Consider the following 72,089-nt stretch of genomic DNA (forward strand, 5'->3'; position numbering starts at 1 on the left):
CACAACGTAGAGGAAGTAGTCGTACGTCTTCACGATCCAACCGATCAAGCACCGAAACTACGGCACCTCCGAGTTCGAGCACACGTTCAGCTCGATGACGATCCCCAGACTCCGATCCAGCAAAGTGTCAGGGAAGAGTTCCGTCAGCACGACGGCGTGGTGACGATCTTGATGCATTACAGCAGCAGGGCTTCGCCTAAACTCCGCTACAGTATTATCGAGGAATATGGTGGCTGGGGCACCGCACACGGCTAAGGAATAGATCACGTGGATCAACTTGTGTGTTCTAGGGTGCCTCTGCCTCAGTATATAAAGGACTAGAGGGGGGAGGCTGGCCGGCCAAGGTGTGGCGCGCCAGGAGAGTCCTACTCCCTCTGGGAGTAGGATTCCCCCCAATCCTAGTTGGAATAGGATTCGCGGAGGGGGAAAAGAGAGAGAGGGGGCCGGCCACCTCTCCTAGTCCTAATAGGACTAGGGGAAGGGGGAGGCACACAGCCCATGTAGGGCTGCCTCTTCTCTTTTCCACTAAGGCCCATCATGGCCCATTTAGCTCCCGGGGGGTTCCGGTAACCTTCCCGGTACTCCGGTAAAATCCCGATTTCACCTGGAACACTTCCGATATCCAAACATAGGCTTCCAATATATCAATCTTTACGTCTCGACCATTTCGAGACTCCTCGTCATGTCCGTGATCACATCCGGGACTCCGAACAACCTTCGGTACATCAAAATGCCTAAACTCATAATATAACTGTCATCGTAACCTTAAGCGTGCGGACCCTACGGGTTCGAGAACAATGTAGACATGACCGAGACATGTCTCCGGTCAATAACCAATAGCGGGACCTGGATGCCCATATTGGCTCCTACATATTCTACGAAGATCTTTATCGGTCAGACCGCATAACAACATACGTTGTTCCCTTTGTCATCGGTATGTTACTTGCCCGAGATTCGATCGTCGGTATCCCATACCTAGTTCAATCTCGTTGCCGGCAAGTCTCTTTACTCGTTCCGTAATACATCATCTCGCAACTAACTCATTAGTTGCAATGCTTGCAAGGCTTATGTGATGTGCATTACCGAGAGGGCCCAGAGATACCTCTCCGACAATCGGAGTGACAAAACCTAATCTCGAAATATGCCAACCCAACATGTACCTTTGGAGACACCTGTAGTACTCCTTTATAATCACCCAGTTACGTTGTGACGTTTGGTAGTACCCAAAGTGTTCCTCCGGTAAACGGGAGTTGCGTTGCATAATCTCATAGTATAGGAACATGTATAAGTCATGAAGAAAGGCAATAGCAAACTAAACGATCGGGTGCTAAAGCTAATGGAATGGGTCATGTCAATCAGATCATTCTCTAATGATGTGATCCGTTAATCCAAATACAACTCATTGTTCATGGTTAGGAAACATAACCATCTTTGATTAACGAGCTAGTCAAGTAGAGGCATACTAGTGACACTTTGTTTGTCTATGTATTCACACATGTATTATGTTTCCGGTTAATACAATTCTAGCATGAATAATAAACATTTATCATGATTATAAGGAAATAAATAATAACTTTATTATTGCCTCTAGGGCATATTTCCTTCAGTCTCCCACTTGCACTAGAGTCAATAATCTAGATTACACAGTAATGATTCTAACACCATGGAGCCTTGGTGTGGTGTTGATCATGTTTTGCTCGTGGAAGAGGCTTAGTCAATGGGTCTGCAACATTCAGATCCGTATGTATCTTGCAAATCTCTATGTCTCCCACCTGGACTATATCCCGGATGGAATTGAAGCGTCTCTTGATGTGTTTGGTTCTCTTGTGAAATATGGATTCCTTTGCCAAGGCAATTGCACCAGTATTGTCACAAAAGATTTTCATTGGACCCGATGCACTAGGTATGACACCTAGATCGGATATGAACTCCTTCATCCAGACTCCTTCATTCGTTGCTTCCGAAGCAGCTATGTACTCCGCTTCACATGTAGATCCCGCTATGACGCTTTGTTTAGAACTGCACCAACTGACAGCTCCACCGTTTAATGTAAACACGTATCTGGTTTGCGATTTAGAATCGTCCGGATCAGTGTCAAAGCTTGCATCAACGTAACCATTTACGACGAGCTCTTTGTCACCTCCATATACGAGAAACATATCCTTAGTCCTATTCAGGTATTTTAGGATGTTCTTGACCGCTGTCCAGTGATCCACTCCTGGATTACATTGGTACCTCCCTGCTAGACTTATAGCAAGGCACACATCGGGTCTGGTACACAGCATTGCATACATGATAGATCCTATGGCTGATGCATAGGGAACACTTCCATATTCTCTCTATCTTCTGCAGTGGTCGGGCATTGAGTCTTACTCAATTTCACACCTTGTAACACAGGCAAGAATCCTTTCTTTGCTTGATCCATTTTGAACTTCTTCAAACTTTTGTCAAGGTATGTTGTTTGTGAAAGTCCAATTAAGCGTTTTGATCTATCTCTATAGATCTTTATGCCTAATATGTAAGCAGCTTCACCGAGGTCTTTCATTGAAAAACTCTTATTCAAGTATCCCTTTATGCTATCCAGAAATTCTATATCATTTCCAATTAGTAATATGCCATCCACATATAATATCAGAAATGCTACAGAGCTCCCACTCACTTTCTTGTAAATACAGGCTTCTCCGAAAGTCTGTATAAAACCAAATGCTTTGATCACACTATCAAAGCGTTTATTCCAACTCCGAGAGGCTTGCACCAGTCCATAAATGGATCGCTAGAGCTTGCACACTTTGTTAGCTCCTTTTGGATCGACAAAACCTTCTAGTTGCATCATATACAACTCTTGTTCCAGAAATCCATTCAGGAATGCAGTTTTGGCATCCATTTGCCAAATTTCATAATCATAAAATGCGGCAATCGCTAACATGATTCGGACGGACTTAAGCATCGCTACGGGTGAGAAGGTCTCATCGTAGTCAATCCCTTGAACTTGCCGAAAACCTTTTGCGACAAGTCGAGCTTTGTAGACAGTAACATTACCGTCAGCGTCAGTCTTCTTCTTGAAGATCCATTTATTCTCAATTGCTTGCCGATCATCGGGCAAGTCAACCAAAGTCCATACTTTGTTCTCATACATGGATCCCATCTCAGATTTCATGGCTTCAAGCCATTTTGCGGAATCTGGGCTCACCATCGCTTCTTCATAGTTCATAGGTTCATCATGATCTAGTAGCATGATTTCCAGAATAGGATTACCGTACCACTCTGGCGTGGATCTCACTCTGGTTGATCTACGAGGTTCAGTAGTATCTTGTTCTGAAGTTTCATGATCACTATCATTAGCTTCCTCACTAACTGGTGTAGGTGTCACTGAAACAGTTCTCTGTGATGTACTACTTTCCAATAAGGGAGCAGGTATAGTTGCCTCGTCAAGTTCTACTTTCCTCCCACTCACTTCTTTCGAGAGAAACTTCTTCTCTAGAAAGTTTCCGAATTTAGCAACAAAAGTCTTGCCTTCGGATCTGTGATAGAAGGTGTATCCAATAGTTTCCTTTGGATATCCTATGAAGACACATTTCTCCGATTTGGGTTCGAGCTTATCAGGTTGAAGCTTTTTCACATAAGCATCACAGCCCCAAACTTTCAGAAACGACAACTTTGGTTTCTTGCCAAACCACAGTTCATAAGGCGTTGTCTCAACGGATTTTGATGGTGCCCTATCTAACGTGAATGCGGCCGTCTCTAGAGCGTATCCCCAAAACGATAGCGGTAAATCAGTAAGAGACATCATAGATCGCACCATATCTAGTAAAGTACGATTACGAGTTCGGACACACCATTACGCTGAGGTGTTCCGGGTGGCGTGAGTTGCGAAACTATTCCACAATTTTTCAAAAGTACACCAAACTCGTAACTCAAATATTCTCCTCCGCGATCAGATCGTAGAAACTTTATTTTCTTGTTACGATGATTTTCAACTTCACTCTGAAATTCCTTGAACTTTTCAAATGTTACAGACTTATGTTTCATTAAGTAGATATACCCATATCTGCTTAAATCATTTGTGAAGGTGAGAAAATAACGATATCCGCCACGAGCCTCAATATTCATCGGACCACATACATCTGTATGTATGATCTCCAACAAATTTGTTGCTCTCTCCATAGTTTTGGAGAACGGTGTTTTGGTCATCTTGCCCATGAGGCACGGTTCGCAAGTACCAAGTGATTCATAATCAAGTGGTTCCAAAAGTCCATCAGAATGGAGTTTCTTCATGCGCTTTACACCGATATGACCTAAACGGCAGTGCCACAAATAAGTTGCACTCTCATTATCAACTCTGCATCTTTTGGCTTTAACATTATGAATGTGTGTGTTACTACTATCGAGATTCAATAAGAATAGACCATTTTTCAAGGGTGCATGACCATAAAAGATATTACTCATATAAATAGAACAACCATTATTCTCTGATTTAAATGAATAACCGTCTCGCATCAAACAAGATCCAGATATAATGTTCATGCTTAACGCTGGCACCAAATAACAATTATTTAGGTCTAATACTAATCCCGAAGGTAGATGTAGAGGTAGCGTGCCGACTGCGATCACATCGACTTTGGAACCGTTTCCCACGCGCATCGTCACCTCGTCCTTAACCAATCTTTGCTTAATCCGTAGTCCCTGTTTCGAGTTGCAAATATTAGCAACAAAACCAGTATCAAATACCCAGGTGCTACTGCGAGCATTAGTAAGGTACACATCAATAACATGTATATCACATATACTTTTGTTCACCTTGCCATCCTTCTTATCCGCCAAATACTTGGGGCAGTTCCGCTTCCAGTGACCAGTCTGCTTGCAATAGAAGCACTCAGTTTCAGGCTTAGGTCCAGGTTTGGGTTTCTTCTCTTGAGTAGCAACTTGCTTGCCATTCTTTTTGAAGTTCCCCTTCTTCTTCCCTTTGCCCTTTTTCTTGAAACTAGTGGTCTTGTTGACCATCAACACTTGATGCTCCTTCTTGATTTCTACCTCCGCAGCTTTCAGCATCGCGAAGAGCTCGGGAATAGTCTTGTTCATCCCTTGCATATTATAGTTCATCACGAAGCTCTTGTAGCTTGGTGGCAGTGATTGAAGAATTCTGTCAATGACGCAATCATCTGGAAGATTAACTCCCAATTGAATCAAGTGATTATTATACCCAGACATTTTGAGTATATGCTCACTGACAGAACTGTTCTCCTCCATCTTGCAGCTATAGAACTTATTGGAGACTTCATATCTCTCAATCCGGGCATTTGCTTGAAATATTAACTTCAACTCCTGGAACATCTCATATGCTCCATGACGTTCAAAACGTCGTTGAAGTCCCGATTCTAAGCCGTAAAGCATGGCACACTGAACTATCGAGTACTCATCAGCTTTGCTCTGCCAGACGTTCATAACATCCAGCGTTGCTCCTGCAGCAGGCCTGGCACCCAGCGGTGCTTCCAGGACATAATTCTTCTGTGCAGCAATGAGGATAATCCTCAAGTTAAGGACCCAGTCCGTGTAATTGCTACCATCATCTTTCAACTTTGCTTTCTCAAGGAACGCATTAAAATTCAACGAAACAACAGCACGAGCCATCTATCTACAATCAAACATAAACAAGCAAGATACTAATCAGGTACTAAGTTTCATGATAAATTTAAGTTCAGTTAATCAAATTAATTAAAGAACTCCCACTTAGATAGACATCCCTCTAATCCTCTAAGTGATTACGTGATCCAAATCAACTAAACCATAACCGATCATCACGTGAGATGGAGTAGTTTTCAATGGTGAACATCGTTATGTTGATCATATCTACTATATGATTCACGCTCGACCTTTCGGTCTCCGTGTTCCGAGGCCATATCTATATATGCTTGGCTCGTCAAGTATAACCTGAGTATTCCGCGTGTGCAACTGTTTTGCACCCGTTGTATTTGAACGTAGAACCTATCACACCCGATCATCACGTGGTGTCTCAGCACGAAGAACTTTCGCAACAGTGCATACTCAGGGAGAACACTTCTTGATAATTTAGTGAGAGATCATCTTATAATGCTACCGTCAATCAAAGCAAGATAAGATGCATAAAAGGATAAACATCACATGCAATCAATATAAGTGATATGATATGGCCATCATCATCTTGTGCTTGTGATCTCCATCTCCGAAGCACCGTCGTGATCACCATCGTCACCGGCGTGACACCTTGATCTCCATTGTAGCATCGTTGTCGTCTCGCCAAACTTGTGCTTCTACGACTATCGCTACCGCTTAGTGATAAAAGCATTACATCGCGATTGCATTGCATACAATAAAACGACAACCATAAGGCTCCTGCCAGTTGCCGATAACTCGGTTACAAAACATGATCATCTCATACAATAAAATTCAGCATCATGTCTTGACCATATCACATCACAACATGCCCTGCAAAAACAAGTTAGACGTCCTCTACTTTGTTGTTGCAAGTTTTACGTGGCTGCTACGGGCTTAAGCAAGAACCAATCTCACCTACGCATCAAAACCACAATGATAGTTTGTCAAATAGACTCCGTTTTAACCTTCGCAAGGACCGGGCGTAGCCATACTTGGTTCAACTAAAGTTGGAGAGACAGTCGCTGATGAAGACATGTACCTAGGGTAGGGACACGGACCTGACCGAAGAGTCCTGCTCTAGGACACCCCTGGGAGGAGTCACCTTTCAATCGACTTGAAGGCATCCCACTCGACGGGTTCAAGACACTCGACCAAGAAGCTATCACTCGACCATGAAGCCAACCACTCGACCGCCAGGAGATCAATAGTCACTCCGCAGGCAAACGGTCAGCTGTTAAGTAGTCTTTATGGTCATTATGGCACTTTATTAGGGGCGTTACCAGTAACGCCCGACCTTAAATGTACCGTAAACCCTGCATTACTGAGGGCAGGAGGGAGCCGGCGAACTCTATATAAGCCACCCCCCTCCTCAGTATGGAGGGTTCGCACCCCTGTAATCCATACACGCATAATCCAGTCGACCGCCTCCGGGCTCCGAGACGTAGGGCTGTTACTTCCTCCGAGAAGGGCCTGAACTCGTAAACCTCGCGTGCAACAACTTCCCAATAGCTAGGATCTAGCCTCTCCATACTCACCCCCCTACATAACTGTCAGAGTTAGAACCACGACAGTTGGCGCCCACCGTGGGGCAAGAATCTTAGCGCTTAGTTGGAGAAGTTGTGATCTTTCCCGATCCCTTTGATCATGTTTTCTTGCGGAGTTTTGGTGGAGGACCGCGAGATCCGTCTCGGCGCGCTCACCTTCATCATCGACGACTCCGCCTGGCTTCAGGAGGCACCACCCGACATCGACGCGCTCCCCGTCCGCGGCGCGACGCATTTCCGCGCATGCGTTCGTGGCGTCCTCCTGCGGCAACCGTTGACCCAATATGGGTCGGTCCCCGTATCGTCTCCCCGCCCTGTCTCCCACCAGCGCAAGCGCTCCGGTCGGTCAAGACTTCAGCTGTGGGTGAGGCACGCCGTGGCCCGCCAATCGGCAGCCCCACAAGTCGCGGCAATCGAGCCCGTCGAATCCCTCTACGGCCTGTTCGACCTGTCGACTGGCTCCGTGGAGACCGCATCCGAGTGCGACAGCAGCGATCCAGCGGCTGAGGTTCTGGCGGTCGATGGAACACACAGTCCCCCCAGTTTCCCTCGCACTGATGGAGGCGCGGGTGGGGGCGATCTGTCGCATCCCCACGATGAGTATCTCCCCGAACCTCTCACGTCATTGCAGCGAGAGGAGCTTCGCCGCCGGAACATGGACGCGCTCCGCACTCCTATCATCGAAGAGACCCCCGAGGCCCGGGCCTTGGAGGATGCGCGTTTGGCCAACTTGGCCGAGCGCACTCGACTGGAGAATCTTCAGCGAGCACTCGACGAGCAAGCGCGTCAGCGGGCTCCCGAGTCTAGTCGACGCCAGCTCTTCCCGCCGACGCAGGTATACCGAACCTCGGTTCAGAATTTGGCCGTTGCGGCCCGTATAGCAGAATCAATTCAGCCCTCCCAGTCGGAGGCGGGCAGGGGCTTGTTGCAGATCAGAGCGCTGCTCCAGGCGGCGGGAAACCAGAATTCTACTGTCTCTCAGTCGCAGAACAGGATCCACAGTCGATCCGTCGCGACGGATACAGTCGAGTCGGCTCACAGCCCGAGATCGCCCCCGAGGCGTGAGGGACGTGGTGACCAGCATGATCAGTACAGGAGGAATGAGCGGTATGATCACCGATTCGACCGTGATGATCGACGTCGAGTGCCAACCCCTCCCCCGAGGAGTGGGTCATATGCGCCTCGATGACAAGATGACAGACGCCCTCATAGTGTTGGGCAGAGGATTCCAGTCGACCCCAGGGACCCAGGCTTTGATGCGAGATCCGTCCTCGTTCAAGGTTTGGTTGACAGGAACAGAGCTCATCGAGAAGGCCACAACAGAGATGCGCCTGCCAGCAGCAGAGTACGCGCTTCAGGGCCAGAGTGTTTCAGTCGAGCCATCAGAGCTGCAGTGATACCTCCCAATTTCAGGTTGGCGACTGGAATCGGCAAGTTCACCGGTGAATCTAAGCCTGACACCTGGCTCGAAGATTACCGGGTGGCTGTACAGATTGGCGGTGGCAATGACGAGGTGGCCATGAAGCATTTGCCTCTCATGTTAGAGGGCTCGGCCAGAGCATGGCTAAATCAGTTGGCACCCAGCAGCATTTACACTTGGGAGGACCTCTCCCAAGTGTTTATCACGACCTTTGAAGGAACATGCAAGCGACCTGCAGGCCTAACAGAGTTGCGGTCTTGCGTGCAGAAGCCGAATGAAACTCTGAGGGAGTACATCCAGAGGTGGATCACGCTGCATCACTCGGTTGAGAACGTGCCGGACCATCAAGCAGTTTGTGCCTTCAAAGAAGGTGTTAAATACAGAGAGTTGAATCTGAAGTTCGGTCGAACTGGAGAGATGTCTCTGAATCGGATGATGGAGATTGCCACCAAGTATGCTAACGGAGAAGACGAAGATCGACTCCGGAGTGGCAAGCAGAAAGCAGTCGCCCAGGAAACTAGAGGCAATTCCAGTCGGAAGCAGAAGCGGAAGGCCGAGCCAGCCGCTCCTGGGGAGGCCCTGGCCGTAGCCCAGGGAAACTTCAAGGGAAAACCCAAGGGCACCTGGAAGACCAAAAAAGTCAAGGATCAAGACGGAAATGATGTTTTGGATCTGCCATGTCACATCCACACTAAGAAGGATGAAGAGGGTAATTTTGTTTACCCAAAGCATACCACTCGACAGTGCCGACTCCTGATCCAGCAGTTCCAAGGAAAGCAGTCCAAGGATAAGGAAAAAGAGTCGGACAGGGTCGAGGACAAGGAAGACAGCGACGATGGATACCCCCAAGTCAATTCCACCCTGATGATTTTTGCCGATGTCGAGAGCAAAAGTCGACTGAAAGTCATTAACCGAGAGGTGAACATGGTTGCCCCGGCAACACCCAGTTACCTGAAGTGGTCTCAGACTGCCATCACATTCGACCAGTCTGATCACCCAACGCACATTGCCACCCCTGGGAGGCAAGCTTTGGTGGTCGACCCAATTGTTGAAGGCACTCGACTGACTAAAGTCCTGATGGATGGCGGCAGTGGCCTGAACATACTGTATGCTGAAACATTGAAAGGAATGGGCATTCCGATGTCCAGGCTCAGCACCAGTAGTATGAGTTTCCACGGAGTCATTCCTGGGAAGAAAGCCCAATCGCTCGGCCAGATCGCTCTTGATGTGGTTTTCGGTGATTCAAAGAATTACCGCAAGGAAAAGTTGACATTCGAGGTTGTGGACTTCCAAAGTGCTTATCATGCCATTTTGGGCAGGCCAGCTTACGCGCGTTTCATGGCTCGACCATGTTACGTGTACCTCAAACTGAAGATGCCGGGCCCTAAAGGGGTAATCACTGTTACAGGCAATCGGAAGAAGGTAGAAGAGTGCTTTCAGAAAGGCTCAAAGATTGCAGATGCTCAGATGGCAGTGGTCGAGCTGCAAGAGTACCAAAAGACTGCCGATCCGAGTGAATTGCTACGGGCCAAGAAGCCCGCTTCAGAGTCAGCTTTTCAGTCGACCGGTGAAACGAAGACAGTCCACATTCACCCGACTGACCTCGATGCTGCCCCGACTCATATCTCAACGACGCTTGAATCCAAATAGGAAGAAGCGCTCATCCAGCTCCTCCGTGAGAACTGGGACATCTTCGCATGGAAACCCTCTGACATGCCTGGAGTTCCCAGGGGGCTGGCTGAGCACCGTCTGCGGGTCGACCCAAAATTCAAGCATGTGAAGGAACACCTTCGACGGTCCGCCGTCTAGAAGAAGCAAGCCATTGGCGAGGAGGTGGCTCGGCTCTTAGCAGCGGAGTTTATCCGAGAGATTTACCACTCCGAGTGGCTCGCCAATGTAGTCATGGTCCCCAAGAAAGACAAGTCACTTTGCATGTGCATAGATTTCAAACATATCAATTGGTCCTGCCCGAAAGATCATTTTCCTCTCCCTCGCATCGACCAAATAGTCGACTCGACTGCGGGGTGCGAGAGATTGTCTTTTCTAGATGCTTATTCCGGGTACCATCAGATCCGTCTGTATGGACCCGACAAAATCAAAACAGCTTTCATCACCCCATTTGGATGCTTCTGTTATGTCACTATGCCGTTCGGCCTCAAGAACGCCGGAGCCACGTTCATGAGAATGATTCAGAAGTGTTTACTCACTCAAATCAGTCGGAATGTGGAGGCATACATGGATGATATTGTGGTCAAGTCACGCAAAGGTTCCGACCTGCGAGCTGACCTTGCCGAAACCTTTGCCAACCTCAGGAGGTATGATATCAAGCTCAATCCATCAAAGTGCACATTCGGAGTTCCAGGCGGAAAGTTACTCGGTTTTCTCGTTTCCGAACGAGGGATCGACGCCAATCCTGAGAAAATTGGCACCATACTCCAGATGAAGCGTCCTGTACGCGTGCACGATGTCCAAAAGCTTACAGGCTGCTTGGCCGCTTTAAGTCGATTCATTTCTCGTCTCGGTGAAAAGGCGTTGCCTCTCTACCGACTGATGAAGAAGTCTGACAAGTTCGAGTGGACTCCAGAAGCTGACGCAGCGTTTGCAGAACTCAAAGCTCTGCTCTCCACCCAGCCGGTGCTTGCTACCCCAATCAGCAAAGAGCCTCTGCTGCTGTACATTGCGGCCACGGGACAAGTTGTCAGTATAGTACTCACGGTCGAGCGGGAAGAAGAAGGAAAGGCCTTCAGAGTTCAGCGCCCAGTTTATTATCTGTCTGAAGTTTTGACCCCTTCAAAACAAAGATACCCTCACTACCAGAAGCTTGTATATGGGATTTACATGACCACGAAGAAGGTTGCACATTACTTCTCTGACCACTCCATTACAGTCGTCAGCGACGCCCCACTGTCAGAGATACTGCATAACAGAGATGCAACTAGTCGAGTGGCCAAGTGGGCGATTGAACTCCTTCCCTTAGATATCAGGTTTGAAGCAAAGAAGGCTATTAAGTCCCAAGCAATCGCAGATTTCGTCGCCGAGTGGATTGAACAGCAGCTTCCGACTCAAGTTCACTCGGAGCACTGGACCATGTTCTTCGATGGATCTAAGATGTTGAATGGTTCCGGTGCTGGGGTAGTTCTAGTCTCCCCCCGAGGAGATAAGCTCAGATACGTCCTCCAGATTCACTTCGATTCCTCCAACAATGAAGCAGAGTATGAAGCACTTCTGTATGGGTTGCGCATGGCCATTTCACTCGGCGTCCGTCGCCTCATGGTCTACGGCGACTCAGATTTGGTGGTTAATCAGGTGATGAAGGAGTGGGACGTCAGAAGTCCGGCTATGACTGGTTATTGCAATGCAGTGAGAAAGCTAGAAAAGAAATTCGAGGGGTTGGAGCTTCACCACATCCCCCGACTCAAAAATCAAGCAGCTGACGATCTGGCAAAGATAGGCTCCAAGAGAGAAGCCATTCCCAGCAATGTGTTTTTGGAGCACATCCGCTCGCCGTCAGTCCAGGAGGATCCTTTCACAGAAGAAGCCCCACAACCGAAAAGTGCCACAGATCCGACTGAAGTCGAAGTTCCTGCTGTGGTCGACCTAATCATGGAAGTCTTGGCAATCACTCCCGACTGGACGATACCGTACACCGCGTATATCCTAAGGAAAGAGCTCCCAGAAGACGAGGAAGAGGCTCGACAGATCGTCCGCCGATCCAAGGCCTTCACAGTCATAAAGGGGCAGTTGTATAGAGAAAGCGCGACTGGAATCGGTCAAAAGTGCATAACACCAGAAGAAGGTCGGATGATTCTTGATGATATCCACTCGGGAACCTGTGGCCACCATGCGTCCTCTCGGACCATTGTGGCTAAAGCATACCGAGCGGGATTCTACTGGCCTAGAGCAAATGAGATGGCAAAAGAGATAGTCGACAAGTGTGGAGGGTGCCAGTTCTACTCCAACATGTCACACAAGCCGGCATCAGCCCTGAAGACCATTCCTCTCGTCTGGCCATTTGCTGTCTGGGGACTGGACATGGTTGGTCCACTGAGAACAGGCAGGAGCGGGTTCACGCATGTGCTTGTGGCAGTCGACAAGTTCACCAAATTGATCGAAGCCAAGCCTATCAAGAACCTCGATGCTGGCACTGCTATCAGTTTCGTCAAAGGACTAACATTCATATATGGAGTCCCTCATAGCATCATCACCGACAATGGGTCAAACTTCGATTCGGACCAGTTCAGAGCTTTTTGCGCCTCTCAAGGCACACGAGTCGACTACGCGTCGGTCGCGCATCCTCAGTCGAATGGGCAAGCTGAAAGAGCAAATGGTCTGATTCTCAAAGGACTGAAGCCTCGGCTGATGCGTCATCTCAAGCACGCGGCAGGTGCTTGGGTCGACGAGCTTCCGTCAATTCTGTGGGGATTGAGGACCACCCCTAACCGGTCGACCGGAAGAACTCCATTCTTTCTGGTTTATGGAGCCGAAGCGGTTCTGCCAAGTGATCTTCTTCACAACATGCCCCGAGTCGAGCTTTACACCGAAGATGAAGTAGAACAGGCCCGGCAAGACGCAGTCGACCTCCTCGAAGAAGAGAGGGAGATGGCCATGATCAGATCGACCATTTATCAGCAAGACTTGCGTCGATTCCATGCCCGGCATATGAAGAGTCGAGCCTTCCAAGAAGGAGATTTGGTCCTCCGAGTGGATCAACAGAAACCGCACAAGCTTGCTCCTACTTGGGAAGGCCCCTTCATCATCACCAGAGTCCTCAACAATGGAGCATATCACCTCTACAATGTTGATCGTCAGATCGACGAGCCGCGAGCTTGGAACGCAGAGCTGCTCCGCCACTTTTACACTTAAGTTCCTTCCTATAAAGATGTAATAAAAGAAACTTCCGCGGTTCATTTTTATCAAAGACAAGAGTGTTCCAATGATTGCTGTCACTTTTGTTTACATACGAAAACCCCCAGTGGGTGACTTAGCCGCGAATCCGTTTTGCCTAAGTTCAAAAAAAATCCTACCGAGTGGAGAGCAAACCTCCCACTCGGGGGCTTAGCTGCAGTCCAGCACTCGCCTAAGTTCTCCTACGAAGAGACTTAGCTGCAGTCAGCACTCGCCTAAGTTTGAAAAATCCTACCGAGTGGAGAGCAAACCTCCCACTCGGGGGCTTAGCTGCAGTCCAGCACTCGCCTAAGTCCTCCTACGAAGAGACTTAGCTGCGGTCAGCACTCGCCTAAGTTTGAAAAATCCTGCCGAGTGGAGAGCAAACCTCCCACTCGGGGGCTTAGCTGCAGTCCAGTACTTGCCTAAGTTCTCCTACGAAGAGACTTAGCTGCAGTCAGCACTCGCCTAAGTTTGAAAATCCTGCCGAGTGGAGAGCAAACCTCCCACTCGGAGGCTTAGCCGCAGTCCCGCACTCGCCTAAGTATGAAACACTTCTCATTTCCCAAGGACGACGAGGGACAGGTCGACTGCCACCTTCTCCTTCGGAGCTGCACCACAGACACAAAGTTATTTCGAGTAAAGATCAAATACCACTCGACGGGTCATACACGAAGGGATTCAACGACAAATCAAGTTCAAATAAAGCCTAAAAGGTCCCAGAGACCTCAGATCGAAGTACTCGAGCTCCCAGCTCGGCAGAGTTTAACTGTTACACTCCCACTCGGCATTCCGAGGCCAATTTAAAGCAGAGTTTAACGGATTACAAAATACACTCGGCATTCTGAGGCAAGTTTTTTCACTCCTCAAGAGGAGGAGGGCTGGCAGGGGCGACAAACTCATCCAAGTCGATCCCATCTGCGATGCGGGTAGCAGCAGCAATAAATGTCTCCATGAAGTCCTGGAAGTTATGCTTCCTCGTGTTGGTGACTTGGATGGCGGCCAGCTTCTCCTCCCGCACCTCCTTGCAGTGGACGCGGACCAGAGACAGAGCCACGTCAGCACCACACCGAGCTGAAGACTTCTTCCACTCTTGCACTCGGTCGGGGATTCCGTTGAGTCGAGTCATCAGAGACTCGAGATCATTCTGGAGCGTGGACTCTGGCCAAAGCGTCGGGTCGATCCGCGTCATGATGACCTTCAGTCGACCCAAATAATCCACGACGCCATCAACACGGGATTCCAGTCGGAGCAGGTTCATGGCAGCTTCGTCTTGCACCGGAGAGTTGATTGGATCCAAACCTGTTTCGATCCGCCTGGTCTCCTCTTCAAAGTTCTGGCAAAGTTCTGCATACACGACCCAAGGATAAGTCAAATTTCATAAAACTGAGTCGACACAAAAAAAGGAACCAGTCGGAACTGATTGTGCACCTTCGAGCTTGATGTACAGCTTCTTGGCAAAGCTCCTCAAATAGCTCTCCAGGTCGTCCCTCCTGCGAGCGATGCCTTCCATCTTCTCGCTCAGGGTGAGGTTCTCCTTCTTCCAACGTGAACACTCCCTGTTGGCTTCCTTCAGAGCGGTCTTCAACTTAGTGTTCTCCCCTTCTAATTGGTCGACCGAAGCCAGCTTCTGCGCGGCCAGAGCGGTCTTGTCATCAGCCTCCTTTCGGGCGGCAGCCAAGTCCTGATCTTTCTTCGCCAGAGCTTCTTTCAGTTTTTCTGCAAAAATGATGATTGAGTCGGAGAAAGCGAAGAGATACTCAAGCCTGAAAATTAACCAGTCGACAAAGGCGTCTTACCCGCGGCGCCGTCTCTGACCTTCTGCAGCTCTGTCCTGGCCAGCTCCAGATCAAGGTTCATTTGAATTTTCTGCTTTTCCGAGTCAGCCAAGCGGGTTCCAAGATCACAAGATTTCTGAAGTCAAAGGGGAGAAGTTACAATTTCAGTAAAAAAAGAAGAAAAACAACAAAGGCAATAAATACTAAGACTACGGTCGACTGCCAGCAGTCCACCATAGTCTCGGGGACTACACCCAGTGGGTGCACTTAGCGTGCCCCCACCGGTTCCTATCCCACCCGACCGACCCCTGAAGTCGAGTCAAAGACAAGTTGCTTCCGAACAGCTAAGAGACAATAATGGAGTTTCTAAGACTACAGCCGAAGCAAAACATTCGACAGTAGCCTCGGGGGCTACACCCAGTCAACGGGATACCGTTCCAATCGACATGGCCCGATCAGACAGAGCGAAGAAACTCAACTACGACTCAATTTAAAGACTACAGTCGACTGCCAGCAGTCGACCGTAGTCTCGGGGACTACACCCAGTGGGTGCACTTAGCGTGCCCCCACTCGTCCAAAAACTGGCAAACACACCCACTGGGTGTACAAACTTAAAGATCTTCGGAAAAGAGATTCTTCAAAGGACATACCAAAACAGACCAAGTGTTGAAGTCGACTGACCTGGACATTGCTCTGAAGAGCCGAGCTTGCGTCATAAGCCGCCTGGCAAGCCTCCCGAGCCACTTTTACCTGTTCCATCATGACTCCAGCCTGGCGTACAGCCTCCTTCGCAGCAGCCGCTTGGTCCTCAGGGACGGGATATGCAGCAAAAAGCGAAGACGGATCTGCAGTCGACGCTGAAGGCCGCACACTCGTCAGAGGAACAGCGAAAGTCACGGAAGCCCGAGTGGGTTCGCCATCATCCCGAACTGCGGCCTCAGGCGCCGGAGTGGATTGCGGAGTCTTGCCAGCCAACGCCTTCTTCTTCCTCTTCACCCTCAGCGGTGCGTTGTCGTCGTCATCCGGGAGGTCAATAACATGAGGAGGAGCTGCAAGGAAAACATTCAATCGACCAACGCTTCAGTCGACTCGTAAGCAGGACGTTAGTGATCGTACCAGGGTTGGAGGTGACAGCGTCCTCCATCTCTTGGTCGTCGTTCCTAGCGGAGACCTCAGAAGTTGCACCACTGCAAATCTCGAAAGTTAGTCAGTTGGCCCAGTGAATCGACCAAGGATCCGTCCATAGTCGACAAAGGAAAGCAAGTGTTATTGTTACCCCGAAATGGTGGGAACAGCTATCTTCATCTTGGGCAAGGCCTTGGGCGGCTTGGATGGTGTCGTTCGTGGGTGCTTGGGAGCCTTCCCGGCCGGCGGAGGAGAAGAAGTCTGAGGGCGTTTCGACGACTGTCCAACAGGAGCAGTCGCCTTGCCACGATCCTGCGCTGGATCATGGGCGAGCTTAGACCACCCCTCCGGGCGGGAGGGTTCAGCCTCCTCCTCCTCTTCACTGGAGAAGATGTCGTCGCCTTCCTCTCCCTCACCGTCGGACTCCCACTCGACCTGGTCGTCCCCGCTCTCGCCTCCGCTCCCCTCACCTTCCTCAGTCGGCCCTTGTGCCCCGTTGGGCGTCGAGTACATCTCAGTGGTAGCCTGGAAGACAACAGACAGAACGAAAGTCAATCGACTTGCCCGAAGAAGACTAATACAGGAGACCGGATATCTAACACAAAAACTTACCTGATCCACTTCATATGAGTTGTCGAGTGGAATTACCCTTCTGGCTCCTCGGGGGTTGTCTTTGTTCCCCGTGATGCTTGACAGCCACCCCTCCAGCATCTCGTCGGTGACCTCCTCCGGGTGGATCCGAGTGGTGTCGTCAAGGCCAGAATACAGCCACATCGGGTGGTCTCGCGCCTGGAGCGGTTGGATGCGCCTCTGGAGAAAGACCTCTAACAGGTCCATCCCAGTCACCCCCTCACGGACAAGCTCAACCACTCGACCCGCCAGTACTTTGACTTGAGCACTTTCCTCCGGCGTGACTTTCAGAGAGATAGGCTTCTCGGCTCGGTCGAGGGAAAAAGGAGGAAGGCCGGTCGATTGTCCGGGGGTCGCCTGGTCCTGGCAGTAGAACCAGGTCGACTGCCAGCCGCGGACCAATTCCGCGAAGGTGATAGAGGGGAAACAGCTCTTCCCCCTCGTCTGGATCGCCAGGCCCCCGCACAGCTGGATCACTTGCGTCTTCTCATCACTCGACTTAGCCTTTTTAACCGACTGAGAGCGGCAAGTAAAGATATGCTTGAAAAGCCCCCAATGCGGATGGCAACCCAGGAAGGCCTCGCACATGGAAATGAACGCGACAAGATAGACTATGGAGTTGGGGGTAAAATGATGGAGCTGCGCTCCGAAGAAATTCAAGAAGCTCCGGAAGAATGGATGGGGAGGCAGAGAAAACCCTCGGTCGATGTGGGTGGCGAGGAGCACGCACTCACCGTCGCGGGGTTGCGGTTCGATATCCCTCCCCGGGAGACGCGCGGCCTCGTGGGGAATGGCTCCTCCCTCGACCATGTCGTCAAGATCTTCCTGCCGGAGCACCGATGGCATCCAGTCGCCCTGAATCCAACCCTTGGGCAGGGTGGTCCGGGAGGAAGATCCGCCTCGAGAAGACTTCTTTCCTTTCCCCGCCGCCGCCGCCTTCTTCGCGCGCTCCAGAGCAGTGGTCTTGCCCTTCACCATCGTCGCTGGCGAGGTCTCGCACGGACTAATGGCGCTAGGGTACGGCCGAGGGTCGTGGGAGGGCTGGCGAAGGGGGAGAGGGATAAAGAAGGAAGAAGAAGAGAAGCGCGCGGCTTGGAAACCCCGAGCCGGCAACTTATAAGGGGTTGCTCCCGAGTGGCTGACCGGTAGGCCCAGGCAGTCCAGTCAAATCCCGCAGCAGACGCGCGCGCAGTACATGGCGAAAAAGGCGATGCGAGGATTGAGGAGTTTCCACTTTATCGCTTCCGATTACTGCGGCTGCTCCCGTCCCGCGCGCTTCCCAAAATCCAAATCCCGTGAGATCCGCGGACCGCAGAACCGCTTGCTAAAAACAGATTATCCCGCTCGCGCCAACACTCGTCATGTCGCAAGCAAAGATATTCACTCGACGGAAGGCCTGGAATGGATCAAGGCGACTGAAAAAGGTTGGCAACGTCATCCGTGACGATTGTCCCGAAACGAGGCGCTCACATAGCCCGAAGAACCAGTCGGAAAGATCTCCAACTCTTTCCCCACTCTAACCTTGATCCATTCGGGGGCTAATGATGAAGACATGTACCTAGGGTAGGGACACGGACCTGACCGAAGAGTCCTGCTCTAGGACACCCCTGGGAGGAGTCACCTTTCAATCGACTTGAAGGCATCCCACTCGACGGGTTCAAGACACTCGACCAAGAAGCTATCACTCGACCATGAAGCCAACCACTCGATCGCCAGGAGATCAATAGTCACTCCACAGGCAAACGGTCAGCTGTTAAGTAGTCTTTATGGTCATTATGGCACTTTATTAGGGGCGTTACCAGTAACGCCCGACCTTAAATGTACCGTAAACCCTGCATTACTGAGGGCAGGAGGGAGCCGGCGAACTCTATATAAGCCACCCCCCTCCTCAGTATGGAGGGTCCGCACCCCTGTAATCCATACACGCATAATCCAGTCGACCGCCTCCGGGCTCCGAGACGTAGGGCTGTTACTTCCTCCGAGAAGGGCCTGAACTCGTAAACCTCGCGTGTAACAACTTCCCAATAGCTAGGATCTAGCCTCTCCATACTCACCCCCCTACATAACTGTCAGATTTAGAACCACGACAGTCGCCCGCAAGCCACCTATGTGCAAAGCACGTCGGGGGAACCGGTCTCGCGTAAGCGTACGCGTAATGTTGGTCCGGGTCGTCTCGTCCAACAATGCCGCCGAACCAAAGTATGACATGCTGGTAGGCAGTATGACTTATATCGCCCACAACTCACTTGTGTTCTACTCGTGCATATAACATCAACATAAATAACCTGGCTCTGATACCACTATTGGTTTTCATAGTAATTTCAAAAAATTTCCTATGCTCACGCAAGATCATGTGATGCATAGCAACGAGATGGGAGAGTGTTGTCTACGTACCCACGCAGACCGACTGCGGAAGCGTTGACACAACGTAGAGGAAGTAGTCGTACGTCTTCCCGATCCGACCGATCAAGCACCGAAACTACGGCACCTCCGAGTTCGAGCACACGTTCAGCTTGATGACGATCCCCGGACTCCGATCCAGCAAAGTGTCGGGGAAGAGTTCCGTCAGCATGACGACGTGGTGACGATCTTGATGCACTACAGCAGGAGGGCTTCGCCTAAACTCCGCTACAGTATTATCGAGGAATATGGTGGCTGGGGGCACCGCACACGGCTAAGGAATAGATCACGTGGATCAACTTGTGTGTTCTAGGGTGCCTCTGCCTCAGTATATAAAGGACTAGAGGGGGGAGGCTGGCCGGCCAAGGTGTGGCGCGCCAGGAGAGTCCTACTCCCTCTGGGAGTAGGATTCCCCCCCCCCCAATCCTAGTTGGAATAGGATTCGTGAAGGGGGAAAAGAGAGAGAGGGGGCCGACCACCTCTCCTAGTCCTAATAGGACTAGGGGAAGGGTGAGGCGCGCAGCCCATGTAGGGCTGCCTCTTCTATTTTCCACTAAGGCCCATCATGGCCCATTTAGCTCCCGGGGGGTTCCGGTAACCTTCCCGGTACTCCGGTAAAATCCCGATTTCACCCGGAACACTTCCGATATCCAAACATAGGCTTCCAATATATCAATCTTTACGTCTCGACCATTTCGAGACTCCTCGTCATGTCCGTGATCACATCCGGGACTCCGAACAACCTTCGGTACATCAAAATTCATAAACTCATAATATATATGTCATCGTAACCTTAAGCGTGCGGACCCTACGGGTTCGAGAACAATGTAGACATGACCGAGACATGTCTCCGGTCAAATAACCAATAGCGGGACCTGGATGCCCATATTGGCTCCTACATATTCTACGAAGATCTTTATCGGTCAGACCGCATAAGAACATACGTTGTTCCCTTTGTCATCGGTATGTTACTTGTCCGAGATTCGATCGTCGGTATCCAATACCTAGTTCAATCTTGTTACCGGCAAGTCTCTTTACTCGTTCTGTAATACATCATCCCGCAACTAACTCATTAGTTGCAATGCTTGCAAGGCTTATGTGATGTGCATTACCGAGAGGGCCCAGAGATACCTCTCCGACAATCGGAGTGACAAAACCTAATCTCGAAATACGCCAACCCAACATGTACCTTTGGAGACACCTGTAGTACTCCTTTATAATCACCCAGTTACGTTGTGACGTTTGGTAGTACCCAAAGTGTTCCTCCGGTAAACGGGATTTGCATAATCTCATAGTTACAGGAACATGTATAAGTCATGAAGAAAGCAATAGCAACATACTAAACGATCGGGTGCTAAGCTAATGGAATGGGTCATGTCAATCAGATCATTCAACTAATGATGTGACCTCGTTAATCAAATAACAACACTTTGTTCATGGTTAGGAAACATAACCATCTTTGATTAACGAGCTAGTCAAGTAGAGGCATACTACTGACACTAAGTTTGTCTATGTATTCACACATGTATTATGTTTCCGGTTAATACAATTCTAGCATGAATAATAAACATTTATCATGATATAAGGAAATAAATAATAACTTTATTATTGCCTCTAGGGCATATTTCCTTCAATTTCCTTAACCAATTTCTTGATATTTTAATGGACACACTTGATTTGAGAATATAGTATGTTTGTCTCTGTGTATTAATGAGAAGAAATATAATATGACCGTGTCCATGAACACATGTACGTGGTGGTCTGACGACACGCCTCCTGTCATGGCCGTCCTTGACATCGTGATGCACGCCTTGGCATTCTCGAGTATCACGCAAGTGTTAGGCCCAGCCGTGACATCCTACATGGTATCGCGCATGGCGTCATCCGTAGGGGCACGCGGATGCGTACGCCCACAAGTAAAAGATATGTTCTTTTGTTGTTTAGGAAACTTGTGATAGTCAATTAATAGTGGAGATAATAATAATGATATAGTACGTAGGATTAATGATTTGTTATTTAGGAATATCTCATTTTGTTTTGGAAGGTTATCGAGGAAAATATTATGTCTATATTTTAGGAAGGTAATCTCAAATATATGGTGCGAGTTCTGAATTCTTAATTGAAGGAAATATGCCCTAGAGGCAATAATAAAGTTATTATTTATTTCCTTATAATCATGATAAAAGGTTTATTATTCATGCTAAAATTGTATTAACCGGAAACATAATACATGTGTGAATACATAGACAAACAAAGTGTCACTAGTATGCCTCTACTTGACTAGCTCGTTAATCAGAGATGGTTATGTTTCCTAACCATGAACAATGAGTTGTTATTTGATTAACGGGATCACATCATTAAGAGAATGATCTGATTGACATGACCCATTCCATTAGCTTAGCACCCGATCGTTTAGTATGTTGCTATTGCTTTCTTCATGACTTATACATGTTCCTGTAACTATGAGATTATGCAACTCCCGTTTACCGGAGGAACACTTTGGGTACTACCAAACGTCACAACGTAACTAGGTGATTATAAAGGAGTACTACAGGTGTCTCCAAAGGTACATGTTGGGTTGGCGTATTTCGAGATTAGGTTTTGTCACTCCGATTGTCGGAGAGGTATCTCTGGGCCCTCTCGGTAATGCACATCACATAAGCCTTGCAAGCATTGCAACTAATGAGTTAGTTGGCGAGATGATGTATTACGGAACGAGTAAAGAGACTTGCCGGCAACGAGATTGAACTAGGTATGGGATACCGACGATCGAATCTCGGGCAAGTAACATACCGATGACAAAGGGAACAACGTATGTTGTTATGCGGTCTGACCGATAAAGATCTTCGTAGAATATGTAGGAGCCAATATGGGCATCCAGGTCCCGCTATTGGTTATTGACCGGAGACATGTCTCGGTCATGTCTACATTGTTCTCGAACCCGTAGGGTCCGCACGCTTAAGGTTACGATGACAGTTATATTATGAGTTTATGCATTTTGATGTACCGAAGGTTGTTCGGAGTCCCGGATGTGATCACGGACATGACGAGGAGTCTCGAAATGGTCGAGACGTAAAGATTGATATATTGGAAGCCTATGTTTGGATATCGGAAGTGTTCCGGGTGAAATCGGGATTTTACCGGAGTACCGGGAAGGTTACCGGAACCCCCCGAGCTAAATGGGCCATGATGGGCCTTAGTGGAAAAGAGAAGAGGCAGCCCTACATGGGCTGCGCGCCTCCCCCTTCCCCTAGTCCTATTAGGACTAGGAGAGGTGGCCGGCCCCCTCTCTCTCTTTTCCCCCTCCGCGAATCCTATTCCAACTAGGATTGGGGGGGGGAATCCTACTCCCAGAGGGAGTAGGACTCTCCTGGCGCGCCACACCTTGGCCGGCCAGCCTCCCCCCTCTAGTCCTTTATATACTGAGGCAGAGGCACCCTAGAACACACAAGTTGATCCACGTGATCTATTCCTTAGCCGTGTGCGGTGCCCCAGCCACCATATTCCTCGATAATACTGTAGCGGAGTTTAGGCGAAGCCCTGCTACTGTAGTGCATCAAGATCGTCACCACGCCGTCGTGCTAACGGAACTCTTCCCCGACACTTTGCTGGATCGGAGTCTGGGGATCGTCATCGAGCTGAACGTGTGCTCGAACTCGGAGGTGCCGTAGTTTCGGTGCTTGATCGGTTGGATCGTGAAGACGTACGACTACTTCCTCTACGTTGTGTCAACGCTTCCGCAGTCGGTCTGCGAGGGTACGTAGACAACACTCTCCCCTCTCGTTGCTTTGCATCACCATGATCTTGCGTGTGCGTAGGAAATTTTTTGAAATTACTACGAAACCCAATAGTAGCATCCGAGCCTAGGTTTTATGGTTTGATGTTATTTGCACGAGTAGAACACAAGTGAGTTGTGGGCGATATAAGTCATACTGCCTACCAGCATGTCATACTTGGTTCGGCGGTATTGTTGGACGAGACAACCCGGACCAACATTACGCGTACGCTTACGCGAGACCGGTTCCCCCGACGTGCTTTGCACACAGGTGGCTTGCGGGCGACTGTCTCTCCAACTTTAGTTGAACCAAGTGTGGCTACGCCCGGTCCTTGCGAAGGTTAAAACGGAGTCTATTTGACAAACTATCGTTGTGGTTCTGATGCGTAGGTGAGATTGGTTCTTGCTTAAGCCCGTAGCAGCCACGTAAAACTTGCAACAACAAAGTAGAGGACGTCTAACTTGTTTTTGCAGGGCATGTTGTGATGTGATATGGTCAAGGCATGATGCTGAATTTTATTGTATGAGTTGATCATGTTTTGTAACCGAGTTATCGGCAACTGGCAGGAGCCATATGGTTGTCGCTTTATTGTATGCAATGCAATCGTGATGTAATGCTTTACTCTATTACTAAACGGTAGTGATAGTCGTGGAAGCATAAGATTGACGAGACGACAACGATGCTACGATGGAGATCAAGGTGTCGCGCCGGTGACGATGGTGATCATAACGGTGCTTCGGAGATGGAGATCACAAGCACAAGATGATGATGGCCATATCATATCACTTATATTGATTGCATGAGATGTTTATCCTTTTATGCATCTTATCTTGCTTTGATTGACGGTAGCATTATAAGATGATCTCTCACTAAATTATCAAGAAGTGTTCTCCCTGAGTATGCACCATTGCCAAAGTTCGTCGTGCCCAGACACCACGTGATGATCGGGTGTGATAAGCTCTACGTCCATCTACAACGGGTGCAAGCCAGTTTTGCACACGCAGAATACTCAGGTTAAACTTGACGAGCCTAGCATATGTAGATATGGCCTCAGAACACGGAGACCAAAAGGTCGAGCGTGAATCATATAGTAGATATGATCAACATAACGATGTTCACCATTGAAAACTACTCCATCTCACGTGATGATCGGTTATGGTTTAGTTGATTTGGATCACGTAATCACTTAGAATATTAGAGGGATGTCTATCTAAGTGGGAGTTCTTAAGTAATTTGATTAATTGAACTTAAACTTATCATGAACTTAGTACCTGATAGTATCTTGCTTGTTTATGTTGATTGTAGATAGATGGCTCGTGTTGTTGTTCCGTTGAATTTTAATGCGTTCCTTGAGAAAGCAAAGTTGAAAGATGATGGTAGCAATTATACGGACTGGGTCCGTAACTTGAGGATTATCCTCATTGCTGCTCAGAAGAATTACGTCCTGGAAGCACCGCTGGGTGCCAGGCCTGCTGCTGGAGCAACACCAGATGTTATGAACGTCTGGCAGAGCAAAGATGATGACTACTCGATAGTTCAGTGTGCCATGCTTTACGGCTTAGAATCGGGACTTCAACGACGTTTTGAACGTCATGGAGCATATGAGATGTTCCAGGAGTTGAAGTTAATATTTTAAGCAAATGCCCAGATTGAGAGATATGAAGTCTCCAATAAGTTCTATAGCTGCAAGATGGAGGAGAACAGTTCTGTCAGTGAGCATATACTCAAAATGTCTGGGTATAATAATCACTTGATTCAATTGGGAGTTAATCTTCCGGATGATTGCGTCATTGACAGAATTCTCCAATCACTGCCACCAAGATACAAGAGCTTCGTGATGAACTATAATATGCAAGGGATGAACAAGACTATTCCCGAGCTCTTCGCAATGCTGAAAGCTGCGGAGGTAGAAATCAAGAAGGAGCATCAAGTGTTGATGGTTAACAAGACCACTGATTTCAAGAAAAAAGGCAAAGGGAAGAAGAAGGGGAACTTCAAGAAGAACAGCAAGCAAGTTGCTGCTCAGGAGAAGAAACCCAAGTCTGGACCTAAGCCTGAAACTGAGTGCTTCTACTGCAAGCAGACTGGTCACTGGAAGCGGAACTGCCCCAAGTATTTGGCAGATAAGAAGGATGGCAAGGTGAACAAAGGTATATGTGATATACATGTTATTGATGTGTACCTTACTAGAGCTCGTAGTAGCACCTGGGTATTTGATACTGGTTCTGTTGCTAATATTTGCAACTCGAAACAGGGACTACGGAATAAGCGGGCACTGGCAAAGGACGAGGTGATGATGCGCGTGGGAAACGGTTCCAAAGTCGATGTGATCGCGGTTGGCACGCTACCTCTACATCTACCTTCGGGATTAATATTAGACCTAAATAATTGTTATTTGGTGCCAGCGTTGATCATGAACATTATATCTGGATCTTGTTTGATGCGAGACGGTTATTCATTTAAATCAGAGAATAATGGTTGTTCTATTTATATGAGTAATATCTTTTATGGTCATGCACCTTTGAAGAGTGGTCTATTTTTTATGAATCTCGATAGTAGTGATACACATATTCATAATGTTGAAACCAAAAGATGCAGAGTTGATAATGAAAGTGCAACTTATTTGTGGCACTGTCGTTTAGGTCATATCGGTGTAAAGCGCATGAAGAAACTCCATACTGATGGACTTTTGGAACCACTTGATTATGAATCACTTGGTACTTGCGAACCGTGCCTCATGGGCAAGATGACTAAAACACCGTTCTCCGGTACTATGGAGAGAGCAACAGATTTGTTGGAAATCATACATACCGATGTATGTGGTCCAATGAATATTGAGGCTCGTGGCGGATATCGTTATTTTCTCACCTTCACAGATGACTTAAGCAGACATGGGTATATCTACTTAATGAAACATAAGTCTGAAACATTTGAAAAGTTCAAAGAATTTCAGAGTGAAGTTGAAAATCATTGTAACAAGAAAATAAAGTTTCTACGATTTGGTGTACATTTGAAAAATTGTGGAATAGTTTCGCAACTCACGCCACCCGGAACACCACAGTGTAATGGTGTGTCCGAACGTCGTAATCGTACTTTACTAGATATGGTGCGATCTATGATGTCTCTTACTGATTTACCGCTATTGTTTTGGGGTTATGCTTTAGAGACGGCCGCATTCACGTTAAATAGGGCACCATCAAAATCCGTTGAGACGACGCCTTATGAACTGTGGTTTGGCAAGAAACCAAAGTTGTCGTTTCTTAAAGTTTGGGGCTGGGATGCTTATGTGGAAAAGCTTCAACCTGATAAGCTCGAACCCAAATCGGAGAAATGTGTCTTCATAGGATACCCAAAGGAGACTGTTGGGTACACCTTCTATCACAGATCCGAAGGCAAGACATTCGTTGCTAAGAATGGATCCTTTCTAGAGAAGGAGTTTCTCTCGAAAGAAGTGAGTGGGAGGAAAGTAGAACTTGACGAGGTAACTGTACCTGCTCCCTTATTGGAAAGTAGTACATCACAGAAAACTGTTTCTGCGACACCTACACCAATAAGTGAGGAAGCTAATGATGATGGTCATGAAACTTCAGATCAAGATACTACTGAACCTCGTAGATCAACCAGAGTAAGATCCGCGCCAGAGTGGTACGATAATCCTGTTCTGGAAATCATGCTACTAGATCATGATGAACCTACGAACTATGAAGAAGCGATGGTGAGCCCAGATTCCGCAAAGTGGCTTGAAGCCATGAAATCTGAGATGGGATCCATGTATGAGAACAAAGTATGGACTTTGGTTGACTTGCCCGATGATCGGCAAGCAATTGAGAATAAATGGATCTTCAAGAAGAAGACTGACGCTGATGGTAATGTTACTGTCTACAAAGCTCGACTTGTCGCGAAAGGTTTTCGGCAAGTTCAAGGGATTGACTACGATGAGACCTTCTCACCCGTAGCGATGCTTAAGTCCGTCTAAATCATGTTAGCAATTGCCGCATTTTATGATTATGAAATCTGGCAAATGGATGTCAAAACTGCATTCCTGAATGGATTTCTGGAAGAAGAGTTGTAGATGATGCAACCAGAAGGTTTTGTCGATCCAAAAGGAGCTAACAAAGTGTGCAAGCTCCAGCGATCCATTTATGGACTGGTGCAAGCCTCTCGGAGTTGGAATAAACGCTTTGATAGTGTGATCAAAGCATTTGGTTTTATACAGACTTTCGGAGAAGCCTGTATTTACAAGAAAGTGAGTGGGAGCTCTGTAGCATTTCTGATATTATATGTGAATGACATATTACTAATTGGAAATGATATAGAATTTCTGGATAGCATAAAGGGATACTTGAGTAAGAGTTTTTCAATGAAAGACCTCGGTGAAGCTGCTTACATATTAGGCATAAAGATCTATAGAGATAGATCAAAACGCTTAATTGGACTTTCACAAACAACATACCTTGACAAAATTTTGAAGAAGTTCAAAATGGATCAAGCAAAGAAAGGATTCTTGCCTGTGTTACAAGGTGTGAAATTGAGTAAGACTCAATGCCCGAACCACTGCAGAAGATAGAGAGAATATGAAAGATGTTCCCTATGCATCAGCCATAGGCTCTATCATGTATGCAATGCTGTGTACCAGACCTGATGTGTGCCTTGCTATAAGTCTAGCAGGGAGGTACCAAAGTAATCCAGGAGTGGATCACTGGACAGCGGTCAAGAACATCCTGAAATACCTGAAAAGGACTAAGGATATGTTTCTCGTATATGGAGGTGACAAAGAGCTCGTCGTAAATGGTTACGTTGATGCAAGCTTTGACACTGATCCGGACGATTCTAAATCGCAAACCGGATACGTGTTTACATTAAACGGTGGAGCTGTCAGTTGGTGCAGTTCTAAACAAAGCGTCGTAGCAGGATCTACATGTGAAGCGGAGTACATAGCTGCTTCGGAAGCAGCGAACGAAGGAGTCTGGATGAAGGAGTTCATATCCGATCTAGGTGTCATACCTAGTGCATCGGGTCCAATGAAAATCTTTTGTGACAATACTGGTGCAATTGCCTTGGCAAAGGAATCCAGATTTCACAAGAGAACCAAGCACATCAAGAGACGCTTCAATTCCATCCGGGATCTAGTCCAGGTGGGAGACATAGAGATTTGCAAGATACATACGGATCTGAATGTTGCAGACCCATTGACTAAGCCTCTTCCACGAGCAAAACATGATCAGCACCAAGGCTCCATGGGTGTTAGAATCATTACGTGTAATCTAGATTATTGACTCTAGTGCAAGTGGGAGACTGAAGGAAATATGCCCTAGAGGCAATAATAAAGTTATTATTTATTTCCTTATAATCATGATAAAATGGTTTATTATTCATGCTAGAATTGTATTAACCGGAAACATAATACATGTGTGAATACATAGACAAACAAAGTGTCACTAGTATGCCTCTACTTGACTAGCTCGTTAATCAAAGATGGTTATGTTTCCTAACCATGAACAATGAGTTGTTATTTGATTAACGGGATCACATCATTAAGAGAATGATCTGATTGACATGACCCATTCCATTAGCTTAGCACCCGATCGTTTAGTATGTTGCTATTGCTTTCTTCATGACTTATACATGTTCCTATACTATGAGATTATGCAACTCCCGTTTACCGGAGGAACACTTTGGGTACTACCAAACGTCACAACGTAACTGGGTGATTATAAAGGAGTCTACAGGTGTCTCCAAAGGTACATGTTGGGTTGGCATATTTCGAGATTAGGATTTGTCACTCCGATTGTCGGAGAGGTATCTCTGGGCCCTCTCGGTAATGCACATCACATAAGCCTTGCAAGCATTGCAACTAATGAGTTAGTTGCGAGATGATGTATTACGGAACGAGTAAAGAGACTTGCCGGTAACGAGATTGAACTAGGTATTGGAGATACCGACGATCGAATCTCGGGCAAGTAACATACCGATGACAAAGGGAACAACGTATGTTGTTATGCGGTCTGACCGATAAAGATCTTCGTAGAATATGTAGGAGCCAATATGGGCATCCAGGTCCCGCTATTGGTTATTGACCGGAGACATGTCTCGGTCATGTCTACATTGTTCTCGAACCCGTAGGGTCCGCACGCTTAAGGTTACAATGACAGTTATATTATGAGTTTATGCATTTTGATGTACCGAAGGTTGTTCGGAGTCCCGGATGTGATCACGGACATGACGAGGAGTCTCGAAATGGTCGAGACGTAAAGATTGATATATTGGAAGCCTATGTTTGGATATCGGGAGTGTTCCGGGTGAAATCGGGATTTTACCGGAGTACCGGGAAGGTTACCGGAACCCCCCAAGAGCTAAATTGGCCATGATGGGCCTTAGTGGAAAAGAGAAGAGGCAGCCCTACATGGGCTGCGCGCCTCCCCCTTCCCCGATCCCTATTAGGACTAGGAGAGGTGGCCGGCCCCCTCTCTCACTTTTCCCCCTCCGCGAATCCTATTCCAACTTGGATTGGGGGGGGGAATCCTACTCCCAGAGGGAGTAGGACTCTCCTGGCGCGCCACACCTTGGCCGGCCAGCCTCCCCCCTCTAGTCCTTTATATACTGAGGCAGCACCCTAGAACACACAAGTTGATCCACGTGATCTATTCCTTAGCCGTGTGCGGTGCCCCCAGCCACCATATTCCTCGATAATACTGTAGCGGAGTTTAGGCGAAGCCCTGCTGCTGTAGTGCATCAAGATCGTCACCACGCCGTCGTGCTGACGGAACTCTTCCCCGACACTTTGCTGGATCGGAGTCCGGGGATCGTCATCGAGCTGAACGTGTGCTCGAACTCGGAGGTGTCGTAGTTTCGGTGCTTGATCGGTTGGATCGTGAAGACGTACGATACTTCCTCTACGTGTGTCAACGCTTCGCAGTCGGTCTGCGAGGGTACGTAGACAACACTCTCCTCTCGTTTGCTTTGCATCACCATGATCTTGCGTGTGCGTAGGAAATTTTTTGAAATTACTACGAAACCCAACATTAATTACCTATTTATTTACGTGATTGAAATGAATCAGAACCTAAACTACATATTCCATAAAGGGATTTGTTTACAATGCGTTACAGATTCCGTTACAAAAATCCCGTTATATATTCCATAATAAATTAATTAGGTCCATAACGGGATTTGTTTACAATGCGTTAAGATTTACGTGTTAGTTTTCTTAATAAAGAAATGCACTGATGTAGGGATCGATTGATTCGTGTAAGGAAAGATAGATTCGTGATCTTTTGAATGTTACAAAAATCCCATTACAGATTCCATAATAAATTAATTAGGTCCATAACAGGATTTGTTTATAATGTATTAAGATTTACGTGTTAGTTTTCTCAATAAAGAAATGCACTGATGTAGGGATCGATTGATTCGGGTAAGGAAAGATAGATTCGTGATCTTTTGTATGTTAGGAAATTAGTGGTTTGCAAAGAAAGAGTGAAGAGAAAAAGAACCAATGCGACCATGTATAGATTCCATAATAAATTAATTAGATCCATAACGGGATTTGTTTACAATGCGTTAAGATTTACATGTTAGTTTTCTTAATAAAGAAATGCACTGATGTAGGGAGCGATTGATTCGGGTAAGGAAATATAGATTCGTGATCTTTTGTATGTTAGCAAATTAGTGGTTTGCAAGGAAAGAGTGGAGAGAAAAAGAACCAATGCGACGGAAAAAAATTGTATGAGACCATGTCTCACGGTTAGCAGGTGAGACCCGTCCTGATGGATGACACGTGGCATCCACAAATCCAAAGCATCTAATCTCTCTCCCTCCTGATTTTAAGTGGGGGATGGGGGATGCTTTGTGATTTGTGAATGCCACGTGTCATCCATCAGGATGGGTCTCGCGTGATACCTGGTATCATAGAATTCTTTTCCCAATGCGACCACGTATAGATTCCATAATAAATTAATTAGGTCCATAACGGGATTTGTTTACAATGCGTTAAGATTTACGTGTTAGTTTTCTTAATAAAGAAATGCACTGATGTAGGGAGCGATTGATTTGGGTAAGGAAAGATAGATTCATGATCTTTTGTATGTTAAGAAATTATTGGTTTGCAAGGAAAGAGTGGAGAGAAAAAGAACCAGTACGAGGGGGTGGTGGGAGATGGGACGAATAAAAACCAGACGAAGTTGGGAGGTGGGAGGGGGCGAGTAAAAACCGACAAAAAAAACCAACGAAATTGGGAGGTGGAAGGGAGGACGAAAAAAACCAGGGGAGGTGGGAAGAGGACGAAAATAAACCGTACGAGGCTACCAACTGCTCCATTACGAGTAGAGATATAAACTGATGAAGTGGGGGGGAGGGGACGAAAAAAATCTACGAAAAAAAACCAGCGAAGATGGGATGAAAAAAACCATGATAGGTGGGACGAAAATTGACCGGCGAAGACTACCAACTACTCCATTAGAAGTAGAGATCCCAATATTTTTGTTCCTACTTGCATTGGTTTCTGCTACTCGTAAGCACTTAACTGTAGTTTCATTTCACTTACTCCCTCCTTCCATCTATATAGAGCCTAATGCGTTTTTTAAGACTGTCTTTGACTATTGACAAGATTAATAGTACATAACATGCATAATGTGAAAATTATATCATTAAAAGCTCCTTTCACACACGAATTAAACGGTGTGCTTTGTGTAAGTTGCATGTCATATATTATTGCTCTAGTATTTGGTCAAAGTTAACCTCAAAAAATGCATTAGGCCCTATATAAATGGAAAGAGGGAGTATTAATTTCAGACTCAAGGGTTTGGAACCCACTGTGGCCATTATTGTCAGTTTGTCATTGTTGTGGAATAACCAAATGCACAGTTCACACATACAATTACAAAAATTAGTTAAGAAAAAAAATCAAATAAGAATTCCCATCCCAATTACTCAACATCACCTAACACGTGCATCTTGAAAGGTAGTAGACTTTTCTACAACAGGCCCCTTCAGGCTTAGTCGTGTATACATCACTTTCTCCAAATAATAACATGATTGTACTCATTATGCTCTTATAAGCACCTAAAGTTAGAATGCCCTCCATATGAAGGCTTTGACCAACACAAATTCAGAACACTGCCTGCCATTTTTGTGTGTTTATCCATTTTGTGTGTTCAAGTTAAGATTTTGTTTTGTTTTATCTTCATCACACAAATGCAACAGAAATCACACTCTTGCTTTGAAAAAAAAAACCTAGGTCGTAAAAAAGGAAGATATATTGTCTAGAAAAAAAATCCTGAATCCACAACTACTGACATGAGGAGTAAACCATACTCACATCAAGGATCAAGCATGTGATCCAAGAACGGTATCCTTGTGCTGTAGTTTGCAACACACACTAGTAGAAAAAGGGTCAAACGTGAAGCACATTAGTGCCGGTTTGATTTAGGCCCGGTACTAATGGTACCATTAGTGCCGGTTCGAACGGATTTGCATTAATGCCGGTTCGTGTTGAACTTTTAGTACCGGTTCGTGGCACAAACCGGTACTAAAGGGGTGGTGGCAGGCTGGCGTCAGGCCGGGGCCCCACGATCACCTTTAGTACCGGTTCGTGGCACGAACCGGTACCTAAAGGGGGTGACCTATAGTACCGGTTTGTGACACAAACCGGCACTATAGGGCCATTTTCAAACTCTACCCCCCCTATGTCGTCATTTCAGTTCTGAAAAAATCAAAAGAAAATGATAAAAACTTCAAAAAATAAAATCCTTCGAGAGTAGTTATATTACTACATCTACACGTTAGGAAAATTTAAAAACTTAAATTTGGACATGTTTTGCAAAAAGTGTATGGAAAAATATAAAACGGCTATAACTTTTCCATACGATGTCAGAAAAAAACGTATAATATATTAAAAAATTCAGCACGAAAAATCGCATCGATGGAGACAACCGTATGGGCCTGTTTGGAAATTTTTTAGAATTCTCAAATTCCAAAAGAAAAAAACGATATGGTCAAATTTCGTATTTTAAAAAAAAAATTGATTAAAACTGGTCAAACTACTTATTCAAAGAAGTAATTATGTTACTACATAATTATTCAAGATATTAGTGATTACTAATAATTATTTCAATTTTTTGAATTTGGTCAAATCTGTCAAACTATGGTCAACTTATTCCAAGAAATATTAGCGTTACTAAATAATTACTGTTTTTTAGAATAAATGTTTCAAAACTCCAAACGGTGAAATGTGTGACTTCATGCTCAAACTAAACTCCTGAGGGTTAATAGGATTAACATCTTACTATTGTCAGGAAAACAACAAGTGCAGACTTGGAAACGAAGGAGAATAGAACCCGAAAGTTAAACGTGCTCAGGCTGGAGTAGTGAGAGGGATGAGTGACCGGTCGGGAAGTTAGATGATTTGGAATGAGTGATCCACATTTGAGCAGTTAAGAGAGGTGATTAGAGACTAAATCATCAAATAATTCAGAAAAATTAAAAATCAAAAAAAATTAAAAAAATTCCAAAATTTTCAAAAAAAATCTTTAGTACGTGTGGTAACACCCACCAACCGTACTAAAGGTCCCCATACCAGGGCGTGAGCTCACCATCACGTCGGTGGCACTTTAGCGCCGGTCGTGCCGAACCGGTTACTTAAAGGGGGGGGCCTTTAGTGCCCACACTTTAGTGCCGGTTCCATAACGGCACTAAAAGGCCCTTAACAAATCGGTTTTAAAAAGCTTCCGTTTTCTACTAGCGACAAGTGCCGTCGAGGTTGATCTTGACATGTACATTTGTCTCCTTAGTTACCCTCTTGACCTTTCCCAGCCTAGACGATACTGAAAACATTGAACAGTAAGAGATAGCTAGTAGGGAAGCTGAACAGCGGTGAGTTCGTCAATCATAAAAGAGGTACAAACCACTATGGAGTCCTCGGGTGTCATCGGAGAGTCATTCCCGCCGACGCTGGTGGCAGCCATGAAAGGCGACCTCAGGCGAAGCGATCGTCCGTATAGCCCGCGGGGAACGCGACCACGCTCTGCACTGGTTGGCGGCGTCTGCGTCGCCTGTGGGGATCCGTGGCGGCGGCGGGCATGTTGCCGTACCGGTACGGGGCACGGCCATGCGGCGGCGGGGCGAGGCCTACGACGGAGTAACTGCCGCAGCTGCAGAGCTCGACCTCCTCGGCGTTCGAGGACTTGTCCACGTCGGAGGCTGTGGAGGTGCTCCCGTATGCGGCGCGCAGCGGCACCGACGCGCGTAGCACGTGGCCGCTCCTGAACTTCTCCGGCGGTGTCATGAGGCCGTCGCTGCCTGCTCACCTTCCGCACCAACTTGAGCGCGACCTGGTCCAGGCCCTTCGTGAAAAACATCGCCGGCATCCAAATCCCCAGCCGTCCTGGCACACCACCAACAAATCCACACACCAAATCAGCGAGACACCCAAATGCCGCGGCCATAAAATCGCAGCGACCGAAAGGAAAGACTGGCGCATATGGAGAGTTGTATACGGAGAGTTTGATTAGAAGGAAAGTGTTATATTAGACGGAAAGTATTGATATTTTGTCATTTCCTTCGTTGATTGGTGTTCGCTGATTAGAAGGAAAGTGTTGATTAGAAGGAAAGAGTTTTGATCTTTGATCGTTCGCTGATCTTTATCTCTACTACTATTAAACAAGCAAACATATTTTTCATTATGCCCACCCAGGTAAACATACACAAGGAAAAACAAGACAAACTACCACCCCAAGATTAGGCATCTAACCGTCCAGATTAAAGTCAGGCCTCACCTGTGTGCGTTTAGCAATTTAGAATAGCGGACAAAACTCTGCCATCGATCGAACAGTTCTACATCCCCGCAAAAAAAATTCAAGCCAATCAATCTCTTCTCTACTTACTATTAAACAAGCAAACATATTCTTCACTATACCCACCCAGGTAAACGTACACAGGGAAAAACAAGACAAACTACCACCCCAAGATTAGGCATCTAACCGTCCAGATTAAAGTCAGGCCCCACCTGTGTGCGTTTAGCAATTTAGAATAGCGGACAAAACTCTGCCATCGATCGAACAGTTCTACCTCCCCGCAAAAAAAATTCAAGCCAATCAATCTCTTCTCTACTTACTATTAAACAAGCAAACATATTCTTCACTATACCCACCCAGGTAAACGTACACAGGGAAAAACAAGACAAACTACCACCCCAAGATTAGGCATCTAACCGTCCAGATTAAAGTCAGGCCCCACCTGTGTGCGTTTAGCAATTTAGAATAGCGGACAAAACTCTGCCATCGATCGAACAGTTCTACCTCCCCGAAAAAAAAATTCAAGCCAATCAATTACAGAAAAACAGCCACAATTACGGCAATTGATACGTCTGCCTCACAACAAACGGCTAAACTTACGGGAATCAACTCGATCTTCCTGCCTTTGCCCGCCCGGACGTACGTCGCAGCCGCCCAGCCTGTCCTGCGCCATCGCCGCCATGCGCAGCGGACGACGCCCGCGCCGACGAGCTTCTAGCCAACGCAGATGCAGACTATCCTCTTGTGCGCAGTATGTGGCCAGTTCCATCCCAGTTAATCTCGATGTCTTTCTTCGATGTCGAAGTTCAAACGCACATTGCAGTGAGACGTCGGCGCCGCCAAGCCACTGTTGCGCCATCGCCGTCCAGCGAGTGTTGGCCATCACTGCCTTCCGCAGCCGACGACGTCGGTGCCAACCAAGTCCTCAGCCAACGCACCTGCCTGCACAAGGGAAATTCTATTTAGCAAATATGTGTGTACTTCATTGCTTCCCTAATCCCTGTCAAATTTGCATCTTTATAACAATGTTCTTCACTGTTTTGCATATTTACAACAGTGTGCTGATCAATGCATAACTTTTGGGCAAACCATAATAGATCTACCTCTTGTGACTTCAGCATGAATTTTAACGATGCATCAAACTGGAGCCCTCCATCATGTTGTTTTATATTCGAATATGTATGACTGAATGAATAAAACCCTGTATGATCTATTTATAACCCAGTCCAAGAGAGAGAAGAAGAAAGTCCCAGTCCAAGAATATGAAACCAACTCATTTGTTTTAACAATATAGTATTTTGTTTTAACATTCAGGCTCTATGGATGATGAATCTGTGTCCACTTGGCATGTAAATGAACCTATTCAGGACATAGTCAAACTTAGCATGTAAATGATCTATTAAGGACACAGTCATTCTCTTGTTGATAGTTCTTGGAGGATTTTGGTCAAGGAAGTGAAATACCTGGATTGGGTTTTTCTTCTCCACTCTCAAGTTCCCCATGATGTGCATTTTCTTCCCGGGCAAGACTGCTTGTAGAACATCTGAAAAGGACAGAATAACGTCTCTCAGGAAAATATGGTGGTAACTGAAACAAGGCAGCGTTCAAATGATCCAAACAATAGTCATGATTTTCAGCACACTAAAAAGGCAACAACAGGTTTATGACTGAAACAAGTGTAAATCCTAGAAGACCAGGACCTCTGTTATCTAAATAGATGAAGAAAAGGGCCTTAAGAGCCCTTTCGTGCATATGTTCCCCAAGTCACATTATCCAATGCATCTAACAATGAGCTTTCTGGAAACTTGATGGTGTTTAGGAAATTATACAGTATTACAAGCCGAACGATGTAAGAATGCTCAGTGCAGCTCCGAGATAACAAACAGTAAGTTGCAATTGTTATGCTGTTTTTAACTACAAAAACACTCATCAGGTAAATAGCAACACTCATCCGGCACGGGAATTAATCGTGAAGACCTCACTGCTATGGTTAGTTATTAGCCCCACTGCCTCATCTTTTGATAAGACGATTTATGTTGTTTTTTGCTTGTGATGCTAATGCTTTGTTGCTTTGTCATTTATTCATGCAATAGCTGAAAGTACTGGAAAATGTATTCCAATTTGCATCGCTTCACATGGAACTAATATCTAATAAGTGGAGACATATGGGTACACCTTCCTACCTATGTTTTTGTTTGTTGTATGTCCCCATTAATCATATTACAAAGGAAGTGTCCGCAATTAAGAATTGTGTAGTACCAAATGAGAGTAGATGATATCATCAGCAGACTACTCATCCATCATGTCAACCTACAATAGGCAGACTTTGAACAAACACATTAAATTTAACAAAGTAGACAATTTGATGATAGCTAATTCTCTCAAGCAATTATTTCAGTCAAAGTTCAGTATGCACACAACTATGTTCAGTTCACGCAAGATTTAGACAAAAAGCAGTCACATATACATATCCTAATGGGGATCTCGGATTCCTCACCGTCTACGAAGGCGGGGGGGGGGGGGAGGGGACATAACGCAGGGGCGGGGAAAGGGCGGCCGCCATGGACCAGGCAGGGGTGGGTGTTCGTCTCGCCGCCAATGGGGATGTAGTGGAAGAGGGGCGGACATGTTCTGTGAGGGAGAGAGGAGCTTATCCACCTGTGTAGTGAGGGAGTTGAGTGTTTGCTCCGGTTGTCCGATTTCTTTTTTTTACGGCAAGTGTTTACAAATCTGGTTCGGTCATATATCAATGGTTGATCTCGAGGCCAACTCCAACGCACAACCTCAAACGGACATCCGTTTTGTCTGAATTTTGTCCGTTTGAGATGGCAATAAGGTCATGTCCGTCTGAATTTGTGTTTGCGCCGGCCAGGCACGCCGTCGCCCTGTCGCGCCTCGCCAGAGCACCGGCCCGCCCGCAACCTCCTCGCCTTTCTCCGGCCACGTCCCGCACCTGTAGAGCCCCGACCGTGCCCAGTCTGCGAATGGAGTAGAACGAACGCGTCCGGGACAAAAAATGGGGATGCTTGCGCATGTTGGGACGTTGCATGTGTCCGTTTGTCCTCAAAAGATGCGGACGGACAGGATGGGGTCTAGCGTTGAAGTTGGCCTGAAGGTTTTATAATATCTTAACATTATATTTATTCTATGTTGTATTACTATTTGAATTCTGACTCTAATTTATTATGATCATATGACATATTTCAGAACAAAATTAGTTGTCATTTAGTGGACTCGAAACTGAATGATGATAATGTAAGAAATCGATACTGATCCCACAGATTATATGATTCTGGATAGACTCCCTAAGAATTTACCTACATTAAACACATCATCAAAACTTGAGCTTAACTTGGCAATCGTTTCTTCTTTCACCATCTTGTGCACCAACATGCTTGATGATGTCCCTTTGTTGTAGTAAGCCACATTTTTTCAGATCATTTTGAGCTCTAGCTAATATACTCTTGTGTTATTAAAATTGACATAACTACGATTTCACATAAGTGAATGGGGGAAAAGCTATAATCATTATCATATTATTAGGTTAAATTTGAGACAAATAGGAACAAATTAAAGAATGATGAATACATGGATGATGATTGCTTTAATATTGTTGTGCATATATTAGCGTAGCACGGCGTCTAATTTGTTGGAGACATTCCGGTTCACTACATGGTTATTTGGTTTCTAATTTCATGCACTCATGGTGTGATGGTGGGCTACATTTTCCAGTACACAGGGTGATTATTTACACCATAGTCATTTCTATATACGTTGCACATGGTATTTTTTAAATAACAATGATGTATAATGCATATGTAGGATTATATTTGACTGAGGAGGCAAATTTTGGTCATGTTTTGAAATAAGGGAATAAAGCTCTAAACAATATCTCAGCCATGGAACGAAGCATTCAGATTGCATCAATACATGAAACTTTAAGAGAGAATCATCGTCAAAGAACAAATAATAGATATTGTTTCTTAATTTTTTTTCTAAATATTTTTGTAATTAATTATAATACATTTATGTGACTGTGAATTTCATGTGAAGACATGTGTTCGGATTCACTTCATGGGCACACACTTAAATGGTTCGGGAAAGAACTCGCCATACAAGAAATAAGATTAAAAATGTTTTATTATAGACTATGAAACGTGCGTTGCACGTGCACGCTTACTAGTAGAAGGAAATTGTTGATTAGAAAAAACGGTGGGGAAGGCTAGCGTGCTAGAAAACCGGTGCGGGATTCCCGCGATAGATAAAAATCTGTGGGGAAGGCTCTCGTTCTTTTCTGTGTGCGGTGTGGGGTATCGGTTTCTATAGAAAAAATCGATAGGACGAAAAATCAGGGGTGGTGGAATGTGGAGGCGAAAATAAACCGTGAGGCGAGACTATCAACTCAGACATCTCTATTTTAAATGGAGCAGTTGATGAATAGTCTTCACGGTTTATTTTCACTGGTTTATTTTCGCTGGGTTTTTTCGTCTCTCCTCCCACCACCCCCTCCCACCCTGGTCCATCGATTTATTTTTCTCTCCACTCTTTATTACAACCAGAACTTTCCTAACGTATAACAAATCACGGATCTAACTTCCTTAAATTATACAAATCAATCGATTCTTTTTATTGGTTTAATTTGTCTTAGGAAACAAATAACAGATTTTTGGGAAACAAATAATATATTTTAATCTAACTTATTTAAATCAATCGATTTTTCTCATTAGTGAAATTTGTTTTAAGAAACAAATAATAGACACGTCACAAACTTTCCTCCCAATAAATAGTTTCTTAACATTTGCAAACTTTCCTAATCAGACACGTCACAAACGGGCAGGTACTGATATCACGTTACCAAACAATAAAAACTTCATTTGCATAGAAATCAGTTCAAAATCATAACTTTCCTAATTTTTTACATTTCCTTCATAACTACCAATATTTCCTATGTTTTACACCTATACAAGGAAATCACCCCTCCATCGATATTAGCATTTTTTTGGAATGAGATCTACAGGTTATGTTTTTTTGCGATTCTTTCCAATTGTGACATCTCTTTCCGCTCCGGCTCCTTCTCGCATAAACACCTCCATCATAGTCAGCTGATGCCACCCCAGACCTCCTGCCTCTCCACACCTTCTCCGCCACCTCCTCCTCGTACTCCATTGACAATCCCTCCGACATGTTTGTCCACGGCGGTGTCGAGGACATGGCGCAGCAGCGTACCAGCGGTAGAGCAGCGCATAGCAGCAGGAAGCAGCACGTAGCAGGCGAGGCAAGCGGCCGGCGTGGCTGAGGGGGCAGCCGACAGAAGATGGTCGTGACAGGAGGGGCGCGAGGCAGGGGCGCGACTGCGGGGCGAGCGAAGGGATAGGCGGCAGCAGACGGGGCGAGCGCAGCTAGTGAGGGTGTGGCGCGTGGCCAGGGTGTGCGTCGCGCGGGTCACAGTGGTGCGGTGGCTGCAGCGAGCGCAGTGGCAGTGGCGGGCGCGATCGACGCGGTGCGGCACATGCGTGGGCATGGAGAGGGAGTGGCCCCGCGGGCGCGGAAGAAGAGCAACAAGCTCGGGCATGGGCGCGCTAGGAGCGGGCATGTGCCACGGGGTCAATCCGAGGAGCTCGGTGGCTACCCTTGCAATGGACATGGCGAACGGCGGCTCTCGGCCACGGCGAAATACCTAACGAGAGCAAACGAGAGGGAAAATAGGGGAAAGGCAAGAGGAGATCACGACAGTGTCAATGGCACCCTAGGGGAAGACAGGGGAGCTTGGGGCGACGCGGATCGAACGGCAATGTTACGGTGGCCGAAGGTTGAGGAAGACGGCAGCGACGTCGATGCGGGGGTGCTGGACTTGATCTCGTTGGCGCAGACAATGTAGCGGAGGAGTTCAGAGCTCCTCGACAAGCTCCTAGCCTGCAGGGAAAGCAGTGGCTGTGTGGACGGGGTCGGTCATGGTGGTCGTGGCGTTTGACTTCGTCCAGATCGACGGGATTGAGCGAGCGAGGAGGAGAAGTGGATCTGGGAGGGGGCGTCGAGGAGTGAGGCCATGGGGCAGGGGAGGCAAGGCGTCACCCTTATCCATTCCCCTTCAATGCCGGCGAGGTGGTCGGGCGGGAGCTCGGCTCTGTAGCGACGCGGCTCGAGAAAATATAAGTTGTGGTGGCAAATATAATACACATAATCCGTATTGTTACGCACTAGCGCGTGTGCGTGTGATATAGATGGATTATGATCCCGTACCCAATAAGATGGATGTGTGTGTGTTAGAGAGAGAGGGAGAGGGGGAGAGAGAGGGAGGAAGAGGGAGGGAGAGAGTGTGTGTGTGAGAATTTGATGGTAAAAAATGTCATCAATGTCATTTGTTATGTATAAGAATATTAAATGTAATATTAACATAACTGATATTGAACTCTTAAATTTAATGTGGCCCCGTCGCAACGCACAGGCGTTCTTCTAGTTAGGAGTAGAGATTAGGAATAGAGATTTGGCACGCCCATGATTAAAAAAAATAGCGCCTTACGCTCAAGGCGCCAAATAGCATTTGGGGATGAAAGCCCCAACGCAAAATTAATTTCAGATGTCCAGCCCAATAAGACCCTGCACGGTCCGTCGAAGAGGTCCGCCACAGGCCCCCAAAAGCCCATATGCAAATCTCAGGTACGCTCCGTTGCCCCCTCAGAAAAGAATACTGCCCCCCTAAAAAACCTAGGAAAACAGTCTCCTCGCCGGTCAGTCGTCCTCGCCGTCGCCCTACCCATCTCGTCGGCGCTGTTGGCGGTCCGCGGGGAGCATGGATGCTATGGAGGAGGATACGCCTCCCGCGCCACCACCACCGCATACGACGTCAGTGGGCGCCTCCCTTGTTTGCCCGCTTCTCTCACCTCCGTGTTTAGGTCACGCGGAAGCAAGCTCACATATCTCCCTGATCGGGGCGTCGTGTGGGTTGCAGGGGCGCGAAGCAGCCGCCGTACAAGGATCCTGACGACGGGAGGCAGCGGTTCCTCCTGGAGCTGGAGTTCATCCAGTGCCTCGCCAACCCCATCTACATCAACTGTACAGTAACTCTCCTCACAGCCTCTGTTTCAAACTGGTTGGTTAGAGATTAGCTTATTGGGTACCACAGTGCAATTGAGTTTCATCATGGCCTATTTGTGGGTTGAGTCCTGCTGCGGGAGCGAGTAACTAGCTAATCAAAGAGAATTTTTCTTGTTGTTGATTGTGTTAGTCAGTGACTGACCTCTGGAGTAACAAATTCACATGATATGATTTTGTTTTGGTAAGACCGCATAATGTGATAAGGCAAGAGAGATTGAATTATGTATTGCTTATGCTTTGTTGCTTCCTGTACTTCTGATGTATTCGGGGTCAATATTTTGTATGAGTATTAAACACGATTCTGCTTGGGAGATGGCGTTTATAGTATTTGTTTTGTTCAAGCAGATCTAGCGCAGAACCGGTACTTTGAGGATGAGGCGTTCATCGGGTATCTCAAGTACCTCAAGTATTGGCAGCGTCCGGAGTACATCAAATACATAATGTGAGTCACCTTATACTTTTGATTTGCGCAAATAGGTTGCTCACAGACAAACTAATATGGTCGTACTGTTATGGTACAGGTATCCGCACTGCCTTTTCTTTCTTGAGCTTCTCCAAAATGCAAATTTCCGAAACGCAATGGCACATCCAGCAAACAAGGTGACCTTTAACCCCATTTGGCTAGAATTGCACTCGAGCACCATTCTCACCCTTTACTGTTTACAAGCTTCTTCTTTCTTTTCAAACCGTTTCTTTGGAATTGTCTATTTGGAGATTATTACTTTTACGGTTGATTGGTTATGGACATAAAGGATCTTGGAAATGATAAAATGTTGCTATGAATGCGCTTACAAATATATTGAGTGGATATGTTTATTTCCTGAGGAATTAGTTAAAGCAGTCAAATGCTATGTAAGCGTATTAAGCTTCATGCACACTTCTAAATGTTCACTGTTTTATCCGCATAATATTTTTTCTTAGTATTTGAAAAAAATTGTTTATTCATGTAGGACATTGAATCATTTGTATGCAACTAACTCTTACCTGCAAATTTCTTGACAGGAAGTTGCTCATAGGCAGCAATATTTCTTCTGGAAAAACTACAGGAACAATAGACTGAAGCACATCCTGCCACGTCTTCCTCCCGAACCAACTCCTGCGCCTGCACCAGCACCAGCACCAGTGCCGACACCTCCACCTGTTTCTGCACCACCATCGTCTTTGCCAACTATGTCAGCTGTTGGTGCTTCTGCAATGCCCCCCATGCAGTTTATAGGAACTCCTGGCACCAACAACCCAAAGAATGAGATGAGAAATGTTATGGGTGGTAGAAAGAGAAAGTATGTACCTCCCTATCTTGCAATCAATCAATAGCATCTCTTATGCAGTTAATATTAGTTCTCCATACAGTGTCATTATGAAGTTATTAGTTGTAAATACAGTTTTTTTTTCTTAAAGTTCCTGTGTGCCATAGTTAACAGGTGTTATTATATTCGAGGATGATCCAACTTGAAATGTGTTATGGACATTCTGCCAATCTAGATTATGAAGTACCTCTTCGCTGATTCAGTAAAGATTATTGTTGCTCTCAAGATGCTTCTTAGGAGAACTGAATTAGTCCTGCAATGAAGTTGTGGAGGAATCTGTTCTATTTGTTCCTTTTTTTCTTGGTCCATCTCATGAATCATCCGAGATTTTATGAAAAATGCAAGTTTCACAGTAGTGTTGTTATGCCTGTGTGCTTGTTAGTCAGTTTTAAATGTGTGCATGGTAGTTTGAGTTTTGACAGGTTATTTCTTTTTCCTCTTGTGATGTATAGTTTGAGCATGCAAGTATGTTGCATTATGTTCAATAAAATGGTTTACAATGACTGATTGTACTGTGTGTCTTGGCTGCAGGATGGGCTAGTGAAACATATTGATCAACTTCACGGCTAACGGCATCCCAGAGAAGTGGAAACTCACCTCCCTGTTGCCTGTTGGTAGACCTTTTAAGTAGCAGACAAGTTCGAAGCAGCTCCTGCTTTCGAGCAGCTGGAGTTCTCAACGTGGCATGCACACTTGGCCCTTGGTTGACTTGATCATTTATCTTATCCTGGCCTTTGTTGTAGTTGAATTTAATCTTTACTTGCTGAAACTTTGTGCCAACAGTGGCAGCCGTAAAAGCTAACATTTATCACAAATTCTTAGATGGAGCCGCAACATTTGCATACGCAGCTCCATGAAACGCTCCATTGCTCGTTCATGTTATTTTGCTGCACAGTTTGTGTCTGGTAATGGAGGGCTTGCATTGCATTTCTCATGCGTACGATTCCGGATCAGGGGCAGCGCCAGTATTAGGCCGCCTCCCTTGCTGCATTTTTTGTTTCAATCTATATTTTTCATGGCTCCAGTGATCTCGATGACGAATTCACTTTTTTTTGGGGAAAACGCAAAGGATCTTTGCGCCTCATTTCATTGAAAAGATGGGGAAAGTACAATCCTCCTAGGAGGCTGTTGTTACATGGGTCACGCTCTCAATCAGTGGACGTCCCAGGATGTGGGCAGAACAACCCTAAGGGTATCTCCAGCCGTTGGCCTCCCCAGGAGGCATTTTTTCCACTGCCTGAGGGGCTGCCGGCGAAAAACTAAGCCTTGGGGGTGGATATTTATCCACTCGTTGCCGTACCCAGCCACCACCACCACGTGAACCGCCCTGGCTAGCGGATGGCGATGAAGCGCGGCCACGGCTCAGGCAGGTTGGCCGGCGACGGCGACGGCGCGTTCCCCGACCCGCCTCCTCCTTCTGCTCCTCCTCGCCGCGGTCGCCTGCACGGGGCCGCCCGACGCCGTGTCCAAGCCCGCGATGCTTGAGCCATGCGCCTCGCGCTGCTCTCCTACACCGCCGACCTGCTCTGCTCCACGGCCTGCCCCGCGCTGCTCTCCTACACCCTCCACGCCGACCTCAAACTCGCCGAGCTGGCCGCGCTCTTCGCCGCCGACCCACTCCGCCAACGCCATCGACTTCGCCGCCTCGGGCCCGGACGGCCGCATCCTCCCGGCCGGCCCCGCTCTGCTCCACGGCCTGCCCCGTGCTGCTCTGGCCGGGCGACGAGGAGGAAGACCACGATCATGCCGCTGCTCTGGCCGGGCGACGAGGAGGAAGACCACGCCCCGCGCGCGTGGGGCTGGAGCTCGACCCGTCGGCAGCGCGGACAGGGGAGCGGAGGAGGCTGCCCGCGGCGAGCACGCCGTGCTGCGGGAGGTGGCCGCGTACCTCCGGCTGCAGCACCGCCCCGGCTCCGCGGCTGCATCTCCGTGGCCTCCGCGCCCGGTGCCCTCCCCGCGAGCTCTCTGCCTCCTTGCTCTGGCTCCCTCCCCGCGAGCTCCCCGCCTCCCTGCTCCGGCGCCCGCCCGCCGTGACGCCTCGCCCGTGCCCCAGCTCCGACGCCCTCCCTCCCCGCGAGCTCCGGCGCCCGCCCGCCGTGACGCCTCGCCCGTGCCCCAACTCCGGCGCCCTGCTCGCCGCGCCCGTCCCGTCCCGTGCGCGCCTGCTTCGGTGGGTGGGGGATGGAGGAGTGTGAGCACGTGGGTGGGGCCTGCAGAAAAGAGAGGGAGAGAGAGAGGAGAGAGGGTGTTGGGACACTGAAAGTGGGCCATTTGCATGCAAAATGAGAGCGCCGGCGTCCCCAGCTGCCTCCCGGGGGGCTGGGTTTCGCCTGCGCGTGCCGGCAGTATTTTTCCTCGAATCCGGCGAAATCTGTGCCCTTGGGGTGACGAGTGGGAGGAATTTTCCTCGCCGGCGGTGAAAAAGTGCCTGGGGAGGGCTTCTTGGGGGGACTAGTGGAGATGCCCTAAGCCACTGTGCTCCGGCTTGTGCCCAACATTTGGCCACGAATTCACTTTTGTACCATATATGTTCACGCCTGAAACTTTTAAGGTTTATCTGAAACTTTGAAATTGGACATTTGTCTTTCCTAAATTAATAAAGGATGCGGGCACATGGGAAAAAATATTCACACAGTCTCTAGTCTCTGCCACCTCATACGAATAATAAATGAAATACTCCCTCCGTCCCATAATATAGCTTGCAAAAACGTATTATATTGCGGGATGAAGAGAGTAATTAAAGTATGACGATAAGTAAAAAAATAACAAAGATACTTTGATACGTGTTACGCGTCTTTACTATTATAAGGGCATTGGTTATAGTTTATTTATACTTTTTAGGGGGGTGTTTATTTTTACTATTAAAGCAAAATTTGTGATCGTGTGCAAGAGTTACGCCCAGCCATCTGCGCACTACCATCACCTTTGCTCGTGTGCGCCGACAAGTGACCTCTTGATGTACCACCCTCATCTGCTTTAACAACCCCTAACAAGCTCCATGTCAATCCATCTGCACAAAAATCATAATAGTTATCCTCACATCTCTGATGGTTGCCCCTATTCCCTAACATCGACATCGTCCCCAAGCTTCCAACATCGACGATGTTGTGGGAGCAAATGGATTGGTCATCCATCAATCTTTTCTCTAGTGTTGTCGCGCTAGGCAAAATCTTGAGAGGGGTATTCAATAGATCATCATAGGAAGATACTTGTGACATGGTTCTCTTGGCGCCCAAGCGACTGCGGAGGGTGGTAGTTGCTTAAGGTAGGCATTAGGGTTGCGGATGCAGGGAGCCCTTGGCGACGGTAACAAACACATCCTTAGCATGGAGGTTGCCAGGTTGGTGAGAACTTAGCGCAAAGATTGTAGTCCCCAATGAGATGTTATGCCGTTTGTCACCGATATTGACCGCAAGGTGTCACTGGAGACAATATTGTCGTTCTTTTGCATATTACCCAATACCAATGATCTAAAGTGAGAATCATACGATCTACTCCCTCCGTTCCTAAACATAAGTCTTTTTAAAGGTTCCAATATGGACTACATACGGAGTAAAATGAAAAAATCTACACTCTAAAATACGTCTACATACATTTGTATGTAGTCTTTACTAAAATCTCTAAAAGACTTGTATTTGTAACGGAGGGAGTAATTGATAATTGTTATGTTTGAGCATGTTGTATGGTTGTGTTTGGATGAATTGGACTGTTGGTTGTTTAGGTTGCAAGTGTTTTCAGTTAATAAATTTGTCTATCTTACAGTTTCCGATTTCCTCCCCTCCATAGAAACCCACCGCTTGCAGCGAAGATATGACGAGATATGCACCGGCAGTCAATGTTTGATATACTAACAAATTGCAGCCGTCTACTTGATCGATGTCTATGTAGCAAAAACTGCTCTCAAAGAAGGCTCTCATTGATGGCTCTCTTTTCTATCTTTGAGGTTAATGGGCAAAAAAAACTTGTGGGAAACGAAAAACTGATTCTCTCTCATATCCATGCTAAATTCGTACTGCCACCATTCTTAAAATAGATACTTGTACGTACTGATCTTATGTATAGTACGTATGCCGGTATGCGGTGTAATATGTTTGTTGAGACAAAGCTTTGACCAAACATATTATACCACATAAGATATGATGTGAATCTTAGTGACATCAAATTTATGTCACATAAATTACGTATTGATAGAATAATTGTTGGTTAAAAAGCCTTGTCTTGGCCAACCATAATGGAAATTATGTCTTGAAATGGAGTTAGATTTACAAAAAAAATCAAGCAAAACTAAATGTAATTTAAGGGCATGCAATGTGCAATTCGATCCTGGGGGCAATTTAAAAGAAGTGATTATTGTTGTAGCAAGCCACAATGTCGCCATAGGACGAGGCTGTTATACTGCTCTTTTTCACCAAGTGGCGCTACTGAAAAACATTGCACCCACCGATGAACACACGTTGAATTACATTCCTTTCGGCACAGGCAGATTATCATCAAATCAGTCAGCACACAAAAAGACTAGAACAGACTTCCTCGAAATAAGAACATCTACAAATCAAGTAGACACTAAATCACACACCCCGATTCGATACGACTATAATAGTACCACCCTGAGGAACATGAAGCCAGCAGAGCAACTATTGCTGACATACACAACGATGACCCAGGAGTGGAGACAGGGTGGCCTCAAGCTTGATGGCAAACAGCAACCATCTTAGTAGCGGTAAGTGGAACCATAACCACCAAGACCTGACGATGAATATCCACTCCCGTCCATGTTAGAATAAGATGGCAGCGATGATGACGGGTAGGCCGAGCTGCCATACGGGTAGCTGGACCTATATAACGGATCTAATCCTCCTGGGTAACTGCTCCTCACAGGTTCTCTGTGCGTAGCCAGGGAGTCCTGAATGAAGAGGACAGTATATGAGAGTTTCGATCTTGCTAAAAGATGGCATTTTGAACAAGAAAAAAAATGTGCGATGTCTATTACCTGGATAAGCTGTTGAGCAGATTGTACCTGGGACGATGTCCCCTTTATTTCAACAGTTATATCATCAGGGCTTCCCAAACTCTCTTGAATTGTGACAACAGCACCACTGTTAGCCCGTATGTATGCAATGTTTGCTCCTTTGACTCCTATGATATCTTCTGCATAGGTAAGTGGGATTTGCATGGTTTGTGTTATCTGCATGTCATTTGTTCTTATCAGCAACAGTTCAATGTAAACAAACGTTAGGCTCTATTTGCAAACAACTCATTGTGTTATTTCCTAAAAAGAATAGATTGATGGATGTGATGCACACTGAACATGAATGGAAGTTGGACACTCTGACTAAAAAAAAGAAAGCCCACGGATTATTATTAAACAAAATATCTTATAGGAAGATTATAGGAAGAAAAGAGAGTACATGCAGAAACATAGGCAAAGACATACCTGTGTAAGTAGAGGGCCAGCACCATGCATTCCAGAAGGTCGTAATGCTGACAAGGCAGGATCTCGCCCATATAATGACACACCTGAGCGATGAATGTTATGTTCTACCAGCGGTTCCCGTTCAAGATACAAATGGTCCCTTTTCATTGGAAGAACATATTCATCACGCACTTCAGGTTGTTGATTTACTTGTGTAGAAACAATTGAATGATGTGGCATATCATTCCAAGTTTCAGCACTGCGATCTTGACTTACTGGGGCATTCTGATTAAAGAATAGGAAATGATATGTATTAGAAACAATATGGCGAAGCATAGCATGCATTAAAATATATGTGCTTACAGTCTTCTCAAACAATGGAAGTACACTATGGTCAACCAAAAACTTCCGGAGATGATTAGAAACTGCTTGCAGTGCTTTTAGAACTTTCTCTGTTTCACCCTGTATCTCAACTATCCTCTCATCGTCAGTTACATAGAAAGGCCGATCTCGCTCATCTACACAAATTTATACCCACGATGAGTCATATAGTATATATTATGCATAGCTTCGCACAACACAACAGAAAAAATAATGGATATTAAGCTATTAAATAATATCACAAATAAGCATATGCTTTTTAAAGTGCATAATGTGTGCACACTTCACACGTGTAGAAATATGAACTTTCACCATTCTATGCAATGATGTTCTTTCCTTGTTTAAATTCATTCCAATTTCCATATCTTCCGTGACCTATAATACAGTCCATTCTTAACATGTACTCCCTCTGTTCCATAATTCTTGTCATGGTTTTAGTTCAAATTAACCTCATTGCGAACTTTGATCAAGTTTTTAGATAAACGTATCTACATCATGAACCCAAATACATATCGTTAGATACATCATAAGACATATTTTCATATTATATATATTTTGTACTGTAGGTACAAATAGTTTTCTCTAGAAACCTGGTCAGATTGCAAAGTTTGACTTTTCAAAAAAAATGCACTACATTATGGATTAGAGGGAGTATGATAAACATTTCTTTTTGTGCTGGGAGGGACATGGAACACCTAATAGAAATGCTAGAGCAGAAATCCAACGGCAAGACAATCAACTGATGTACAAAAGCATTTGTGTATCAATATAGATACATCAGCCAAGGACATATTACCTACTGATATAACCCTTATTGTAGCACCCGTGCCCTCCTGGATTGCCTTAATTGAAGCACCTTGCTTCCCAATGAGGTTAATTGCTTGAGCTCCAGGAACCACCAACCGGGCAGCACATACACCAGGTGCAGCAGCTGTCTGGGTACCTTCAGCAGCTCCATCTGTTATTCCATTGACACGTTTAAAAACTCTAATCAGAGCGTCCACAGCTGGAGGCAGCTCCAAGCCCGGATCTTCTTTTGCAGACACCAAAACCTGGAATGTCCAAGAGCCATGGTTTACTCAGTGAATCCAAAGGAGATCATCAGGCATGCAAGAGTAATAAAACGTACCCACTAACAGAAGAATATAATACAAATGATTTACACCATCAAGTACATAAATAGTTAAATACTCCCTCCGTCCCATATTAATTGACGCTCAAACGGATGTATCCAGCAGTTTGAGTGGCAATTAATATGGGACGGAGGGAGTAGTTCGCTATTCAACTTTATCCGACCAAAAGAACGGCAATCAATTCACACAATACTCCCTCCTTCCCACAAAATAGATCCCCTAAGTTTTGTCATAAGTCAAGCTTTCTTAAATTTGACCAAGATTATAGAAAACATTTTAACATTTACAATACAAAATCAATATCAATATATTCATCAAGAAATATGTATTCCTAGCAGATTTATTTGGTTATAGATGTTTGATATTTTTTCTATAAACTTGGTCAAACTTTCTAAGACAAAACTTAGGGAATCTATTTTGTGGGAATATGGAGTAATAGATAGATGGAATGGGTATACAAAACAATTCTCTGTGCACAACACTGAGCAAAAAAAAGACTGACTTTTCAGGAACATATTATGAGGGCCACCTATAAATACAAGTATGTATGCACATGCAATGCACATTTTAACATTATGGGAGATTATTGGTAGGAAAAAACATAAACTTGCTAATAGATTCGAAGCAAAAAAACATCTTGATTTATAGATGCAGAAATAAATTGTATTATAAAGAAAATCGGAATTAACATATGCAATCTCCACAATTTGTTAACAAAGAATCCCGCAAAAAATGTTAATAAAGAAAAAAATTAAAAAATGAAATTTAATTTTACTTTATGTTTCTCCCCCAAAACCAACTTTTTTGGGCTCAACTCACTGCCAACCATAAGCTGCAACATGGCTGGCCCAAGAGGAATCAGTATGGGCCACGTCCCTTGAGAAGGATTAGCATACATTCTAGAACATGGTGGATGCAACAACCATGCACTGTTCACTGCGAATCCCACTACTTTCAACCTTTGGATTTAGGACATAAATTGTTAGGATTGATGGCTAGCTCTCATTCAAAACTGGTACACTGTATAGTAGTATAGATGTTAGTGGCTATAAATTTTTTTTCACATCTCCCCTTCTCTAAGATATAACACACCACCCTAGCAAGTACATGTACGGTTCACCACAATAAATGGCAGTCGTATATTAGATGAAATTGACGTGCAATCAAAAAATGACCCAAGCATGTCAATTTGGTTCGATGCCTCCAGCCTCCCACATCCCCTTATGTCTATTTCATGCATCAGCGAATCGAAATCGCACTTGAAGCACTGTAGGCTCAGACACTACGAGCTATGTCAAAGCACATTAACCACCAACCTATTTACCAGGATTCCAGCGACCATTGCTAACATGCAGCACCAATTGGACATGTAGAACAGAGAAAATTGTAATTCCAAAGTGCCAATCAATCTAACCATCAGGTATTTCAATCCCCAACTAGTCAATAACGGAATCCTGGCAGGAAAGAGCAAACGCTGGCTAAAGTTTGTGGGTACTCACAATGCGCTCGGTGGCGCCGACAGGGCCCTCGAGGACGCGGACCCTGGCCTTGGTCTCCTCCACGAGACGCTTGATGAGCTCGCCCTTCCGCCCGATGATGCTCCCGACCTTCAGCACGGGCACAACCATCCGGAACACGTTGTCCCCCGGCCACCCGGGCCACCTCTTCGCCTCCGGGACGGCCTCCGCCTCCGCCGAGGGATCGGCCTCCTCGGCGGCCGGCGGGGGCGGTGATGCGGGCGCACCAACCTCCGTGGCGGAGGCGGTGGCTGCGGCGGCGGGGTCGTCCATGGCGGTGGAAGCTGCCGACGCGACGGCTAGGGTTTGGGTGTGGACTGCAGCCGCGGGTGTGGAGAGACCTGTCAAGTGGAAGGAAGGGGATGAGGAGGAGGCGCACGAGATCTGGGTGTGCTTTTTGCTGGTTTGATTTCTCACGGGCTCTTCCGTGCCTGCGCTGACATATGGGCCAGATATTTTAGTTTAATAGGCCCCCACCTGTGCTGATATAACTGGGCTTTACCTAGCTCCTGCCGCCTCTGGGAGCTAGAGAAGTCAAATGGGCCGGTTTGTTAGTATTTTGAAAAAAAAAATAGAGAACAAACAAATAATAATTTATACTAACTTTTAAAATAAATATAATCTACTATGTAATAAGAGTATTTTGAAGAATAAAACTAAATATATATTTGAAATATTTTCCACCATTTCTAACAAAAGTTCATGTCAAATAAAAGGTTATACAACTTATAAGAATTGTTTAACCACATAAAACAAATCTATTGTAAGTTTTTCTATTGAAATATGTCTCAACTCATATAAAAGTATTCAATTATGTCAAATAAAATTGTTCATACCGGAAGAAGTGATCCTAGCTCACTTGATTAGGGAGTGGATGTACAATTGAGCCATCCAAATCCTCATGGACACGAGCTTGGTTTCTTATATTTAAAAACCCGATTTGTCGGCCTCCCTCATTGATTTCCTTGTAAAAACATGTACACACCTTTTAGAGAAATGATTCATGCAACTTCTAAAAGTTGACCTTAGAAAAAAACTTGAAAAGTGTCTTTCTATGGACATTATCATTTTATATGAAAAGCCTTTTTTGGAAATATTTTACTCACCTCATGAAATTTGCTCATATATTTTGAAGAAAAAGAACTCCGTGATGCTAATTTGTAAGTATTGAATCGTCAAAAATCCTAATATATGAAAGTGAAAGTGCAAAAACAAGGGAGGAAAGATGACTACAAAAATGTTAAAATAATAATGGAAAATGAAACTAAAAGGTGAAAGTAAAAGAATGGAAAAGGATGAAAAGATAATGAAACAAAATGGATAAACCTCCTTAATGGGTCAGCTCAATGGAGAGAGTGGGATACATTGTGGAACCACCATATGGTGCTGGGATAGACCTCGACATGATGAGGTTTGGGGTATAGATATCCTCGGACTAGGTTGTGGGCCACATGTGATAGGGGCATGCGGTGAGGCTATGCTGGAGCATCGAGCCAATTATGTCGTTGTGTTATAAACATGAAAGTAGGATTTAACGGGTTCTTACCCATCTTTATCGGATTAGGGCGACAAGGAACCATGTAATTTTTACTCTTTAAGTAAATTTTGTAACCTGTAAATTGGTAGTGGAACATTAAAAAGGTGTCATCCCTAGTTTCTTCAATATAAGTCGCATCAATACTAAAGATGTATTTGACCATGAGGGAACAACCAAACCATTTGAGATGACTATGAGTAGACGAACTCTTTGTAGACACCTCATGTCGGTTCATAATTCTAGTTGTAATCTTGATGGGCTCACACATAGAAGGGTGCCCATATGGGATTCACACAAGGTAGTTTACCCAGGTTCAAGCCCTCACGATGAGGGAACCCCCTACTCATGATATATTGTACTGATGACGAACAACCTTGTATCAGAGCTAGTATATGGTGTATAATGCATGGTGAGGTCGCAGGGATCACTAGGTATGAGATTAGATGCCTAACATGCCTTATCCTTGCCTTATATAGGGGGAGACTAGGGTTTACATGATCCTCGGGTCAGTTATATCCAACTAGGATCCTTCGAGGTCCTTGGGAAGTTTTCCTTATGTGCCAAGCAGATGACGCACTGTGGTGAGCCCTTTTGCTAGGTTGTGAGCTTGGCACGCCCCATCGCCTCATAGTCCGACTCCTGGCCTGTTGGTGATAGGCTCTCCCGCATCACGCTAGAGCTTGCGGTCATGGTGGATACGATGCAATGGAGGAGGATGTGGAGCAGAAGTGTTGTGGTGTGGAGTTTAGTCGGGTGTGGCTGCCTTTAAACAATGAATTCTAGTGAGCCCGAGTGTCTGGGTGCGTCAATGCGCGACGCCGTACTTGGTTCCTCGACCAACGAGCCTACTTAATGGTGGCATACAAACGAACGGGCATTGAATGGGGCGTGGTAGATATCTGTCCCATCCCGTACAATAAACGTCTCTCCGGCATTGAACATGACATGGAGCGGACGGCGCTCTTAGACGACGCGCCGCTTTAATGCCGACGCAAGTGAAAGGCCGCGTCCGCTCTGGGCCAGTGTCATTCAAGAGTGACCGCTCTACAGCAACATGAACGCGGGCAGCTACCGTCCGGCGGGAATGTACGCGGGCAAGGGAGGAGGGTTTTCGATGGGCCTGGGTAGTCAGGAGCGGGCGTGGCAGCGGTCCAGACGCCTGCAAATCCCCCCTCCCCTCACTTTGTCTTCGGTTTCCAGGGAAAAGCATGTCCGAACCGGCCTGCAGACTAATACAAGACCGTGTTGGATGGCAGAACACGTCCGGGCCACGCGGTCCAGACAGTTGCAGGCAATTTGAGAGTCGGCGTTGGAGATGATCTAAGGACGCAAGTAAACATTAACACATTATGGAAAAATACCGGCAACATATTGGCGGTGTGATATGACAATATTTCATAAGTTGGGTGAAAGTGCAACTAATCTCCGGGTGGTTTTGGTAATTCATAATAACATATACATCATTGATCTAATGCTCATTGGTAATAGATTTCAAACAAAAGATCAATGATTGGCATGGCAAGGACATGAGAATGTGGACCCTCAAAATGCAAAGGATATACATTGGCAAAGCTTCAAGACTCTACATTTTTGGTTAAGTGATCCAAGATCACATTAAGTCCACAGGAAAGCCAATACTATTAAAAGGGGATGAGGTTTTGATCATGACTCAATTGCTCAAGTGCTTCGTGATATTGCTCCAAAAATCCTCAAACATTTCTCCACATCATATCTGTACAAAACCCTAAAGATTCATCTCTGTCCCATCGATAATGCCTATCTTGGTTCCACTGAGTTGATCACATACACTGCCAAGCCAAAACCCTAGAATTTTGGTGCAACCAAAATTGCGATCGGTCCCACCGAGATGATGTGACCAAGTTTATGTAGTGAAGTCGTTCACATCGGTGTCACCGAGTTGAAACGGTCGGAACTACCAAAACGGCATCCAATCTAGGTCACCACACTTTCGGTCTGTCCGAGACTCACACTTCGGTCCCATCGAAAAGCCAAAAGTTCATTACTTTTGCACAGGTCAATCTCACCGAGAATTCCGGTCGATGTCACCGAAATGAGTAGAAAGTGTTGAGGGTTGGATTTTGGGTGAAGGATATAAATACCCCTCCACTGCCACCTACTCTCTAAGAGAGCATCAGAACAAAACTTCACTTCCACTACTCATTTTCTAAGAGAGAACCACCTACTCATGTGTTGAGATCAAGACATTCCAATCCTACCATTTGAATCTTGATTTCTAGCCTCTTCAAGTTGCTTTCCATTCATTCCCCTCTCCTACCAAAGCGAAATTTGTGAGAGAGTGATTGAGTGTCGAGGAGACTATCATTTGAAGCACAAGAGCAAGGAGTCCATCATCAACAATCAACAACACCGCCTATTACCTTTTGGAGAGTGGTGTCTCCTAGATTGGTTAGGTGTCACTTGGGAGCCTAGAAGAGATTGTGGAGTTGAACCAAGGAGTTTGTAAGGGCAAGGAGATTTCCTACTTCGTGAAGATCTACCCGAGTGAAGCCAGTCCTTCGTGGGCATAAGCCATGATGGAATAGACAAGGTTGCTACGCCTGAATAAGTGATAATAAGCGGATGAATGGCAGAAATTCGATGATAAGCTGTCAAACATGAGAATTGGTCGACGGCCCGGGCGGCCGCAAGGGGTTCGCGTTGGCCGATTCATTAATGCAGCTGGCACGACAGGTTTCCCGACTGGAAAGCGGGCAGTGAGCGCAACGCAATTAATGTGAGTTAGCTCACTCATTAGGCACCCCAGGCTTTACACTTTATGCTTCCGGCTCGTATGTTGTGTGGAATTGTGAGCGGATAACAATTTCACACAGGAAACAGCTATGACCATGATTACGCCAAGCTATTTAGGTGAGACTATAGAATACTCAAGCTTTGGTCTCCATTGCATTGGTTTCACAACCTAGGAGAGTATGGCGTCTAGTGAGGATAACTATCACCATAGAGGTTCATATTTCGATGGTACAAACTTTACTAGTTAGAAACATAAGATGAAAATGTATATTCTTGGTCATAACCCCACCGTTTGGGCTGTTGTTCGTGTTGGCTTGCAGGTGAATTCTTTGAGGATGGTAAGGAACCGGATCGTGAAGCAACCGCGGAAGAATTGAAGATGTTGCAATACAACACTCAAGCATGTGACGTTTGATAACCCACAAGTATATGGGACCGCAATAGTTTTCAAGGGTAGAGTATTCAACCCAAATTTATAGATTCGACACAAGGGGAGCCAAAGAATACTTGCAAGTATTAGCAGCTGAGTTGTCAATTCAACCACACCTGGAGATTAATTATCTGCAGAAAAGTTATCAGTAGCAAAGTAGTATGATAGTTTTGATAATAGTAGCGACAGTAATAGTAACGGTAATAGTGATAGCAGTAGTTTTGTAGCAAGTGCAACAGTAATAGTAGCAGTAGTAACTTAGCAAGATCAATATGTAGGAAAATCGTAGGCATTGGATCAGTAATTTGTTGGATGATATTCATCATGTGACAGTCATAACCTAGGGCGATATGGCACTAGCTCCAGTTCATAAATATAATGTAGGCATGTATTCCGTAAATAGTCATACGTGCTTATGGAAAGAACTTGCATGAAATCTTTTGTCCCACCCTCCCGTGGCAAAGGTGTCCTATTGGAAACAAAGGGATATTAAGGCCTCCTTTTAATAGAGAACCGGAACAAAGCATTAACACACGGTGAATACATGAACTCCTCAAACTACGGTCATCATCGAGAAGTGTCCCGACTATTGTCACTCCGGGGTTGCCGGATCATAACACGTAGTAGGTGACTATAACTTGCAAGATCAGATCTAGAACATGGGTATAATGGTGATAACATAAACAGTTCAGATCTGAAATCATGGCACCCGGGCCCAAAGTGACAAGCATTAAGCATGGCAAAGTCATAGCAACATCAATCTCAAAACATAGTGGATACTAGGTATCAAGCCATTACAAAACTAACTCGATTACATGATGAATCTCATCCAACTCCTCACCGACCAGCGAGCCTACGAAGGAATTACTCACTCCCAGTGGGGAGCATCATGGAATTGGCGATGGAGAAGGGTTGGTGATGACGAAGATCGAAGATCCCCCTCTCTAGAGCCCCATACGGACTCCATATCTGGCCTCCCGATGAAGAACAGGAGACGGCGACGGCTCCGTGTCGTGGAACGCGATAATTCTTTCTCCTTGATTTTTTCCTAGAAAAATAGGATTTTATAGCGTCGGTTTCAGGGTCTGCAGGGCCACCAGGTGGGGACAACCCACCTGGGCGCGCCAGGAGGGGAGCGCACCCTGGTGGGTTGTGCCCACCCAGGTGCCCCCTTCCGGTGGTTCTTGGCTCTATAAATTCTATTTTATTATATAAAAAATCCTTTCAAAGTTTCATTCCATATCGAGAACTTTTATTTCTGCACAAAAACAACACCATGGTAGTTCTGCTGATAACAGCATCAGTCCAGGTTAGTTTCATCCAAATCATGCAAATTAGAGTCCAAAACAAGAGGGAAAGCGTTAGGAAAAGTAGATACGACGGAGACGTGTCAACTCCCCAAGCTTAAACCTTTGCTTGTCCTCAAGCAATTCAGTTGACAAATTGAATGTGAAAAAGAAAAACTTTTACGAACTATTTTGCTCTTGTTTGCATAAATAAGCTTAAACATCACACATGTTTTCAGCCAATATTATAACTAACCATGTCGACTATAATTCTTAAAAATTATATTAACTCATATCAATGACATAATCAACTAGCGAGCAATAATAAGATATCTCAAACAACAACACTTTATCAAAACAACCATGATATAATATGACAATAGTGGTATCTCGCTAGCCCTTTATGAGACCGCAAACATAAATGTAGAGCACCTCCAAAGTTTAAGCGGCGACTAAACATTGTAATTCATGGTAGAAAAGATCCAGTCATGATGCACCCAACATTAGCTACACACAATGCATAAGCATGACAGTAGTGCTCTCAGGTTCTGGCGCTTATTTTAGAAGGTGATGACACAACATAAAAGTAAATAGAAGGTCCCTTCGCAGAGGGAAGCGGTGATTTGTGATACGTCTATTGTATCTATAATTTTTGATTGTTTCATGCCAATATTATACAACTTTTACATATTTTTGGCAACAATTTATAAGATTTATTGGAATAACCTATTGATCCAGTGCCCAGTTCTAGTTCCTGTTTGTTGCATGTTTTTTGTTTTGTAGAAAATCCGTATCAAACAAAGTCCAAACGCGATAAAAATTTACGAAGAATTATTTTGGAATATATGTGATTTTTAGGAGGTGGAATCAACGCAAACGGGGGCCCACAGTGCCCACAACTCACTAGGGCGCACCTTGTTCGGATCTACGGTAGGGTGCGTCGACTGCAAGTTAAAATTTTTCCTACGCGCAGAACAAACAAGAACATGCTATGGGAGATGGATCACAGTTCGTTATCACTAGATGCGCAGTGCCGTGCAGCGGAAGAAGAGCTGGGGCAGCGCATCCGCGTGACTCGTCTCCTCCTTGTCCGATCTCCCTCGAACAGCCGGTCGCCGGATCCCACGTACAAGTTCGCCGGAGCGGCGCAGGTGCACCGCCTCTAACGGTATCCACGCGTGCAGGAGGAACGTCGTGCGGCGGACTGCTAGGTCCGATCACACAACCGACGGCGAGTAGAGGTGTCTATTTGCAACACATGCAAACCCTAGTGACAGCGCTGAAGCGATCAACCGCATGAGTGTGCCGCACCCCACTTTATATAGGCGTCCGTTGTAGGCTCAACACTTGGGCCTCACACGGACCCTAAAGGCCATAACTCTACTCGACCACAATCCGAATACAGCTCGGATCACATCCGACCAGTGTCCCCGGATCCGACCTTGTAGGTTCCTTCCCTTAAGCGCGTGACCCCTTAGGTTCAAGCCGACTTGGTCGCAGTTCGGATCACCTCCGAACTGCATGGTTGGTAGCGGCCCCTAGCAATGCATGCCGAACACCAAGCAGACTATGAAGCTGGTTAGGCGAACATGTACATCATACTTCCATTCCTTTTGCCACACAATATATGTTGTCGGACTCAAGGCGAGTCTGTCATCCTTGTGCTAGCCCGACCTCTTTCTCGTTCCAGTGATGCCGACCACAAACCAGATTATCTCATAATCCTTGTCGCATGGCCATGCTTATCCTAGTCGGATCACACAAGGGGCCCACAGTATATCTCTCCTGATCGGAGGGGAAAATCCCATCTTGCTCGACCATGTCTCGCAGCATGGGTCTAGACAAGCCCGAAACCTACCTTTGTAACTACCCAGTCACAGAGTAGCGTTTGGTTGGCCCAAAGCAAGTCTGTCACCATCCCGAGTACATGCGCCAGCTCAGGTCTTAGGACATAGAACGTATGTTGTACTAGAGACTCACAGATGACATATCGCTGCGTCTCATAGTTGGGTCTATCCGACTCGGACCTTATCTCAACTCGGATCCAACTATGTCGAATCCGACCAGATCCTTCCGAGTCCATATTATCCGGTTAGCATCCAATGCTCCATGGCTAGTGAGACCAAGCCATCGACCGTGTCATATGCTAGTCTAGTCGGCTGCGCGTCCACATAGCCCTTTCGACTAGGGACCTTTTAGGACAGTCATCATACAATGTATAGTCCCACAAACAAGTCACGTACTTGCTAATACACATCATTGATAATGTCCAAGGACTATCTTTATTCATAAACACATAGGAAATATCATCATACATGATTACCTCTAGGGCATATCTCCAACAGTCTCCCACTTGCACTAGAGTCAATCAAATAGACATCAAATGCCCATAGCTCTAACGTGCCCCTCATGCTTGGATTGTGGAAGCGGCTTAGCCAACGGATCTGCAACATTTGCATCCGTATGAATTTTGCATAAGTCAACATCACCACTCTTTACGATCTTTCGTATCAGGTGATATTTCCGATCTATGTGTCTGGTCTTGTGGTGATCCCTTGGCTCCTTGGCTTGTGCGATGGCACCAGAATTATCACAATAAAGGTCCAATGGTTTTACCGAGGCTGGGAAAATACCAAGATTATCCAGAAAGTTCCAGATCCAAACACCTTCCATTGCAGCTTCACAAGCTGCAATGTATTCGGCTTCTATGGTAGAATCGGCCACCGTATCTTGCTTGGAACTCATCCAGCTCACTGCTCCTCCATTCATGACATACACGAATCCGGACTGTGATCGACAATCATCTCTATCGGTTTGGAAACTAGCATTGGCGTAACCCCTTACGATGAGCTTTTCCTCACCTCCATAAACTAGGAACATCTCTTTAGTCCTTTTCAGGTACTTCAAAATTTTCTTTACCGCTGCCTAGTTACTTGATAGGCTTATTGCAAAAGCAACATCAGGCCGTGTACATATCATGGCATACATGATGGATCCAATTGCCGCATACGGGATCTGACTCATCCTGCTTCGCTCATTAGATGTCGAGGGACTCTGAGTCTCGCTTAGCCTTGTACCATATGAGACAGGCAAGAACCCTTTCTTGGCCTCACTCATGTTGAACCGCTTCAACACTTTATCTATGTACATGCTTTGGCTCAAGCCGAGCAGCCTCCTCGATCTATCTCTATAGATCTTGATGCCTAAAATGTAAACTGCCTCACCAAGGTCCTTCATTGAGAACTTGCCATTCAATGATTCCTTGACCGAGTTCAGCATCGAAACATCATTTCTGATCAGTAGTATGTCATCCACATACAAGATCAAAAACACAATCAAGCTCCCACTTAACTGCCTGTATAAACAAGCGTCCTCATCGCTTTTGATGAAACCGAGACCAGTGATGACCTCATCAAAATGAATGTTCTAACTCTGAGATGCCTGCCTCAACCCATAAATGGATCTCTTGAGCTTGCATACTTTACTAGTGCTAGTTGAATCGACAAAACCCTCGGGCAGTATCATATACACGTGCTCGGTTAAATTTCCGTGAAGGAAAGCCGTTTTGGCATCCATCTGCCATATCTCGTAATCAAAATATGCAGCTATAGCTAGTACGATCCTCACCGACTTCAGCTTCACTACCGGCGAGTAAGTCTCGTCGTAGTCAATTCCTTGAACTTGTCCATAACCTTTAGTGACAAGCCAAGCTTTGTGGATCTGAACATTTCCATCCACATCGGTTTTCTTCTTAAAGACCAATTTGCAGTCAATGGCCTTTACGCCAGGCGGCGGATCAACCAAGTCCCAGACTTGATTTTCATCCATGGACTTTAACTCGGATCTCATGGCCTCCAGCCATGCCTCGGAATCCAGGCTCACCATCGCTTCCGCATATGTGGTCGGCTCGTTGCTTTCTAGCAACAATACATCACACACTCTGCGCAATCTTTCCGACCTCCGTGGTTCCGGTGCCGCTTCCACTACGGGTCCCCTGACTGACTCCGGTATGATCTCATCACCCGCCGAGCCATCCCCGAGTGGTACTCGAATTTCTTCGAGTCGGGCCATCCTCCCACTGGCCTCCTGACTGAGAAACTCTTTCTCAAGGAAAACCCCGTTCCGAGCAACAAACACTTTGTTCTCTTCCCGGTTGTAGAAGCTATATCCCAAGGTTTCCCTCGGATATCCCACGAATATGCATTTATCCGACTTGGGTGTAAGATTGTCTGACATAAGTCGCTTGACAAATGCTTCACAACCCCAAATCTTTAGAAAAGACAAACTGGGAGTCTTCCCGGTCCACATCTCATGTGGTGTCTTATCTATGGATTTTGATGGTACCCTGTTAAGTGTGAAAGTTGTAGTTTCTAGATCGTATCCCCAGAATGACAAGGGCAAATCCGATTTGCTCATCATTGACCGGACCATGTCCAACAAAGTCATGTTCCTCCATTCTGACACGCCATTTCTCTGTGGCGTACTCGGAGGTGTGAGGTGAGGTACTATACCTCGGCTTTTCAGATGATCATCAAACTCCTGGCTCATGTACTCACCTCCACAATCTGATCGTAGAAGTTTTATAGTCTTGCCGAGCTGATTTTCAACCTCGTCATGAAACTCTTTGAACTTTTCGAAAGTTTCCGACTTGTGCCTCATCAAATAGATATATCCATATCTACTCAAGTCGTCGCTAAAAGTCACGAAGTACTGATAGCCACCTCTGGCAGTTGTGCTCATTGGACCACACACATCACTATGTATAAGTTCCAATAGCTCGGACGCCCTCTCGCAACTCTTTGCAAAAGGAAACTTAGTCATCTTGCCGAGCAAGCATGATTCGCATGTCTCGAACGACTCAAAGTCGCGCGAAGTTAGGAGCCCATCATCATGGAGCTTCTTCATGCGTTTCACACTAATGTGTCCAAGCCGGCAATGCTAGAAGTATGTCAAATTTATCTCATTAGGCTTATGCCTATTGACATTCACGGTATAGATCTGTTCATGTTCTAGATTCAATGTAAATAGCCCATCAACAATGGGTGCATAGCCGTGGAACATACCATTCAAATACAACGAACAACCATTGTCCATTAAATTGAATTCATAACCCTGACTCATCAAGCATGAGGCAAAAATAATGTTCCGACTAAGTGCAGGAATGTAATAAAAATTATTCAATTCCAAAATAAATCCAGAAGGAAGCTGGAACTGCATCGTGCCGACTTCCAATGCAACAACTCTTGCTTTGTTGCTGACCCTGATGTCAATCTCCCCTTGTGCCACACGCCTAGTTCTTACTAGCCCCTGCATCGAGTTGCAAATATGAACAACCGATCCGGTATCAAATACCCAAGAGCTGCTAGGTATGTCAGCAAGGTAAATGTCTATAACATATGCAACAAGTGTGCCTTTGCCTGAAGAAGCATTTCCGGCCTTCTTGCCACGCTCTACAAGCCACTTGCTACAGTTCCTCTTCCAGTGACCAGTTTCCTTACAATGATAGCAAATGGTCTTTGAGTCCGGTCCAGACTTCGGCGCAGCGACGGAGGTTACCGTCTCCATGCCCTTTGCCTTAGCCTTCTTCTTAGACCAACTCTTCTTGAACTTAGCCAATTTCTGCACCATCAACACTTGATGTGTGCCTTTCTTAATATCCTGCTCTGCCACTTTGAGCATCCCATGCAATTCAGTGAGCTTCTTATCCATTCCATGCATATGATAGTTCGAGATGAACATCCCATAGCTGGGCGGAAGAGAACCCAGAACTGCATCAGTAGCCAGCTCATCCAAGAGCGGGAAGCCCAAACAATCCAAAGCTTGCACATATCCGATCATCTTAATCACATGTGGGCTCAATGGATCACCTTCCTTCAGCTTGCAATCCATCAAGGATCGCCAGACGTTGAACCTTTTGGTCCTAGCATGTGTCTGAAACATGCTCTTGAGACTCTCGATCATATCGTAAGCCTCAACATTTTCGAAATATTGTTGCAAATCAGGCTCCATACAAGCCAGCATCAGACAACTGATCTCCGTTGATTCATCAGCGAGTTTCTGGTAGGCATTCTTAGCTGTGGCACTAGCATTATCGGCAAGTTCTTCTAGAAGTGGATCCTCTAGAACTTGTTCCTTTTTATCATGCTTGAGAACAATTCTCAGATTTCTATACCAGGTGGTAAAGTTTGTTCCATTCAGTTTATCCTTTTCCAGAATTGATTTCAATGCAAAGTTGGGTTGAGCAGGTGGTGCCATTGATCTACAACAGAAAATATGCAATCACTAAGCAATGTGTTTATGTAGAGTAATTCAAGCCTTAAATATAAATACTCCCACTGAAGTTGGCATCCTTCTGCAAACTCTTAGTGATTCAGGATCCGACTAGCACAAGCGACTAGTGAGCTTTAGCATCACTGCTAGACAACATGCCTATCCGGTAAGCAACTCCTTGCTAATCGTATCTCTATACGACTCCTGTCGGTCAGGAAGGTATCTCATACCCCAGCCCCAACCTTCTTTGCCACAAGGCCCAAAACCGTTTTGATAGCCTTGTCAAGTTAACCTGATGCAGTGCATGTCCGTGTCCAACACGAACCCTTAAGTTCAAGGACACCTAGCAGCACCCCAATTTTATGAGCCCACTACTAGATGTACTTGATGTGCGAAGGTGCAACATCGGGAATGGAAAATTTCTTGATATTAACGAGGGATCTTTCTATCCGGTTAGCATCCAATGCTCCATGGCTAGTGAGACCAAGCCATCGACCGTGTCATATGCTAGTCTAGTTGGCTGCGCGTCCACATAGCTCTTTCGACTAGGGACCTTTTAGGACAGTCAACATACAATGTATAGTCCCACAAACAAGCCACGTACTTGCTGATACACATAATTGATAATGTCGAAGGACTATCTTTATTCATAAACACATAGGAAATATCATCATACATGATTGCCTCTAGGGCATATCTCCAACACGCCTGGGGGTGCCAGGCGCGCCCAGGTATCTTGTGCCCTCCTCGAAGGTCGGTTGGGGCCCTTCTTCTGGCGCAAGAAAGATAATTTATGGGAAAAATCGTGTAAAAATTTCAGCGCAATTGGAGTTACGGATCTCCGGGAATTTAAAAAACCGTGAAGGGCCAGATCTGGGGAGTGCGAAACAAAAGAGAACAAAGAGGAATATCCAATCTTGAAGGGGCTCCCGCCCCTCCGCCTCCATGGAGGCCATGGACTAGAGGGGAACTCTCCTCCCATCTAGGGGGGAGGCCAAGGAAGAAGAAGAAGAAGGGGGCTCTCTCCCCCTCTCTCCCAGTGGCGCCGGAGTGTCGCCGGGCCTAGGATCGAGACAACAATCTAGATCAACAATCTTTCTACCATCTGAAGGAAATATGCCCTAGAGGCAATAATAAAGTTGTTATTTATATTTCCTTATATCATGATAAATGTTTATTATTCATGCTAGAATTATATTAACCGGAGACTTGATACATGTGTGAATACATAGAAAAAACAAAGTGTTCCTAGTATGCCTCTACTTGACTAGCTCGTTAATCAAAGATGGTTAAGTTTCCTCACCATGTGTTGTCATTTGATGAACGGGATCACATCATTAGGAGAATGATGTGATGGACAAGACCCATCCTTTAACTTAGCATAATGATCATTAAGTTTTATTGCTATTACTTTCTTTATGACTTATACATATTCCTTTGACTATGAGATTATGCAACTCCCGAATACTGGAGGAACACCTTGTGTGCTATCAAACTCAGAATGTCCGAGTTGAGAGTTGATATTTCAAGCAAATGCCTGAGTTGAGAGATATGAAGTCTCCAACAAGTTCTATAGCTGCAAGATGGAGGAGAACTGTTCTATCAGTGAACACATACTCAGAATGTCTGAGTACCATAACCACTTGACTTAGTTGGGAGTTAATCTTCCGAATGATAGTGTTATTGCCAGAGTTCTTCAATCACTTCCACCAAGCTATAAAGGCTTCGTGATGAACTATAATATGCAAGGGATGAACAAGACGATTCCCGAGCTCTTCGCAATGCTCAAGGCCGCGGAGATAGAAATCAAGAAGGAGCATCAAGTGTAGATGGTTAACAAGACCACTAGTTTCAAGAAAAAGGGCAAAGGAAAGAAGGGGAACTTCAAGAAGAATAGCAACCAAGTATCTACTCCCGGGAAGAAGCCCAAGTCTAGACCTAAGCCTGAAACTGAGTGCTTCTACTACAAAGGGACTGGTCAGTGGAAGCGGAACTGCCCCAAGTATTTGGCGGATAAGAAGGATGGCAAAGTGAAAGGTTTATTTGATATACATGTTATTGATGTGTACCTTACTAATGCTCGTAGTAGCGCCTTGGTATTTTATACTGGTTTTGTTGCTCATATTTGCAACTCGAAACAGGGGCTACAAATTAAACGAAGATTGTCTAAGGACGAGGTGACGATGCGAGTCAGAAATGGTTCCAAGGTCGATGTGATCACCGTCGGCACGCTACCTCTACATCTACCTTCGGGATTAGTTTTAGACCTGAATAATTGTTATTTGGTGCCAACGTTGAGCATGAGCATTATATCTGGATCTTGTTTGATGTGAGACGGTTATTCATTTAAATCAGAGAATAATGGTTGTTCTACTTATATGAGTAATATCTTTTATGGTCATGCACCCTTGATGAGTGGTCTATTTTTGTTGAATCTCGATCGCGGCGATACACATATTCATAATATTGATACCAAAATATGCAAAGTTAATCATGATTGTTGAACATATTTGTGGCACTGCCATTTAGGTCATATTGGTGTAAAGCGCACGAAGAAACTCCATGCAGATGGGCTTTTGGAATCACTTGATTATGAATCACTTGATGCTTGCGAACCATGCCTCATGGGTAAGATGACCAAGACTCCGTTTTCACGAACAATGGAGCGAGCCTCTGACTTATTGGAAACAATACATACAGATGTATGCGGTCCGATGATTGTTGAGGCTCACGACGGGTATCGTTATTTTTTGACCTTCATAGATGATTTGAGCAGATATGGGTATATATACTTAATGAAACACAAGTATGAAACATTTGAAAAGTTCAAAGTATTTCAGAGTGAAGTGGAAAATCATCGTAAGAAGAAAATAAAGTTTCTACAATCTGATCGTGGAGGCAAATATTTGAGTTACGAGTTTGGTCTTCATTTAAAACAATGTGGAATAGTTTCGCAACTCACGCCACCTGGAACACCACAACGTAATGGTGTGTCCGAACATCGTAACCATACTTTATTAGATATGGCGCGATCTATGATGTCTCTTACCGATTTACCACTATCGTTTTGGGGTTATGCATTAGAGACAACTGCATTCATATTAAATAGGGCACCATCTAAATCCGTTGAGACGACACCATATGAACTGTGGTTTGGCAAGAAACCTAAGCTGTCGTTTCTTAAAGTTTGGGGTTGTGATGCTTATGTGAAAAAGCTTCAGCCTGATAAGCTCGAACCCAAATCGGAGAAATGTATCTTCATAGGATACCCAAAAGAAATTGTTGGGTACACCTTCTATCACAGATCCGAAGGCAAGATATTTGTTGCTAAGAATGGATCCTTTCTAGAGAAGGGGTTTCTCTCGAAAGAAGTGAGTGGGAGGAAAGTAGAACTTGATGAGGTAATTCTACCTTCTCTCGAATTGGAAAGTAGATCATCATAGCAATCAATTCTAGTGATGCCTACACCAATTAATGAGGAAGCTAATGATGATGATCATGAAACTTCAGATCAAGTTACTACCGAACCTCGTAGGTCAACCAGAGTACGTTCCGTAGTAGAGTGGTACGGTAATCCTGTTCTGGAAGTCATGTTACTAGACCATGACGAACCTACAAACTATGAGGAAGCGATGAAGAGCCTAGATTCCGCGAAATGGCTTGATGCCATGAAATCTGATATGGGATCCATGTATGAGAACAAAGTATGGACTTTGGTTGACTTACCCGATGATCGGCAAGCCATAGAGAATAAATGGATCTTCAAGAAGAAGACTGGCGCTGATGGTAATGTTACTATCTATAAAGCTCGACTTGTTGTGAAAGGTTTTTGACAAGTTCAAGGAGTTGACTAAGATGAGACCTTCTCACCCGTAGCGATGCTTAAGTCTCTCTGAATCATGTTAGCAATTGCTGCATTTTATGATTATGAAATTTGGCAAATGGACGTCAAAACTGCATTCCTTAATGGATTTCTTAAAGAATAGTTGTATATGATGCAACCAGAAGGTTTTGTCGATCCTAAAGGTGCTAACAAAGTGTGCAAGCTCCAGTGATCCATTTATGGACTGGTGCAAGCATCTCGGAGTTGGAATATACGCTTTGATAGTGTGATCAAAGCATATGGTTTTATATAAACTTTCGGAGAAGCCTGTATTTACAAGAAAGTGAGTGGGAGCTTTGTAGCATTTCTAATATTATATGTGGATGACATATTGTTGATTGGAAATGATATAGAATTTCTGGATAGCATAAAAGGATACTTGAATAATAATTTTTCAATGAAAGACCTCGGTGAAGCTGCTTATACATTAGGCATCAAGATCTATAGAGATAGATCAAGACGCTTAATTAGACATTCACAAAGCACATACCTTGATAAAGTTTTGAAGAAGTTCAAAATGGATCAGTCAAAGAAAGGGTTCTTGCCTGTGTTACAAGGTGTGAAGTTGAGTCAGACTCAATGCCCGACCACTGCAGAAGATCGAGAGAAAATGAAAGTCATTTCCTATGCCTCAGCCATAGGTTCTATCATGTATGCAATGTTGTGTACCAGACCTGATGTGTGCCTTGCTATAAGTTTAGCAGGGAGGTACCAAAGTAATCCAGGAGTGGATCACTGGAGAATGGCCAAGAACATCCTGAAATACCTTAAAAGGACTAAGGATATGTTTCTCGTTTATGGAGGTGACAAAGAGCTTGTCGTAAATGGTTACGTTGATGCTAGATTTGACACTGATCCGGATGACTCTAAGTCGCAAACCAGATGCGTATTTATATTGAATGGTGGAGCTGTCAATTGGTGCAGTTCCAAGCAAAGCATCGTGGCGGGATCTACGTGTGAAGCGGAATACATAGCTGCTTTGGAAGCAGCAAATGAAGGAGTCTGGATGACGGAGTTCATATCCAATCTAGGTGTAATACCTTAGTGCATCGGGTCCAATGAAAATCTTTTGTGACAATACTGGAGCAATTTCCTTAGCGAAGGAATCCAGATTTCATAAGAGAACCAAACACATCAAGAGACGCTTCAACTCCATCCGCGATCAAGTCAAGGAGGGAGACAAAGAGATTTGCAAAATACATATGGATCTGAATGCTGCAGACCCGTTGACTAAGCCTCTTCCACGAGCAAAACATGATCAGCTCCAAGACTCCATGGGTGTTAGAATCATTACAATGTAATCTAGATTATTGACTCTAGTGCAAGTGGGAGACTGAAGGAAATATGCCCTAGAGGCAATAATAAAGTTGTTATTTATATTTCCTTATATCATGATAAATGTTTATTTTTCATGCTAGAATTGTATTAACTGGAAACTTGATACATGTGTGAATACATAGACAAAACAAAGTGTCCCTAGTATGCCTCTACTTGACTAGCTCGTTAATCAAAGATGGTTAAGTTTCCTGACCATAGACATGTGTTGTCATTTGATGAATGGGATCACATCATTAGGAGAATGATGTGATGCACAAGACCCATCCGTTAGCTTAGCATAATGATCGTTAAGTTTTATTGCTATTGCTTTCTTCATGACTTATACATATTCCTTTGACTATGAGATTATGCAACTCCTGAATACCGGAGGAACACCATGTGTGCTATCAAACGTCACAACATAACTGGGTGATTATAAAGATGCTCTACAGGTGTCTTCGAAGGTGCTTGTTGGGTTGGCATAGATGGAGATTAGGATTTGTCACTCCGAGTATCAGAGAGGTATCTCTAGGCCCTCTCGGTAATGCACATCATGATAAGCCTTGCAAGCTATGTGACTAATGAGTTAGTTACATGATGATGCATTACGGAACAAGTAAAGAGACTTGCTAGTAACGAGATTGAACTAGGTATAAGGATACCGACGATCGAATCTCGGGCAAGTAACATACCGATGACAAAGGGAATAACATATGTTGTCATTGCGGTTTGACCGATAAAGATCTTTGTAGAATATGTAGGAACCAATATGAGCATCCATGTTCAGCTCTTGGTTATTGATCAGAGATGTGTCTCGGTCATGTCTACATAGTTCTCGAACCCATAGGGACCGCACGCTTAACGTTCAATGACGATTTGTATTATGAGTTATGGGTTTTGGTGACCGAAGATTGTTCGGAGTCCCCGATGAGATCACAGACATGATGAGGAGTCTCGAAATGGTCGAGAGGTAAAGATTGATATATTGGATGATTGTATTCGGACACCGGAATTGTTTTGGATATTTATCGGAGTACCGAGGGGTTATCGGAACCCCCCGGGGAAAGTAATGGGCCAACATGGGCCATAGGGTAGAGAGAGGGCAGCCCACAAGGGGTGGCCCCCCATGGGCAGTCCGAATTGGACAAGGGGAGGGGGCGCAGCCCCCCTTTCCTTCTCCGTCTCCGTCTCCTTTCCCCTTTCTCCCTCCGAAAGAAGGAAGGGGGGGGGGGGCGAATAGGACTAGGAGTCGTAGTGGGTTCCCCCCCCACTTGGTGCGCCCCTAGGGCCGGCCTCCTCCCCTCTCCTCCTTTATATACGGGGGCAGGGGAGCACCCCAAAGCACATCAATTATTCTCTTAGCCGTGTGCGGTGCCCCCCTCCACAGTTTACTCCTCTGGTCATATTGTCGTAGTGCTTAGGCGAAGCCCTCCGTGGATCACATCACCATCACTGTCACTAGACCGTCATGTGGACGAAACTCTCCCTCGACACTTTGCTGGATCAAGAGTTCGAGGAAAATCATCGAGCTGAACGTGTGCAGAACTCGGAGGTGCTGTACGTTCGGTGCTTGATCGGTTGGATCGCGAAGACATTCGACTACATCAACCGCGTTAAGCTAATGCTTCCGCTTTCGGTCTACGAGGGTACATGGACACACTCTTCCCATCTCATTGCTATGCATCTCCTAGATAGATCTTGCGTGATCGTAGCAATTTTTTTTAAATTCCATGCTACGTTCCCAACACTGTCAACACCAACTCTCTCCCCCTCTATGCAGCGATGTGATACTTATCCAACGTATCTATAATTTTTTATTGTTCCATGCTGTTATATTATCAATCTTGGATGTTTTATAATCATTTTGTAGTCATTTTATATCATTTTTTGGTACTAACCTATTGGCATAGTGCCAAGTGCCAGTTGCTACTTTTTCCATGTTTTTTACATCGCAGAAAATCAATACCAAATGGAGTCCAAATGCCACGAAACTTTACGGAGATTTTTATGGACCAAAAGACACATAATGGGCCCTTGCTGCGCCTGGGGGGGTGCTCCGAGGAGAGCACGACCCACCAGGGCGCGCCAGGAGGCCCAGGCGTGCCCTGGTGGGTTGTGCCACCTCGGGTGCCCACCGAATCGCCTCTTTGCTCTATAAATACCCCAATATTCCCAAAACCCTAGGGGAGTCGATGAAATATTGATCCAACCGCCGCAGAGTCTAGAACCACCAGATCCAATCTAGACACCATCTCGGATGGGGTTCACCACCTCCATTGGTGCCTCTCCGATGATGCGTGAGTAGTTGTTTGTAGACCTTCGGGTCCGTGTTAGTAGCTAGATGGCTTCCTCTCTCTCTCTCTCCCTTGATTCTCAATACAATGGTCTCTTGGAGATCCATATGATGTAACTCTTATGCAGTGTGTTTGTTGGGATCGGATGAACTTTGAGTTTATGATCAGATCTATCTTTTTATATCCATGAAAGTATTTGAGTTTCTTTGATCTCTTTTATGCATGATTGCTTATAGTCTTGTATTTCTTCTATGATATTTGGGTTTTGTTTGGACAACTTGATCTATTTATCTTGCAATGGGAAGAGGTGCTTTGTAGTGGGTTCGATCTTACGGTGCTTGATCCCAGTGACAGAAGGGGAACCGACACGTATGTATCGTTGCTACAAAGGATAAAACGTTGGGATCTATATCTACATAGATAGATCTTGTCTACATCATGTCATCGTTCTTATTGCATTACTCTGTTTCTCCATGA

At 45.6% G+C, this 72,089-nt stretch overlaps 2 protein-coding genes and 1 long non-coding RNA gene across 4 annotated transcripts; 1 reads left to right on the forward strand and 2 right to left on the reverse strand.

Moving 5' to 3' along the window:
* Nucleotides 1–35,360: 35,360 nt before the first annotated feature.
* On the reverse strand, nt 35,361–37,478 carry LOC125534224. Of its 2 annotated transcripts, XR_007294429.1 has the most exons (3): nt 37,237–37,478; nt 36,441–36,520; nt 35,361–35,919 (listed from the first exon to the last, which is right to left on the reverse strand). It is a non-coding gene; the product is annotated as an uncharacterized LOC125534224 (long non-coding RNA). The 2 variants fall into 2 exon arrangements; XR_007294428.1 differs by lacking the exon at nt 37,237–37,478 and having other exon boundaries at nt 36,441–36,724.
* Nucleotides 37,479–41,656: 4,178 nt separating this feature from the next.
* Nucleotides 41,657–44,313, forward strand: LOC125513572 (mediator of RNA polymerase II transcription subunit 31). The gene is made up of 6 exons (XM_048678707.1): nt 41,657–41,820; nt 41,927–42,030; nt 42,418–42,514; nt 42,594–42,672; nt 43,075–43,352; nt 43,911–44,313. The coding sequence occupies exons 1-6, from the start codon at nt 41,768–41,770 to the stop codon at nt 43,918–43,920; spliced, it is 621 nt and encodes a 206-aa protein (XP_048534664.1). The 5' UTR covers nt 41,657–41,767; the 3' UTR covers nt 43,921–44,313.
* Nucleotides 44,314–47,823: 3,510 nt separating this feature from the next.
* Nucleotides 47,824–52,217, reverse strand: LOC125513580 (RNA-binding KH domain-containing protein PEPPER). The gene is made up of 6 exons (XM_048678713.1): nt 51,806–52,217; nt 49,970–50,225; nt 49,156–49,310; nt 48,814–49,077; nt 48,370–48,564; nt 47,824–48,282 (listed from the first exon to the last, which is right to left on the reverse strand). The coding sequence occupies exons 1-6, from the start codon at nt 52,094–52,096 to the stop codon at nt 48,091–48,093; spliced, it is 1,353 nt and encodes a 450-aa protein (XP_048534670.1). The 5' UTR covers nt 52,097–52,217; the 3' UTR covers nt 47,824–48,090.
* Between the last annotated feature and the right edge of the window lie 19,872 nt (nt 52,218–72,089).

This window comes from Triticum urartu, chromosome 1, assembly GCF_003073215.2.
Source record: "Triticum urartu cultivar G1812 chromosome 1, Tu2.1, whole genome shotgun sequence".
In the NCBI taxonomy this organism is placed as follows: domain Eukaryota; kingdom Viridiplantae; phylum Streptophyta; class Magnoliopsida; order Poales; family Poaceae; genus Triticum; species Triticum urartu.

Coding starts and splice junctions, on each gene's coding strand:
- LOC125513572 (XM_048678707.1), top strand. CDS start 41,768: ATGGATGCTATGGAGGAGGATACGCCTCCCGCGCCACCACCACCGCAT. Junction 41,821..41,926: donor CCACCACCACCGCATACGAC/GTCAGTGGGCGC, acceptor TGTGGGTTGCAG/GGGCGCGAAGCAGCCGCCGT. Junction 42,515..42,593: donor GAGTACATCAAATACATAAT/GTGAGTCACCTT, acceptor GTTATGGTACAG/GTATCCGCACTGCCTTTTCT.
- LOC125513580 (XM_048678713.1), bottom strand. CDS start 52,096: ATGGACGACCCCGCCGCCGCAGCCACCGCCTCCGCCACGGAGGTTGGT. Junction 49,078..49,155: donor TTCCATTGTTTGAGAAGACT/GTAAGCACATAT, acceptor TTCTTTAATCAG/AATGCCCCAGTAAGTCAAGA. Junction 48,283..48,369: donor CTGCTCAACAGCTTATCCAG/GTAATAGACATC, acceptor CTCTTCATTCAG/GACTCCCTGGCTACGCACAG.